This window comes from Anopheles coluzzii, chromosome 3 (assembly GCF_943734685.1).
Source record: "Anopheles coluzzii chromosome 3, AcolN3, whole genome shotgun sequence".
NCBI lineage: Eukaryota > Metazoa > Arthropoda > Insecta > Diptera > Culicidae > Anopheles > Anopheles coluzzii.
The window spans coordinates 53,094,350-53,161,597 of record NC_064671.1 but is presented as its reverse complement, the minus strand read 5'-3'; the positions used below and the strand labels follow the sequence as shown (position 1 = coordinate 53,161,597).

Sequence of the window (67,248 nt, the reverse complement as noted above, 5' to 3'; positions counted from 1 at the left end):
TCCAGACCAGTAGTTATCTGTCAATTACGAAATGACAGAAATGATGTCCGGGTGTTTGGTACGAAAACGACGGTACAGATTCCCAAGGGGTATCGGTTGTACGATCTTGCTGCAAGGAGCATGTTGAAAAGTCGCGATGTCGTTTTTATCAATGAAGGTGGTGATACGAATGCGCAGATTGCCGAGCTAGGTAGCACAGTGTTGCTTGATTTCAGTGAAGTACAGGGAAGCAGCCAGCCGGTCTCATCGTACAGTCGTCAACTCGTACGACTTAACAACATGCCCGTCATGGGTTCAAGCCCCAAATGGACCGTGCCGCCATACGTAGGACTGACTATCCTGCTATGGGGGGTGTTCGTGATCGGCCCTACGTTGTGATATTTTATGTTAAAGTGCAGTGAAAAATGCTTAGGGTTTAAAGGTGACCGTTTGGCGTACGCGTCAGTATATTACGAATCCTTTTAAGACAATGGTTGACAATTTTGTTCTTAGCCTAACGGACCTAACACTAATACATAGACAATTCAAACGAACGCTAACGCTTCACCCAGTGAAAATACGCACACAATATGCTGGATGAACGTAGCCCTAGCTGTCAAAACGCAACAATAACAAAAAACGTAAACATACTCCTCGCCTTGATGTACCATCAACACTAACACTAATACATAGACAATTCAAACGAACGCTAACGCTTCACCCAGTGAAAATACGCACACAATATGCTGGATGAACGTAGCCCTAGCTGTCAAAACGCAACAATAACAAAAAACGTAAACAGAGGGTAATCCATAAGTCACTGAAAGCCAAGCCCACAAGTGGTACAGGCAGGCCTTGACCGACAACGGTTGTTGAGCCAAAAAGAAGAAGAACAGGGAAGCAGTCACAATGATGAAAACGATATAGAGCATGTACGCGACAGCACGGCGGAAGACATACCATCACATTTCAGCACGAATACTCCATCAACTAGCATGACTGAAATAGAGTCTCGGGTGTTGAGACGCAGCAAACGTCAGCATAAGGTTCAACAATTTCGTGGTTGGGAATACGAGCGCACCTGGTTCAATATCGTCTGACGAAAGCAGTGATGATTATGCAAGTGAAAAAGGTGACCCGGAAGGGGTTGCTGCTTTTGGAAGAGTTGTGCAGTAAGGAACCGAAGAGTTATGCAGAGGCAATGACTTCCTGGGATACGGATCAGTGGAAGCAAGCTATAGTTGAAGAGCTCGAGTCTATCGAAGCTAATTACACATGCACGCTGGTAGATTTGCCTCCAGGACGTAAAGCGATTGGGTGCAAATAGGTTTATAAGCCCAAAACCGATGCAGATGGAAAGTTAAGCCGGTACAAATCCCGATTAGTTGCACTAGTTAGTTGCATTAGTAGTCTGATGACAGTAGCAGCTAAGAAGAACATCGCGGTGAAGCAATATGACATCAAAACCACATTCTTGTATGCAAAGCTGGAAGAAGAGATTTACATACGGGTTCCATGTGGTCTGAATGCTGATGGATAGGTCTGTAAATTGAACAAGCAGGAGGAAGGTCATGGAATCAGAGACTGGATGAGGAGTGGAGACGTCAAGGCTTCGACAGTTGTTTGGCATACACTTGCTTGTATCGAAGGCGGCATCGAGGAAGCTGGTGTTACGCCCGCATGGCAAAGAGTAACTCATTTTGATTCCTCTCGCTACCCCTGGCCTTAGTTTTAAAGGAATCATGCGACACACTCGCACTCCACTACCCTTATTTACTTACTTATCCGGCGCTACAACCGCTTTGCGGTCTTGGCCTGCCTCAGGAGTGTCCGAAACCGCTCACGGTCTCGCGCCTTCGTCTGCCAGTCCGTTATCCCGGCCTTAATGGCGGACGCCTCCACGCCATCTTGCCACCTCAATTTGGGCCTACCACGCCTCCTCTGTCCTTGTGGACGGCCTAAAAAGACTTTACGGGCTGGGTCGTCCGTTTCCATGCGTACAACATGGCCAGCCCACCGGAGCCTGGCGAGCTTTATACGCTGTACGACAGTGAGGTCGCCGTACATCTCGTATAGCTCGTCATTATATCGGCTCCTCCATTGTCCTTCCACACATACGGGGCCAAGTATCCTTCTGAGCATCTTCCTCTCGAACGCGGCTAAGAGGGCTTCGTCAGATTTGGACAGTGTCCATGTCTCAGAGGCGTATGTGAGTACTGGTACTATATAGGTACTATATAGTCCCAGCTTCGTCCGTCGCGACAGGTTCTTTGAGGTGAACTGCTTTTTCAGGCTGTAGAATGACCGGTTGCCAGCCAGCATCCTTGCGCGCAACTCAACTTCCATACTGTTGTCGTTGCTGACCTTTGACCCAAGATAGGTGAATTGTGGGACGACTTCAAAAGTGCGTTCACCTATCTGTACATCACGCCTACGTAGCTTCGGATTATTTATTGGTAGGTCCGCTGATGTTGCCACCATCAGTTTGGTCTTTGCCTCGTTTATCTGCAATCCGAGGTTCTCTGCCGCCTGCTCAATCCCTTGGTAGGCTTCTGCTACATAGGAGAGCCGCAGACCAATGATGTCTATATCATCAGCGTATGCCAGGATCTGGGTTGACTTATAGAAGATGGTTCCCGTAGTATCCACCCTCGAGTCGCGGATGGCCCTCTCTAGCGCCAAGTTGAATAGGAGACAGGCAAGGCCGTCCCCCTGGCGCAGACCCTTGGTGGTAGCAAAAGGTTCTGAGAGTTTTCCATCCACCCTCACCTGGCATGTGACGTTGGTCATAGTCACTCTAACTAGCCTTATCAGTTTGGCCGGGATTCCAAATGAGCTCATGGCGTCGTACAGTTTTACCCTGGCTATGCTATCGTATGCGGCTTTGAAGTCTATGAAGAGATGGTATGTGTCGTTTCTATATTCAGCCATCTTCTCCAAGATCTGCCGCATGGTGAAGATCTGATCAGTGGTTGATTTTCCGTTTCGGAATCCTCTTTGATAGTTTCCTACTATCTCTTCGACGTGCGGGACAAGGCGATCCTGAAGGATCAGGGAGAATATTTTATAGGCAGTATTCAACACCGTAATACCCCTGTAGTTGTTGCAGGCCAACCTATCTCCCTTCTTGTATACGGGGTAGATGATGCCGAGATTCCAATCACTAATGATGTTTTCACTTCATCAAAATTTTAAACGTAAACAACTAGGCTGATACCAATATTTGAAATTTAAATCAGAATAAAATAAATTCCATTATACTTCATTATGACCATATGATCAGCTCTGTTACATAGTGCCATTTGCTTTGTGTTCTTCACTCTCGCGCTGGGTTATCATCGTTCGAAACTCATTGCCAGAACAAACGCAATTTTCATTTGGGAAGGATTGGTGCCGGAAAATGCAGCGAAAATCATTAAGTGTTAATAGAAAAGTGGTAAAGTTAATCGTGACAGATGTCAACGCAGGCGTAAATGCCATTTTTTTGTTACTTGATCTACGGGTAAGTGTATGCATAAGACGAAGAATGATCCAAAGATGTTTGTCTTCTAACAATCGTACTGCTTTCAATGTTTGTTTATTCTTCTATTATTTTCCATCACACCTAGCTATTTCATTACCAAAGCTCCTGATAATTGATCAAAGTAGGTGAATCAGGCTTACAGAGTCGCCGTTTAGCTTCAAATATCTTCGTGATCGGTAAGTTTTAAATAGTACTAGTTTTGTTCACCATTCTAATGCTCGATTTATCTTTCATTCCTCAGGCAAACGCATCAAACAGCAAGTGTTTTTCTTCCAAGAGCACGCACCATCGGTGGAGCAAGCAGCTAACTTTTTGTTCGCCCAGCACGCACCATCCAGAATTGAAATATTCCTGAATAGCTTTGTGAATAAAAAACTGCACACTTACTGTCGGAATTTACTGGAATTTTTTAATCGGCCTACGCTCGTGGGAATGGTGGGTTCGTTGAGGAGAAGGAAAGAAAGGGTGGGAGCAAGGATTAACCAAAAACGTGGCATTGAGAATGAGGGGAGGTGCGCTCAGCGCTCACACTGGGAAACTCACGATGCTTGAAATAAACCACCACGCAAACAATGAGACCTCAAATTTTGAGTGATTCAGGCCGAGGGGTATGAGGAAGCTTGAGGAAGCAAGGAGAAACGCGCTGCGATGAGAGTTCGCATTCCCACGCAAACAATGAGACCCCAAATTTTGAGTGATTCAGGCCGAGGGGTATGAGGGAGCTTGAGGAAGCACGGAGAAACGCGCTGCGATGAGAGTTCGCATTCTGTTTTACACGCGCGCTTCACTAACACCAATACAAATACCGTGCTTTGACGAGCCGTCTGTGAATGTGTGTGTGTCTTCTTTCAGCGAGCTCAACTTGGAGCTGCTCGTCACATCGTGTTGTCTCGCTTATACTACAGCATCGAACCATCGCTCCGTATGTCCCCCCTCCTACGCGTACAAAACCACCAGTACAGCGCGACGCTTTGTCGGAGATGATTGTGCGCGTTTCGTTCCAAGTCCCGCGCGCAGTGTTTGTGCGTTGATGCACATTTCGTTATAAGTCTCGTGCGCCGGTGTGTTTTGATAAAGTGTGAAGTGAACAGTGTGTACAGACGCACATGCAGTGCGTGCATCGACAGGTAAGAATTTGCTGAACAGAGGCAACGCAGATTGTCGACAAGTTTCCCGCAGTCTGGCTCGACCCGGTACTTTACAGTATGACGCCATACGTGAGTATGAAGGATTCTAAATGTGTTGTGAAAATGTAATTTATGTTTCAATAAAGTTTTTAATGAAATAAAAAATGACCGTGTTTGTGTTTCTTGTTAGAATAAGTGCGTATTTGCGATCGTGGCAATGCATGAAAGAAAACGAGAAACGAAAGAAACAAATATCTTTGGATGTGTTGGTAGCATGATTGGAAAGAACACAACACATTGAGAACTGCAGAGACCACCGTGCGTTACGGGTGGGGAGGGGGAGGGCTCGCGCGAGGGTGTAACTCATTCCTCCAAGAGTAACTGCTAACGGGGGACGGTACTCAAATCACTCAAAAAATACACTCATTTTACCGGACGGGTTTCGACAGAGTCACTCAAATCACTCAAAAAATACACTCATTTTGCCGGACGGGAAATGTTAACAAGCATCGATTTCAAGCATGCATGTCGCGCGACATTTTGCCAAGCGGGATGATTCTTCTGCGCGACATCGTTTCACACGATTTGCTTTTGTGATTTGTGAATCCTTTCGCGCTTTTTCGATTGTGAAACCTTTCGCGAAGATCCGGTTCGGTGGACCAAAAATGATTACGCTTTCTCAATCGTAGTAAATAAAGTTGTTATCTCGCCGAGGTTTCAAGTTCTAATGTTTATTCCCTGTCAAATTCACTGCTCTTCTAATTCTTATTTGTAATTACGATCTAATCCTTTTGTTACCAATTACCCTAGTTGTCCTAATTCTAATTGTGCCATGCACATTGCCTACCGTGAGGCGTCATCACTTAACGCTAGTATAGCCGTATTAATGCACCAGATTCAAAAAAAGTTTTTACAGCTCATGCGTGTTTCCACGTGGTTTCAGAAATGCATGAATAAAACTGCTGGTAATGTTTATTACTATTGGTAATTGTTCGTATACGTTTCATATTGATATATGTTGCATATTCGACTAGTACGGTATTGCAGCAATATAAAATAACTAACTACATATCACGCTAAGAGATTTAGAAAAATAGACACGCAAAAATAGTTGTTTACACTATTACTTCAAAGACATGACTTACGTCAATTTCAACTGAAACAATCTACTTACACGTAACACGATTTTTTACGCACTAGACTAAATAATATTTTTCTAGCGCTAATTGAAAATTCGAACGATTTTTTTTTAAGCGGAATGCAAAGCGATTATGAAAATACACATAATATACAAGTTATCTTATAAAGTCCTGATAAAACTATATACAAATTTTACAAACGAAACTCTGCTACTTAAAACAATTTAATATAATTGTACAGTGTCCAAGAAATCCAATATTTGTGAGTTCATAATCTCATAATCTCATCATCTAATAATCTCATAATCTCAAAAGATATATGAAATATGCCTATTGTTCATTGGTCCAATAATAAGGTGAGAGTTGGCCACTGAAGCGTTTGGACGTGTTTCTGCGTTGCTCCTGTGTACTGTCTGTTTTTGGTGTGATTTTGGTTTGAAATCGTTCGGTTTTGAGTTTGTGAAGCTGTTCCTGTCGCAAGTTTTGCTGTGTTGCTGTGTTGAAGCATTTTGTTCCTGCATCGTACGAGAATTTCTACGAGAACGCGTACCTGAATTGTATTTTTACGTGATTTCTGTTTCATCGGCGACTGCGGTTCAGTGTTATTGACCCTGCTTAATACACTCAGAGAGTAATTCGCACCAGCTCATCAATAAGTGTCCTCTCCGTTCACTCTCACTGCTCACCTAAGTGATCGATACTCTCTCTCATAATGGACTGTGCAATCTGCTCTACTACTATCAACAAAGATCCGGTTGTTTGTATTGGCAATCTTCCTTTTTCGGAGTGCAATTCTGCCTTTCATCCGGAATGCATTAAACTTGCCGCCACTTGTGTTAAGGAGGTGGCACGCAATCGTGGTCTCTGCTGGATGTGCGAGAAATGCCGTGAATCGAGATCAGATTTTTTCTCATCAATTTCGTGCTTGATGAATACACTGAAAGATGAGTTGAAAAATGCAATACGGAGTGAGCTTGATCAAAGGATATCTCAGCTGGATCCAAATAGAGTGATGCCGCAAGAGCGTGAGAAAATCGCTCCGACTGTGAGTACCATCTCTCTCACCGATAAAACATTCCACACATCCAACGATACTCCTATGTCACCAACACCAACTCCCGTCAAACAGAACTCACTACCACACTCTCAATCGCGTATGCTCTCTGATAATGAACACATAAATCCAACACAAGCAATTCTTCACACCGGCACTGCCAATGATCACATCAACACAGACACCATACAATTACAATTCAATTCATTCCTGCCCCTGAGCCAAAAGTTTGGATGTTTGTAACTAGGATTGCACCCACTGTAACTGAGGAGAACATGAAAATGTTCATTCTAGGAAGGTTAAAATGCACTTTACTGTTCGGTGAAGTGTGTCATACCAAGAGGTCGCGTTACAAGCTCACTAAAGTATGTGTCCTTTAAGATCGGCATTCCATCGGAGTTTGGCGAGCTCGCTTTCTCTCCTTCAACTTGGCCATGCGGATTTGTTTACCGCCAGTTTGAATTTCACCAACGTACACAGAAACAATTCACACCAACACTCCCGGTATCTTGCTTTCCTGCTTCAAACAATTCAACTGCCAGAAGTTTCTCAACTACTAATTTTATGCATAATGATGTCAACTGCATAAATGTGATCCCACCAATACACACAACACAACATAGTCCATCACCGAGCCATCATCTTAAAAATGCAAACACACCTGAAACTCACCTGATTCAAAATAATTCCTCCGGTTCGACTTTTTTAAGCCAACATTAAGTCATTCAACTTTACCTATGGAGCCAGTACTAAACACATTCAATATCTTTTATCAAAACGTGAGAGGCTTACGTACTAAAACCTCTGAATGTTTTGCTAACACTGCAATCGCCGACTGGGATGTTATCGTTCTTACGGAAACGTGGCTAGATGACAGCTTTCCATCTGAGCTTTTGTTTGATAACAACCGCTTTAATACATTCCGTACGGATCGTTCTGCAGCAAACAGTAACAAATATAGAGTAACATCTAAAATTGAATGCCTTTGGGTTCGAGTAAAAGTTCTTAATGTTTCGTTAATCATCGGATCATTTTATTTGCCTCCTGATCAATCAGCCAACATGGACACCATAAATGCATTCTGTAATTCATTGCACTTAACGAGAGAGAAATATAAGAATGACTTTTTTATTCTGTTCGGGGACTTCAATCAACCTAATCTTAAGTGGGATATCAACGGCAAATTTCCGACACTGAATCTTATGCTTACCCGACTATCCCCTACCAGTCAAGCTCTACTCGATGAACTAAGCTTTGAAGGTCTTCGCCAACTTAACACTGTTCTAAACCACAATAACAATATGTTAGATCTAGTGTTTGCGAACGACAAAGTTACTGATTACATGAGGCCAATCGAATTATGCATCGAAAGTATTGTTGAACCTGATGGACATCATCCAGCTTTACTTACATACTTCACGCTCCCGCAATACAGTGTACCGTCATCTCAACCCCCACGTCAAGCAGATTTCAATTTTAGACGAACTAATTTCACTGATCTCGTTTCTGCACTTAACCAAATCAACTGGGACTCTATCGCTGATTATGACGACATCAAAGACAGTGTGGCTGAATTTTCTTCTCAAATTAATGAACTGTATGAACAATTCATCCCACGGTTTAATGTTCGTGCTCATCCACCATGGACCAATTCTGCACTACGTTTGGCTAAACGTCGAAGATCACGGGCCCTTAAAAAACTGCATCGACTAAAAAACAGCACTAATCAAATAAATTTTGCTCGCGCCTCAAAAATATATAAGCAGCTGAACCGAACCGCCTACGCCAACTACGTCAGGAAAATTGAAATCAGTATCAAAAGACATCCCACATCATTCTGGAAATTTGCTAAAGATAATGAATCCTGTGGACGACTTCCTTCCTCGATGCAGTTTGAGGGAAACACCATTACCGGAGATGAAGGGTTTTGCAATGCATTTGCCTCATATTTCTCTTCTGTGTACACCAACAATTCCTCGGTACCGTCTAACTCAACATCGGCTTTTACTTACTTACTTATCCGGCGCAACAACCGCTTTGCGGTCTTGGCCTGCCTCAGGAGTGTCCGAAACCGCTCACGGTCTCGCGCCTTCGTCTGCCAGTCCGTTATCCCGGCCTTAATGGCGGACGCCTCCACGCCATCTTGCCACTTCAATTTGGGCCTACCACGCCTCCTCTGTCCTTGTGGACGGCCTAAAAAGACTTTACGGGCTGGGTCGTCCGTTTCCATGCGTACAACATGGCCAGCCCACCGGAGCCTACGACAGTACGACAGTGAGGTCGCCGTACATCTCGTATAGCTCGTCATTATAGCGGCTCCTCCATTGTCCTTCCACACATACGGGGCCAAGTATCCTTCTATCCTTCCAACATCGGCTTTATCCTTCATAAATGATGAGGTTAATTTATGCACACCACTAATCAACGATGATGAGGTGGAATCTGCTATTTCGTTGTTGAAGCTTTCCTACGCACCTGGGCCTGACAATATTCCCAGCGCAATTCTCTTTAACTGCAAGGCTGCTCTCATTCCCATACTGACCAAACTATTCAACAAATCCTTGCAATCGAAATGCTTCCCGCGTCTTTGGAAATCATCGTGGATGTTTCCTGTTTATAAAAAATCTGACAAAAGTAATGTGTGCAATTATAGAGGAATTTCAATGTTATGTGCGTGCAGTAAACTGTTTGAAAAGATAATGTCTCGTCATATGCTCCAAGCCTTTTCACCATTAATTTCTAATGTTCAACATGGCTTTATGCCGAAACGATCGATTGGGTGCGTACAAACGGCGTCCACGGGCCTGCCCACGCTCGAATGCAGAGCCGATGGCATACGATTCTATCTTCACCATTAACATGAGAGAGACAGAGCTTATACCACGAACGTACCCGAAAGGTGTGCATGCTTCACTCATCCGGATCTAAAGGCAAGGACAAGGCAAAAGAGACACAGAAAAAATTCCTCACGGCTACACATGTCCTCTAGACGCGTTGTCTATGCGTCTCGCTCGGTATCACAGCCTCATACGGCAGGTAAGCAGTACAAATGCTGCTACCTCATACGCACACATGTTTATCGAACACAACTATTCGGTTCGACTCGTTAAACTTCACGAGGATGCCGGAACAAAAGGGCGCAGACTTTTTCATGATTTTGTATGACTTCGGCTGTTTTGGACTTCTCGTGTAGGCGCTCGCATTGAGACCAATCTAATATACTTACTTAACTTTTGCCACTCCTATATTGACAAGGGCTTACAGGTTGACGTCATTTATACTGACTTCTGCGCTGCTTTTGACAAGGTCAACCACTTTCTATTGCTATCTAAATTATCGAAGTATGGTGTTCACACAAATGTTGTTGAGTGGTTAAGAAGTTATTTAACTGATCGTTGCATTAACGTTAAGATAGGAACTAGTTTATCTGCCACATTCCATAATTTATCTGGTGTTCCTCAAGGGAGTATATTAGGACCTTTACTATTTATTATATTTATTAACGATGTCGTGTTTGCTATTCCTCATGTTAAATTGTTATTATACGCTGACGATCTAAAAATGTTCCTACTTGTTAAATATTCTGACGACTGTGAAATGTTACAAGACTCGTTAAACTATTTTTCTGCATGGTGTTTTAATAATGAAATGTTAGTTAATGTTAGCAAATGTAGTTGTATAACATTCTCAAAGAAAAAAAATCCTATTATTTATAACTACAAAATCAATGAAGACAGCGTTCCACGTTTTTCTCAGGTTCGGGACTTAGGAGTTATTTTAGACAGTAAGCTTAGTTTATCTAGCAATTATCAAACTATCGTCACTAAAGCTCTTTTTGTTAGGATTTGTCTTACGTGTCTCGGCCGACTTTGAAGATCCTTTCAGTTTAAAAACATAATACTGTTCTTTAGTCCGTCCCATCCTGGAATTTGCCAGTGTAGTTTGGTGTCCCCATCAAATCACATACATAGATAAAATTGAAAAAAATCAGAAAAAAATCACACGTGTTATGTTTCATCGTCTTCCCTGGTCAAACCAAATTCCACGTCCTTCGTATAATGTTCGGTGTTTACTATTTGGCTTAGAGACTTTACAGCATAGGAGAACTACGGCTCAGATAACTTTTATGCATAAATTATTAATTGGAGATTTTGATGCACCTGACATTTTAAATTATATTTGCTTTTCTACTCCCTCTAGAGGTCTTAGAAGTAGAGAGCTACTAAGAAGCCCTTTTAGATCGACTGGTTTTGGTGCCAATGATCCACTGCTCAAAATGATTGATGTGTATAATAGGTTAAGGTTATCAGCAGATTTCAATCAATCCGTTAGTCAGCTGCGTCAGCATATTCAAGTTAGTTCTAGGGCCATACTTTAAACTTGTACTCTGTAAGCATTAAGTTATTTAGGCATACTGCCCGATAACTTTGATTTAAATAATAAATAAATATTAGAATAACTGTGTTCGGTTGTCATTTTCAATGTAAACTCACCTAGTTTCAATTCATTTCCAACACACAAGGTAAAACTTCCACTTTTAAATTTTCTAATCAATTTCAATTTGGTGGAGTTTGTATCTCACTGCCATGCTGCATTCGCTTCGGGAGCCCAGATGGATGTCATCTATACTGACCTTAAGGCTGCCTTTGATCGAATCATCGCTTGCTGTTGGAGAAGTTTGCTCGTCTTGGATTCTCTACCCCTTTAGTGGATTGGTTCGAATCTTACCTCACCAATCGTCGATATCGCGTCAAAGTTGAATGTATGACATCTAGGGAATTCGTGAGTTGTTCAGGCGTGCCACAGGGTAGTAACCTTGGACCCTTGCTGTTTTCTCTATTTTTCAATGACGTTACTACTGTATAAAGGGAATCTGAATGTTTATTGTATGCGGACGATCTTAGACTTTTTTTCCTGTGAGGTGTTTTGGTGATTGTCTTGTCCTGCAAGCATCGATCGACTCTTTTTCCGACTGGTGTCTGAACAACGACCTACAAATTTCTGTTGATAAATGTTTGTCCATGTCGTTTCACCGTTCTAATTGTCCAATAGTGTTTAACTACTGCATCTCCGGTACACAATTACAACGACACAGTGCAGTAAAAGACTTAGGAGTTACTCTTGACCGTAAACTTGACTTTCATGTGCACCATAATGAAATTATTGATAGAGGGAACAGAAAGCTACGAAATTATACGCAGGCAGTCGAGAGAATTCTCCGACCCACATTGTCTTCTCGCACTCTACAAATCACTAGTCAGATCCATCTTAGAATACTCCTCAGTAGTTGGTGGTGGTGGTGCCCATCGTCGTCGTTATGGTCGAATAAGATTGAGTCAGTGCAGAAAAAATTCACCCGTTTGGTCTTTCGACCGGTTCACACCCTGGCGTAACGTAGCAGCGAGACCATCAGGCCCGGTGTTTATTTTTTGGTCTCGAGTCTCTCGCTACTCGTCGCGAAACGGCGCAAATCTTAAGAAAAATTCATCACTTCTTTAAAATATTTTTTTCCATAATTTTGTTGGAAATGGGGTAAATATGAGTGATGAGAGTGTTGATAAACTAATTTTAAGATTAATTACACACGTAGACAGTAACTTGCATTCTTTGTGAGGTTAAATTTGTGCGTTTCCGACAGCTTGAGCTGTCGGCAGAAAATCTCTCGAATGCACCTTCCTGTTCGAGTAATACGGTACCGATTTTTAATTCGTCGACTCGAATCTGCCGATTACTCGAAGCGGAATGTCGCTAGCAAAACGATTCGAAAATGAATATAATGAACGTGCGAGTGAATCTTCTCGAATGCCGAACGCAATATAATAGGCCTGAATAGCTCTGCCGCACTAAAGCTGAAGCTGTCGGGAACGCGAAAATTAGAGGAATTAAAGGAATTGAAACTGTCGAAATGTGTTTATAACCATGAAAAATGATGAAAACAAGTAATATGTCGAATATATTAAATTTAAAATAATACAGCGCCTACCACAACTATATGGACAGTCGTTTTTCGCGATTTGCGGAAAATCAATAAGAGATAGATAGATAGATTTATCTCACTACGAAATCCTGTCTCACTAAAGAGTGAAAAAAGTAACGCTCTATACCAGTGGTCGGCAAACTTTTTAGGTAAAAAGCCAAATTTAATAAATGATCGGGATCCGCAGGCCAAGAGCAAGATTTTTTAAAATATTTTCGCATAAATTAGTACGTTATCAATTGTAGAAATAAAATAATTTATTGATGCTATCGGACTCTGCAATTGTTCATTAAATTTGTTTTTTGTAATTTGGTTATAATTGATAAGGCATAATTGGTAGTTCGTATTATTAAATCGTAATACAAAGATAATAAATATATAGTAAAGGATTTGCTGAACAATTTAATTAATTGAGATAAACGTACAAAGTAACTATAAAAATGCTTTTCGAACTAGAAATACCATTTCAGGCTAATAGATTACTGATTCCTTATAAAAATGTACAGTAGAACGTCGGTTATCCGGGGGCGGATTAACCGGCGGGCGGCTTAACCGTGCACATAAATATGTCAGCTGCTCAAACGTACGGCGAACATTTGCAGCGATAGTCAAGTGGGCAACCAGTTTTTTTGCAGCTTTAGAGTCTAGTGGTATTTTCGAAATTCAGTTTTGTTCATGAACAGTTGTTAAACCTACAGTTATTGATTTAAATAATATTCTACTAACGATTAATCGATTGATTCAAAGTAAATGAATTATAAAACTAGTGAATTTTAAAATTTTTATATGAATTTCACATTTCTCGGACCATTATCCGTGCAATTCGATTAACCGGCAACCGTCCGGTCCCGAGCTGCCCGGATAATCGACGTTCTACTGTACTTTGTTAATTGTTGTACTCGTAGAAATCAACAGTGTTGAATCGCCGAACTCATAAAATCAAAAGTGGTTTTTAATGTTAGTTTTTGTTTTCAATTACGATTGAAAATAGTCTTGAAATAGATAGAAATGAAACCAACTGACTGAAATGAAGAAGACATTATTATCACGTGAAAATGCATCGATCTTTTGCACTATTACTAAAACTTTCAGGCCTATTATTTAACTCGAATGACATTCGATTCCGTCGGAAGCACTCGTTTCGAGCGGGAGAAAAATTGGTATCGTTTTCGCCATTCGAATCAGTTAAAAGTTTCGTCGACATTTTTGTTCTAGCATCTGGGTGTTTGACAGTTGGTCGAAGCAACCGGCGGTCGGAGTGAGTGTAAACAAACGGATTCAGCACTTCTTTAAAATCTTTTTTTTTTATATAATTTTGTTGGAAATGGGGTAAATATGAGCCATGAGAGTGTTGATAAACGTATGTCAAATTTAATTATACACGTAGACAGTGTCTCTCGAATGCACCTTCCTGTTCGAGCAATACGGTACCGATTTTTATTTCGTCGACTCGAATCTGCAGATGAGTTACTCGAAGCGGAACGTCGCCAGCAAAACGATACGAAAATGAACATAATGAACGTGCGAGTGAATCTTCTAGAATGCCAAACGCAATATAATAGGCCTGTTTGTCTTGCCTGTATTTCTTTGACGAATGTCGAATATATCTCGTCGTAAATCGCGTTCGCTCCACGCCAGGTAATTACGTTTGTGATCGTCACCAATCTGACATGTCGCGCGCCGCGTTTATGAACTGTATTCGTGCCGTGCTGCCTACTCTTCTTCTTCTATTTGGTGTAACGACCTACGCGGACATGCCGTATATACACGATTTCGAGACTTAATTCATTACCACGCAACCGGATAGTCAATTGGGACCTATGAGTGACTGTTGACAAGTGCAGCTCGTGACTGTTTAGCTCTGTGTTGTGACGTGAAATAAGTTGTGTGCTCTATTTTACACACACAACTTTTTAAGTGCTCAAATTTTTAGATACGTGTGTAGATAAATGTTCGTGGATTCTCTCGGTGTCAGTGTGTTTTGCAAATGCAAAAGTGACATTGTTAAAAAACCAAAGTTTGGTGCGGTCATCAGCGTCTCGCCGTTGGTGGCAGTAACCGATCCTTGTTGTGTAGATAAGTGTTTGTACCGTTTTTATCCATGTAAGTGTGACACCGGGAGATACGTAGAGTAGCATATTAGTATAGTAGTGTTTGTGTCGCTTTTGGCCGGCGTTTGAAACCAGGTAAGCAAAAAAAAAAACACTTTTATAAGACTTCGCCCGTATTTGTTTTTTACACGGCATGGAGTGTTTAAAATGCTCCGCAGTGGTGGGAACCAGCGATGACCCGTTAATTTGTTCAGGGAGTTGTGGGTTTATTTTTCACCGTCGGTGTATTACACCCACACTCAACAAGCCTGCGGTCAAATTAATTAATGAGAACCGCTATGTCGTATATATGTGTGATATTTATGTTTATGTTTATTTGTCTATCGATGGACAATAATGCCTATTTTAGCAATGTTTTACAATGAGTTCTTTACAATGTATTACAATAACATCTATACATATAAAAATCTCGTGTCACGGTGTTTGTTGCGAGCAAACTCCGAAACGGCTGGATCATTTTCAACGAAACTTTGCACACACCTTATGGTGGTATGAGAATAGGTTTTGAGACTTAAAAATCGTTCAGATGTTACACTAAATTTAATTTAAAAATGATTTTCTAACTCCCATACAAAGAGCAGGATTGTTGTTGTGTTGTATACGGCACTTTGACACTTGGTGTGAGGAGCCTGGCGGTTTACACTGGATCATCGAATTCTGAAGGGATACGGGCACGATACAACTATCCCAAGTAACATATCAATAATAAAATATTTATTTTATTTTTTTTGGAATAGCTAAGTTTGTCGGGTCGGGTAAGTTTGTGATTTATGGTATCCTTATGAAATGGTCAATAAATTGCTGTTATAATTTAAATGCTATAACAAAACGAAAATGTTTAACACAAAGGTTTATTCTTCTACATACAGTCATGTTGATATTTATTATTGTGATCTGTTTTGAATAGTGGTAAATTCTGTATCTCACTCCCTTTGTTACCAGTTTTGATTTGAATTTTCTATTAATGAAAATGACTGTCAATGTTACAGTAAATTTTGTTTGTTCATGGAATGCATGTGTCAGCCATGGTTAGTTAAACAAAAATTAAGACTAACATAAAAAAAACAGACTTAAGAAATAGAAACAAAAGGTGATTCGATGTGAAGTATGTGAGTTCAAGGAGGCATGGAAGTCAAAAAGATGGAAGAGCTTATTGAAACGTCGAAGATAGACAAAAAACGGATCAAAAGACCCGCCATTCTTTTTAGCACAGCTGCCACATTGTTTAAAATATTAATTCATTCCTAGTTTTTCAATAAAAACATAAAAATCATTTTTGAGCTCCATAGCTAACTGGAGCATGATTTAAATTGAATAAAGCATCGAGTGACCCGGGAAATTGAGCAATTCTTAACCGACGAAAGATCGATGCCTAGCGCTTAGTTTGTGTAGTGCTAGATATCCATTTGAAAACAACATCTCACTTTTGAATGAAAAATCAAAGCTCTAAAGTGAGACAAACGAATGTGAGTTTGCTTTTTTTAAGCAGTAATGTTATTTTTTTTGAAGTCATTCATTTACACTATTACAGTATTTCCTACGGTTTATCGAATCTTCCTCTTCTTCTTTGGAACAATAACCGTTGTCGGCGAAGGCCTGCCAGTACCACTCATAGATTTGGCTTTCTGTGACACATTGATTACCATCACAGGTTAGTCAGTCCTATGTATGGGAACACGGTCCATTCAGGGCTTGTACCAATGACGGACATGTTGTTAAGTCGTACGAGTTGACGACTGTATCACCAGACCGGCCCCGGTTTATTTGTAGGTTCCCATAATTTTTTGGGCTAGTCTCACGATTTATTCGTCGTATCTTTTATATGTTTGGTTTGTTCCCACAACTTGTTGGTATCGTCCGATTTATTTTTTTAATTATTTGTTTAATTATTACGGCCCGGCCGTATGTCCGATTAGACATCAATACAATTGAACCATGCAAAGGATGCAAACGCTTTGGGCGTGTTTGAGCGACACATCCTCCGGACCGTCTTTTTCGGTGTATTCGAGCATGGAGTGTAGAGGCGAAGGATGAACCACGAGCTTGCTGAGCTGTACGGCGAACCGAGCATCCTGACGGTGGCGAAAGCTGGCAATATACGATGGCTGGGTCATGTCATGAGTATGCCGGACTCATGCCCCACCTAGAAGGTATTCGACAGCAATCCCCAGTTCGGCATAAGGCGCAGGGGAGCACAGCGAACTCGATGGCTGGACCAGGTGAAGCGAGACCTGACGGAGATCGGGTGTCTGCATAGATGGGAGGCTGCAGCCAGGGACCGAGCATCCTGGAGAATTGTTGATCCTGGAGAATCATGGTCGCTTCGGGCTGTGCTTTTGTTCCCCGTTTCGATTCATTCTCGCGTAGGGAGAGGGGGATGGAAATAATACAATGATTTTCATCATCATCATCTTTTGTGTAAAGCAACGGTTTGCATAATGGGCCAAAATTATTTTCTTTTGTAAACTTTTTGCCATCACTTCATTATGGGTTTGCGCAATTTCTAAAATTTTTGAGACTGTCAAAGGATTAAACATATCATTCTTTATATTCTTCTGTTTGGTGTATTGACCTAAGAGGTAATACTTGCTTAAAAGAGCTTTTGAGATATGTTAAGTATAACGCAGCCGGATACTTTGTCCTTAATAGAGCGCCTACCACAACTATATGAACAGTCGTATTTCGCGATTTGCAGAAAATCCGTAAGACATAAATAAAAACAATGAATGTATGAGATGTGCTGAATACTATTTCACATATTTGTAGATTTTTTTATTTTAAAACATTTTTACACGACTTATTACGAAAAAAACAAATGTATGGTCGTACCATAACTATAAAGATACTTAAAAAAACATGTTTTTTGTGCTAACTAACGCATTAAAAAATCATTCAAAAATATAAATAACATAAGTGTCGATTATCTGATTCAAACGGAAACGTATCAAACAAAACCGCGCTACATGAACTGAAACAAAATCGGTATTATACAAGCTTGTTAGAGACTTCTTTCGTTGACTCGAAACATTGCTACCAAATAGATCTGAAATGGATTTGTTTGCCAAAACAAATTGCAACGCGTAACGCAGGAAGTATCGTACCAATTTAAAATTATTTCTACGTGTGGCATATTATTGTTCTTTAAATGTGTTTGGCAATGTCATGAAAAGTAGCGCTTGTGGTATGATTCTCCTATCTCTGTGTGTTTTGTTATTCCTACCATTTTTCTAGTGAATAATTACAAAAAAAATCCCTTCTGAATGTAATTACATGCAATACGTTTGATTTAATAATATGTATTTAATAGTTAAACCATAAAACTGAACGATTTCCGCTTTTAACCTGACGGTAAGCTGTTGGACAAAAAACGGTCTCCGTTTGAGTCAGGTAATGCAAATGACCTTCGTTCACTTAGATATATCAAACCAGAGACAAATCGAGTTCTCTAACATGGATCATAATAGAAAATGAGCATTTTTGATACTTTTTCTAAAACACTTGAGTCACATAATTGGCCCTATACTCTCGACAGGTTTAAGAGAAAAATATATTTTAACGATTTTAAGAAGTTTTTATTATAATTTTTAACGTTTGTTTTACGAGTTTTATAAGAATAATTATCAAAATTATTTTTCGAACAAATAAAAAAAATTAAAAAAAATTTCTTTACGTGTAATGTATTGGAAATACAAATCAAAATATGTAAACATTTTTTTATATTTTTGAAATGGCCATGAGAACCATCAATTAATTAGTGAAGTATTTATTATTCAATCAAATTAGTGAATAACGGTTCTAAACTGATTCGATCAAACAAAAGCAAAACAAAAACCTCAACAGCGATTTTTGGCAGAATCTAATAATTTCCCTTTGTCACATACATATTTAAGGAATGTAATCCTAGCCCGATATTTTTTCCCATTTTTCTACGATTGCTTAAACGTAGTGATCGCTAACACTCTTTTAATATTTCGCGCTCCGTTCGTGGGGCAGCAACAACGACTACACAACAAGGTGTTTGTTGCTCGGGTTACCCCAACTCGACAACCGTATACGAAATGCTAGGCTGGCTTTTATCGTTAGGCTTCTCAACGGTAGCATCGATTGTCCGGCTTTGCTCTCGTTTATACAGCTATACGTGCCTGCAAGAACCCTCCGCCCTCGGGCGATGCTGGCCATCCCAGAGACAAGGACCGCCTTCGCCTATCGAGACCCGTTTTTGCGTATATGTCTTGCTCTGAATGCGGCATCTGATGCGTATGAGCCCGGCATGACGATAGCAAATGTGTTGAGTCGCATTAATTTGCTTCGCGCATCTCACCAGAATCTTTAGCGTCCTTGTTATTGTTGTGTAAAGTTACTATATATGTTACATTATATAGTCACTTTATATATTTATTTTTATTTTTATTTTTATTTTTATTTTTATTTTATTAATTGCTCGGCCACGTTGGGTTACAGCAATAGTGCTTACTGACTATAGTATACAATTATTCACGAAGGAGTTGGAAGGAGTTTATGGTACGGAAAAGGAGCGAAGACGGGATCGGTAGACAGGATAGGATATGTTGAAATCGAACAGATCAGAAGTACTATTAAAAGACGACATAGCTCTTACAAAAGGCTCATTGCGAGCAAAACGTGTACGACATATAGGTAACTGGAGACGAAAACGATAACGTAAGGTGCGACAAGGTGCATACAAATGTAAGCGCGACAGAAGTGAAGGGGTATCAATCGTATTGAGCAATATGCCAGCGACGAAAGAAACCTGAGCGACTGAGAAGCGGTGCTCCAACTTGGCAAGGCCTAATAAAGTGCATCTATCGTCATACGAAGGAAGCGGAATAGAGTGATGACCCAGCGACCTACGAAATACGATCCTTGTAAAACGTCTCTGGATCCTCTCAATCCTTTGGAGCAGAGATAGTTGGACAGGAGACCAGATGACACAGGCATATTCCAGTACGGAACGGACCCAACAACAATAAAGGGACTTAAGACAAAAGGGATCACGAATTTCAGTGGACATGCGACAAATATAACCAAGACTTTTGTTGGCCTTGTTGATGACATAGTCCGTGTGCTCCTTGAAAGAAAGACTCGGGTCAAAGAAGACGCCAAGATCCTTAGACAAGGACGCACGGGGAATAGGGGCATCACAGACACTATAAGCATGAGTTATACTTGTAGAAGATCGGAAGAAAGACAAGACGGAACATTTTTCAGGACACAGAACTAAACCGTTAGAAGCACACCATGTAGAGAATTTACAGAGCCAGGATTGAAGGACTAGACAATCAGCTGTAGAAGATACAGGAAGAAAAATTTTAACGTCATCCGCATATAGCAAGAAGCCGTTAGGAGGAAGGATCGAAGTACAGTCATTGAGGAAGAGAATGAACAGTAAGGGACTAAGGACACTACCTTGAGGGACACCCGAAGAACTAAGAAAGCATTCAGAGAAAGAGCCACAGATTTTAACTGCATAAGAACGATTCTCAAGATAGGAGTTGAACCACGGCAATATAGAGCCACCGAAACCTAGTTTTCGAAGCTTAGCAACAAGTAATGATAGAGGTATACTGTCAAATGCCGCTTTGAAATCGGTATAGATAGTGTCTACTTGCTTACCACTAGACAGATAGTGATATAGAGAAGACAAAAAACACATTAGGTTGGTGGACACTGAGCGATTGGGCATAAAGCCGTGTTGTTCCGTAGAAATATAATTTTTTACACAAGGCATTACAGATAAATGGACAATTGACTCGAGGATTTTAGAACACGCACAAATAATAGAAATGCCTCTGTAGTTTGATGCTAGTGTGCGGTCACCTTTCTTATAAATGGGAACAAGCCAAGCTAGTTTCCATTGACTAGGAAAAATCCCTACACTAAGCGAGCGAGAAAAAAGACGAGTGAGAATAGGAGTGAGGATATTGCCACATTTTTTCAAAACACAGGCAGGGATGCCATCGGGGCCTGGTGAAAACGAAGTTTTAAGTTTGGATAAAGCGGATTTTACTAGGCTTTCACTTACAACGACTGAATTACATGATATCACATCAGAGGGCGTGTAAGACAAGCCTACGTCCAAAGGAACCTTAAAAGTACTAGGATCGACAAATACACTAGAGAAATGTTTGGCAAATAGGTTACATATATCAGGATTGGACGTAGCAGAGGACAGATCAAGAAACAGGGTGGATGGAAGGCTAGCAGAGCCTCGCCGAGAGTTCGCAAAACGAAAGAATGACCCAGGATCAATAGTGAAGCGCATTTGAAGACGCCGAACGTAGCGACGATACAGATGGCGATTAAGAAGACGATAAGCCTTAGCCGCATATTTATATACACAAAGATTGTGTAAAGTGTTATTTAAACGGTAGGCGCGTTGAGCGCGGTTTTTGTCCGATTTTAATAGACGTAAAGCTCTGTTCGACCACTTAGGATTAGGAGCGGGTTTAAGGAGAGGACAGCAGGAAGGGAAGGCGGAAGTGATTACATTAGTAAACGCTGCTACAGCTTGATTAATGTCACAGTCAGCATTAATAAAGGACCAATCGGTATCGGCTAATATACGATGAAGCTTTTGGTAGTCCAATTTCCTAAAATTGAACATACGAGCCGTAGGTATTCGTTGGGAGGGTGCAGGGCGAGAGTGCGTAAGGAGCACGCTTGTCTCAAGAGCAGGATGATGATTGTCTAGCGCGACGAGTGGAACAGGTGAAGCTATGACGGGGGAGCAGCATTCCAAGAAGCCAGCATTGGCAAATAGAAGATCTAATTGTCTTCCGCGTATATTTTTTATGCCGGATAATTGCAGCAAACCGTTCACCGACATTCCATCAAGCAGAGAAACATTTTCACGAGATACACCAGTAGGAATGAACTGATTAACGCACGATGCCGACGGTTGCCAGGAGAGTGATGGTGAATTAAAATCACCAAGTAACACCATAAGATCATTTGGTTTAAGTTTGCCAGCAACGAAACTAACACTCTCATGTAAAACGTCAAGGACTACTTCGGAAGAACGTAAACTCTTGTACTTGTATTGTATTGTACTCTTACATATATCGAGTGGGCTTATGAGGTCCGTCGATCACTTTAATAAATAAACAAACAAACAAATATATTTATAAAAAACGACGATGATTGTTTAAAAACAACACAAGTCCGTTGTTAGTTTTTTATGCTAATCTCGTAACGTAGAAGAGTCAATAAATAGGATTTTTTATGTACAGCTCGACAACAAAAAATCGTTTTGTTCTTTTTTACTTACAGTGTATAAAAACTGTAGTGGAGATCATTTTTAATTTTTAAATAAATTTAAAAAAGCGACGACATTGCTTTAGCCTGGATACCAATTCACTTGTATCCCGCTCGATTAAATAGAAACATAAAAAATAGAAACAAATTGAGTAAGTAGGATAAAGGAGAAGCAGATCACAAAATTGCTACTCTGTGATTGGCTACATACCCTTCATGGGTGGAATCAGTGGCGGGTTTAGGGTGTTGGGGGCCCTAAGCGTTAAAAGGAGTGGAGGCCCCCCGGGAACCCTATGGGGTGGGGGGAATGGGGTTGCTCAGGAACCCTATACTGGACCCCCCCCCCCCCCCTTATCTTGTGATGAGCTTTATAAAATATAGTTTTTTAAGCACGATGATCGAGCAGAAGCACGATGGTCATATATACGAAGAAACGATGAACGATGGAAAAGGATCGATGTATCAAAATAAAAAAAAAATAATAAAAAAAAAACGATGAGCGCGCTAGACGCAATACTGGCCTGTGCAGTATTACTTGCAATAAAAGAAAATGTGTATCAATTAGCAGGAGGATCCAGCTACTAAAATTATGTTTGGGAATGAAGCCACAATCACGGTACGAATAAATGCATTCATGTGATCTTGGAAATGTTTTATATTTAATTTTTCTGTTTTTATTTACAAAATTTGTAAAGCACGTTGATAATTACAACGTCGTCATTAAAAATAAATACGTCAATTAATTAAAACATATATAAATCCATCACTCAATCCAAAACTCGAACTGACTGAGAGCGAGAGAACAGTACGATGTGTAGATGAGCGAGTCGTCATAGAGACACGCTCGCACTCTTGCTATAGTTCGCCAATAAAAAGTAAAACGTTTTATGTTCTATTATTTAATCTGTTTTTTTTTTACTAATCTATTAAGTTACACATTACATTCATTTCGGATTGTTGATCTCGTTGTTGTATTGTGGACTCGAATGACCTTCTTGAACTTTGAACTGTTTTCCTTTAATGCCGGGTTTCCTTCATCTCCCTACCTACCGGTACCGAGACAGTGAGCACTCGTGCTCGTCAGCCGATGAGAGTTTGATCTCGCGGAGAGCGCACCAGAATGCACCGCTGTATAACGCATCCGACACAACTGTAGCAGGCGGAAATCTTCAGGACGAATTTCGGTTTGAAATTATCACACAGGGTCTGCAGAAATTGTGTTCAAGTGATGGTCACGTTCGAACCATCGATCGCACTTTTATTTTCTAATAGTAAAGGCACGGTCGTGGGGGTGAGGCAGATTCTGGTTCCGGGTTGCGCGATTGGGCGCCCATCGGCATCAGCAGATTGGTCGCTGGAGGGCGGATCATTCGACGGGCATGGCGTCGGGTGACCGATCGTGTTGTTGATCGTGCTGTTAGCTCAACGCAGGCCTCAGGTGTTGAACCTCGCGCTATGCTGTAACTGTGCTGATCGTGCAATCGAGCTGTGGGTTCACAGCTTTGTTCTTCTCCACCCCAAGCCCGATTGCACGACCAGCACAGTTACAGCATAGCGTGACCCACTCAAGTAACGAAGAACCTCGGACGATCGTGAAGAACAGGGAGTGTTTATATATCGACTGCGCAACTGTGGCCAGTGCAATGATCGATTTATCAATTCTCGTGTGAGCATCTTGTTCTATCAAACAACGGCAGCCAACTGTCTACGGGTGTAACAGCCAACCCAGTCAACGCTTTGATTCCGTACGGTCAGACATATGCAACAAGACGGGAGCAAGATTAATGCCACGTGCGATGATTAATGATGTGCGTGGCTGCAGTGACAGCAACATTGGCCGTTCGATGGTGTATCGACTAGTCAACCGTTCAATAGTTTCGCTTTGCTTCTACTACTTTACTACTTCGATCAGCTAACCGTTAATACGTATATTTCCGCTTACATCATAAATCTCCTAAATGCATGCCGAATAATCAAACCGAATGCATGTGCAAAATATAGTCAGCCACTTTTCCTAATTGACAACTGTCTGCACAAGAACTAATCAATTGGATACGTGTGGAGGCAATACCGTAGAATTAGAAAGAATATAAGTAGCAGGGACATAGAATTTAGTTTAGCTCAGCTTCAGGCTTCCATGTGATTGTTCTGAAACTAGTAATCAGAATGAAAAGAAAGGACGCTGAGAAAAGGACGGCAACCAATACATCAGACGGAGGAACGGGCGGAGAACGCCCCGTTGAAGGAACGGAGTAGATGCGAATTGATAAAACGTTTCCGTAGAATGTGTAACATGAAATAATTTAGAGGGAACAAGAGTAATTAAATATAAGAAAGTGATAGCAGCATAGATGCGAATTATTTATGCATATAGTAGTGATGGGCGAGTCGACCCGAACCTATCGGGTCGGAGCCATCCGTAAGCGACCCGGAGTCGTTCGGGTCGACCCGAAAGGTACAAGTAGGTTCAGTGGGTGCAACAACTCCGGTAGGTGCGAGAAAGCATAAGCGACTCCGACCCGTTGGTGCAACGAGTTTGGGTCGGGTCGGGTCACGGTAGGTTCAGTTTGACCCGAGGGTGCAGCGAGTTCGGGTCGGGTCGGGTCGGATTGCACCTATCTTGACCCGACCCGACCCGAACTCACCGCACCAACGGGTCGGAGTCGCTTATGCTTTCTCGCACCTACTGATCTTTCGGGTCGACCCGAACTCATTGCACCCACGGGTCGGATTTGATTCCGACTCCGACCTAGCGCACCCACTGCACCCACGGGTCGGAATCGATTCCGACTGGCTTGCACCCGACTCCGGGTCGGGTTGTGAAATGAATCGTATGACCCAACACTAGCATATAGTAGAAGCGAACGAAAGAAAAGAAAGAAGCGACGCATTTCTTTTGCGCTAACAAATCAAAGGTACATAAACATACTTACGTGTAACTAACATCTTTTATAAAACACAATGGATCACTCTCTGACCCCATTTTGAAAACAGCATCAAGCAGTATTTTGGGTTATGCGGATTAAGTGATCGAACGCTACAGATTCGGCATTTGCAAAAGGTACTTTGAGACCAAACGCTTCATTGGATCATCATCTTAATCTATCGGGCAGTTAAAATAAGAATGACGAATTTATATAAACAGCTGCAGTGAGCCAAGATAAAAAAATGCAACATATTCATATAGCGCTATTTGTTAAATATAGCTTTTATGACCAATTTGGTTCGTAAGTAGACTTGGGCAAAATTATTCTTTTCGACGATTCGAGCGTGCTGGCTCTTTTGCTCACTACGAATCACGAGCGAGTGGTGATTCGTCCACTCGCCCTAACCATACCTTTAATTGGACTGGATATATAGGTGATATCTATCGTGAGGTATTGCTTAATTAATGTAGTTTGTTCTTGAATAATAGAGCTTAGAGCTAAATCAAATCAAATCAAATCACAAAAATACACATTTTTTACATTTTCGATGGGAATAAGTAGGAAAACAATCACTATTGAGTTTTCATTTCTTTAATTAATTGACAATACCAATAATTAGGCAGGAATAAAAAACAAAATTTCACTCTGTGAACGAATGTTATACAAATCATTATAATAGAGAGTCTTTAAGCAATAAGGCAAAGCCGTCCTCCTGTATAAAAAAAGCCATAGCAAGAGACAATTGAAATACATTTTTTCTATTGCAAAACAACTACGTATTTTGTCCAGGCAGCGCGCTCGTGAGCTAGCTTGATCCTCACACTATGCATGTTGGCGCTCGCGAACTAGGCTATTTTTGATGAATGGATTCTGGACCAACAGGTCGCTCGCGAACTACCATGTTCATCTCGCTACGTATTTTGGACTTCCAGAGTTCTCGCGAGCTTGGCTGTTTTTTTCTGGATGGATTTTAGACAGGCAGTGCGCTCGCGAGCTAGGCTGTTTTTTCTGCATAGATTTTAAGCATACAGGCCGCTCGCGAGCTACCCTGATTTTCTCGCTACGTATTTTGGACAAGCAATGCGCTTGCAAGCCAGCCTGTTTTTATCTGTGTGTTTTGCACATACGATGCGCTCGCGTTCTACGATGTTTTATTGGTGTGTTTCCAATAAGCATTGTGGGTTGACGGCAGTAGATAGTGATTTTTTTAATTTCAGTTTTAAGTTTACTTAACCACAATAAAAATCATTGCTGTTTCTACATACAGTTCGTATAAGCCCGAAAATGTTATACATTTGGTTTTTTTTTTCTCGGGGCATCTATTTTCAAATGATCCTTTTTTATTTCTTTATGCGATCGAGCGAATCATATTTTCCTGGAATTAAGAGTGGCTAGTTTCGTAACTTCCTGTTGCTTTCCGTAGTCGTTTTGTCCGTGAGACTGGGTGACTGGCCCTGCGCTCACGTGGCCGTTTTATTTAACGAAGGTATCACGAATTGCGATTACATTAAAACATTGATACAGAGTCATTTTCGGGATTGGTTCAACCGCTTCAGTTCTGAACAAACTTGGTTTAGTTGATCAGCCTCAACTTTTATTATAAAATAACGATCGGATGTTCAATTTGGGATTACTTAATTAACTACAAGTAAACGAGGAATATTTTACCAGATACAATCTAATAGGGCAATATATAACGTAGTTTGTTATGTATACATCGCTGCTGAATTTAACAATTTGCAATGTTTACACGGCAAATTATTTTATAAACAACAATGGTGCTATGCTGTCAATTTGCCCAGTGGTATCACAGATCAACCAATTCAGTTGGCGCGATTATCCGGGCCCGCACCCGAACGTTCGTTTTTTAAACATAATAAAGAAATACCGCTTAAGCGAAGAAAAAGATATCCCTATCTATTTTCAGTTATTTTCTCTAATATCTAACTTTCAGTAGGAAAGACACAAGCATCAACACAGTGGAAAAGTCTGCAACTGAAAGCGATTTAAACGCCATAACGATGATTTTTTTCAAATGTGAAAAATTTCATGAAAATGTATGCGAAATATTTCAACCGCTTCAAACCCTTAGGCGCCGATGGCTATGCTATGCGCATAGCACAAAAATCATGCCCGAATAAAAAAACGATGGCCGACACCTGCCGTACTTTTTGCTCACTTGCATCCAAGTTGCGTGCAAGCAAAACTTGTAGGGCCTTCTCTACCCAATTGACATTTTCGAGCACGAATAATCGGGAATTCGAGCAAATTCCCTTAAACTGAAGCCTTAAACTTCCCTTAAACTGCACCAGTTTAAGGGAATTTAGAAAAAGGCCTTTAAAATCAACTGTAATGTGGCTTTTTCGTTGTTTTCTTCTAGATTCGCTCGAAAATGATGTTTCCTATCGTTATAATTGGTCAGGTAGCCATTTTATACTTAAATAATATTGATTTTTTATAAAATAACGTCACACAAAATTTGCTTTTGTTTTTCATCAAAAATCTAAGCTATGTGTGTAAAATGAGCTCGACGGCGTTGTCAATCGATAGAAGCAAGTCTAATTTAGGAACTCACCAAATTTTAGCGCTTTCAACACACTTGATCAGATACAAATCCACAATTTCAGGCGTATCGAGTACGAATCGAGCAGATATGGGAAAACAATTTCGAGCAAATGTCACTTGGGTACTCTTTAGCCGACAAGAGCTGACCTTCGCGCCAGATTGGATCCGAGGAAGCAGCGATTGTCGGAATTCCGCAACGGCAGAGACGGTCAAGTATATGCACAATGTTCTGCTCTGGCGAATTTACATAACATTAGAAAAGAAGTAGAAGACATTTTAGGAGACGATTATTCGACATCCTTACCTATGGCACGCGTTAAAATAATTGCAATGAGTGAAAAATATTCTTCTTCTGACTTAGTAGATCTTTTGAAACCTCAAAATGAGGGAATTCCCTGGAAACAGGTGAATGTAATTGGAATGTTTGAGAGTAAGATCTACAAGTACCAGAAACATAATGTGGTTTTGGAAATCGACCATGAAACTGATAAGTGTCTGGCAAAACTTGATAAAATCAATATTGGATTTGATCGGTGTAAAATTTCTAGATCCATTCACGTTATGCGCTGCTTTAAATGTGGTCAATATAGCCATAAAAGCAGTAGAAAAAGTTCAACCCTTGTTGGTCTTGATCTCTGAAACCCACGTAACCGAGAAGGAGGCATTCGAGCAATTTTATTTAAAAGGATATAGGGTAGTGTCGTGTTTATCTCATTCACGTCACACAGGAGGTGTTGCAGCTTATGCCAGAAGTGACGTTGTCCTTAAAGTGATTTTAAACAAATCATTGGAAGGCAATTGGTTTCTCGGTGTTGCGGTTTCTCGGGGTATGACGGTAGGCAATTATAGCATATTGTATCACTCACCTAGTGCGAGTGATTCGAGATTCGTAGATATTTTGGAAGAATGGTTAGACAGGTTTTTGGATCTTAGTAAGTTGAACATTATCGTCGGTGACTTTAATATTGACTGGTTAAATGTTGAAAAATCTGCGAAACTGAAAAGTTTAATGGATTCAGTAAACATGTACCAAAAAGTCAATGAATTCACACGAATTGCTAGGCAGAGCAGGACATTTATTGATCAGGTTTACAGTAGTATTGACTTAATCAAAGTCACTACTGATCCGTTATTGAAAATATCGGATCACGAAACACTTGTTTTGAACATAAATGATGAACGTCGTAAAACGATTCAACGGAAAGTTAAATGCTGGAATAGGTATTCGAAACATGCTCTTTGCAATAATGTGTCACAAGGCTTGCAGTGTGGTGCATCTGATTTTGATGAGGCTGCTGACTTGTTATGGAACACATTGAAACATGCAATGAGCACCTTGGTGGAAGAAAAGACAATTGTTTCTAGAGAAACTAGTAGATGGTATACTTTGGATCTCGCACGTGCTAAACGGAAAAGAGACAAAATGTATAAAAAAATTATTAGAACGAATAGAGATAATGATTGGTCTGAGTATACTAAACTTAGAAACAGTTATAGTAGGGATCTCAAAAATAGACGAAGCGATTTCTTTAGCAGTGAAATAAACAAGCACAAGAAAAATAGCAAAGAGTTATGCTTATTCCTGGAGTTATTCCTAAAGCGAACGGAGCTGCCAATGCGAAAGATTTTCGCCCCATAAACATGTAGCATGTGCTAGAAAAGGTGCTGGAGACAGTAGTTAAGGAGCAATTGGTTCAGTTTCTGAACAGAAACGAGCTGATGATCCGAGAGCAATCAGGATATCGGCAAGGACACTCTTGTGAGACTGCTTTGAATCTTGTACTAGCGAGGTGGAAGGTGTTGATGGATAAGAAGGAATCGATTGTTGCTGTTTTCTTGGATTTAAAACGGGCATTTGAAACAATATCTAGGCCATTGTTGCTTTCTACCTTAAGGCGTTTTGGTATTGTGGGGAGGGAGCTCAGTTGGTTCGAAAGTTATTTAAAAGAAAGAACTCAGAGAACTTTATTTGGTAGCTCTTTATCAGAGCCTATAGAAAACACCCTTAGTGTTCCGCAAGGTAGTGTTCTTGGACCAATTTTGTTTATCATGTACATCAATGACATGAAACAGGTTTTGAAGGCTTGTGAGAGCAATCTTTTTGCCGACGATACTGTTTTGTTCATCTCGCACAAAGAAATCAAGCAAGCAGAGTCTCTGATGAATATCCATTTAAACGCTCTGGATGGATGGCTGAAGTACAAAAAGCTGGCATTAAACATTAACAAGACTTGTTACATGGTGATGTCTGCGGGTGTATTGGAAGAACCTCCATCTATCGTAATAAATTCGGAACTAATCGAAAGAGTTAGACAGGCTAAATACCTGGGAGTTATCCTAGACGACAGGTTGAAGTTCCACGCTCACATTGACTGGGTCATCGCTAAAGTGGCAAAGAAGTGTGGAGTAATAAGTAGATTGGCGAAGGATCTCGATTTTTTTGGGAAAGTTCATCTCTACAAATCATTGATCTCGCCACACTTTGACTTCTGCTCATCCATTTTGTTTCTTGGCAATAAGGGGCAAATTAAAAGGCTTCAAAGGTTGCAAAATCGCATCATGAGGTTAGTACTAGGGTGCGGTCGACGTACGCCGTCCGCGGTTATATTCATATTCATATTCATATTCATATTCATATTTATTTGTCTACCTTTTGGTTACACAAATGCTTAAATAATACTTATTACCTATGTTCCTAACCTAACAAAAATTAACACGAATTATCAAAAATTTGAGAAAAAAAAATTGAGAAAAAAAAAGCGCCTGATTGACAACTGAGTCCATGTGGTGGCTGAAGGTGAGGCCTCTGTCAAGCAAGACACCGAGGTCTTTTACGACACAAACACGATTGACTTGTACAGAATTTAGGACGTACGAGTAAGTGATTGGAGACTGCGAACGACTAAACGAAATGACGTTACACTTATCAGGACATAATGTGAGGGAATTACTAGAACACCAAGACGAAAAACGATCAAGAATATTTTGTAGGGAAATGCAATCTCTAGGAGACGAAACTGGGAGAAAGATTTTGAGGTCGTCTGCGTAGCAGAGGAAACACTCAGGAGGGAGGGTGGTACGGACATCATTAATAAAAATTATGAACAGCAAAGGACTTAGAACACTACCTTGTGGTACGCCTGCACTACATGAAAAGGGAGTCGAAAACATATCATTAAATTTAACACTGTAGGAACGATCACATAGAAAAGAACGTAACCAAGATACAAAAAGATTATTGACGTCAAGTTGTGAAATTTTATTTAGAAGTAAGGAATGAGGAATACGATCAAATGCAGATATGAAGTTAGTATAAATAGTATCAACTTGTTTAACTGACTCTAACTGGGATGATACGAAAGAGGTGAAGGACATAAGGTTAGTTGTTGTAGAACGGTTAGGAAAAAAGCCATGTTGCTGAGGGATAATAGTAGAAGAGGTGAGTTTAAACACATAGGTATGGATAATATGCTCAAATACCTTGGTTATTGCGCATTGTATTGAGATGCCACGGTAATTGGAAATGACAGACGGGTTACCTTTTTTGTGAATGGGAACTAGCCATGCTCGCTTCCACAATAAAGGGAATGAAGACGAGGACAAAGATAGGTTAAATAATTTTACCAATAGAGGGACGAATAGAAAAGGTGACTTTTTTAAAACCGAGGCTGGTATTCCATCCGGTGGTTATGCTGAATATTCTTCAATGGATGTCAGTAGAGCAGCGGATTGAGTACCAGACCATGACTTTTATATATAAAATGTTAAAGGGCCTGTTGCCTGGGTACCTGGGGGAGAGCATAGTTCGGGGGTCCGATATCCATCGGCACCACACACGCAGGGCAAATGAGCCAAGGGTACCTAACTTGCATTCCCTAAGTGCCAGAAACTCTTTGTTTTTCAAAGGGATTCAACGGTACAACAGTCTACCAGATGAGATTAAGAATGCGAGAAGCTTGCCGGATTTCAAACGTAAGTGCGTCATATATGTTGAACAAACTGTATAATGTGAAATATGTGTAGATGTCCCATGTCATTATTAAATGTGTAACTGCAGTTGTCATCACGATCTTTATGATGATGATAAGATTTTTCTTTATATACTATAATTAAAATTAGAAAAAAATTAAGAAAGAGTCAACATAGGTTTGAGACACGCGCGCGTACAAGTGGATATTCGGGATCTATTTGGGGGAATTTACGGTTTGCACACGGTCTGGGAGCTCACAACAGGATTCACTCATTGATGATTGTAAGTGGCCAATTCCAGATACATTAGGTTCACCTGCTTCGGAAGGTAGTGCCCTAGAGCCAACCATTGGCTAGTGGAACTGGCCATATGCATGTTGCAGTTGTGTTCCGATAAGTAGTGCGCCGAATCCACTAGTTGGTTCTTGGCGAGCTACGTAAGGGATACATTAAATTCTCCTGCTTCGGAAGGTAGTGCCCTGGAGCCAGCCGTTGGTGACAGAGACCCTGGAGTCAGCGGTTGGCACTAGTGGAACTGACCATATGCATGTCGCAGTTGTGTCCTGATAAGTGGTGCGCCAGATCCATTTATTGGTTCTTGGCGGGCTACGTAAAGGATGCTAGGGAATACCATTGTATTCGATGGAGTATGACCCGTTTTTTCTTGATGAAACTATGTTGGTCATCTTGGGTGTGTGTATGACTCAAACAGTTCCTCTGAGAGTTTTCCGATGCCACCACTAGCTCGTATAAAATATTTTAATATACCTATCAGAGTAATATTATCGTAAAGATACTTCCGTCCTTCTCAAACCTATGTTGGGGAAAGAGGTGGGACTTATCATCATCATCATCATCCTTGCTACGGGGGACATTCAATTCTAGGCTTGAACTCATGATGGGCATGTTCTTGAGTTGTTCGAGCTGGCTACTCTATGTTAGTTTATTTTTACTGCGTTTAAGTTCATGTTTATAGTTTTCTATAACTTTTATTTAACCTCGCTTTGATAGGGCGATATAAGGTCCGTTGAATTTAACAAATAAATAAATTTACTGCAAACAGGCTTCAGTTTATCTTCTCTATACAAAATTACGTATGCCACTTCCTGCATTACATTTTTTTGTCGTGTTGAAGCAATGTTTTTGTTACATATGCGAATTTTGAATTCTAGTTCGACAATACTGATTGGTCCGTCATTTTACATTACTATAATTAAAACTGAAAGATCGAACGGTAAAAAATTTAATTCTAAAAGATCTACAGTAATTTTTATACGAATAGATTCTTCCTATCTTTCAAAATCATTTGAATCCTTTCGCGGGCGGTGGGTCGCATTTGGCCCGCAGGCCAGACTTTGCCGACCGCTGCTCTATAGCAACAGTTTCCGCAGCACGCTCTCTTTCCGCGCATGAACTTGTGGGGGGGATGAAATCTTACATGCACACTGGGCAAAAAAAAAACTAAAAAAAGGTTGAAAACCACTGCTCTATAGTGAGGTTGAAAGTGAGAACATGTTTGTAAAAAAATACATTTTACATGTTATTTTTTACATTTTTATAAACACCATGTATAACAGTAATACATATATGAACATAGCAATATTTTTTATTTTCCGCTTGGATCTAGCTGAAATATTTAATATTGCTATCGTTAATCTTTTGCTGTGGTGATTTAAATACATTTGTATTTTTGTGTTTGATTCTGATAAATCAATTGAAATAATAATAAAAATTATTTAAAAAAAAAACTAAATAATTGAAAAATAAAAAAATTACCAGATTGGCCCAACTACAACAAACTAAACAATTAATAAATACACAGCCAAATTCCGCTTGCACGCAATGTTGAAATAGCTACATGTTGAATCTGCGCTATGATCAGAATACAGCTGAATGCACAGTGGGGGATTTTTTAAGGTGGGAGAACTACTCTCACTGCTGTACTGTAAAGCCATTTAAATCGTAAAGCGTACTCTGCGGATGCGCGGAAAGATGCGCTAGTTCACCTTGGTCAGGAAAGGGAAAAATATCGTAAGCTCAGAGCTCGAATAGATATTGAATACAGTTTTTCATGATTCACTAACATTCTTCTGTCAATTGTTGCAGTGTAAAGACGTTAGTTCAACTAGCTTATTCAACAATGTAGATTGTGGTACCTGGTGATAAAGTAAATTTCCATGACTGCTTATTTAAGTTGTGAATTGAGTGCTCGGAAAAATTCTGATTCAAATTTCTTTTCAAATCTCAGTTTTGTTTCAAAACGCTGTGTGGTGGTCATACCTTGAATTACATGGTTTATATTATTAAAAGTGTCTAGTGTTTGGTGGTATGATTTACGATACATTACAAAGATTCGCCGCTGTGTGTGTTAATTAATTAATGTACGTTTAGTACTATTGGAACGGACTTGTAGTAATACAATAGTTAATAGCATTCAGGTAACACAAATAAAATTTCAGTTCATTATGTTTTGTTTGTAAATATTTTATATTGTGTTGTTGTTGAAAAATAATAAATAAAAATGCATTTAATTAATTGAAATCAGTTTATTTATAATTAAAGAAGAACTGCTTGCAATTTAACGTATTTATAGACTACCCGAACCTTCAAAGATCAATAAACTATTTCAGAATAAATATATTAATATGCCGCTATTCTTCCTATTCGGCTCGTAGTCGGTATAGGCCTGTCTATACCATTGATGTGCTTGGCTATCAGTGATTAATAGATTGTCCATAGCAGGATAGTCTGTGCTGTGTATCGGGGTGCACGGTCCTTATGGAGCTTGAACCCATGACGGATATATTGTAAGACGTGCAAGTTGATGGTAGTACCAAGTGACCCGTTTGCTGCTATTCCAATCTGCAAAAATCTCGAAATGAAACGAAATAACCCGCTATCGCAAAACTTTCTCACAATGGCTTTGACGGCATAACTTTCGGATCATCTTAAACTTTCAAGCCCTATTCGTGCAGTTTGTCACGAAAGAGCAAAATGTCAAGAAGATGCCACGGTTCCGTATAAGCATCAATAGCCTTTCACTAAAAGATATATCTTCAAAAATGTGTACACAAATGTTGTAGGTTGTGATTAAGTGAAGCACGCAAAAGAACTGTGGTCATTGTGTTGCATTGATTTTGAACAATAACAAAAACAAAACTTATATATCATATAACTCCTACATTTTTCTTCTATTGTTTATTTACGACAGTGTGAAAAATGTTGTATGATTGACTACCATTTATTTGATGATGTTGTGATTAATTCCGAAGAAACATTTCTTATAACTTTTACACTTAAACATGTCTTGCTTGCTTAAACATGCTTTACTATGTTAGTACACTCATAGTGCCTTATAGTTTTAACATGTATTTTGAAGATCCTTAACAGTCTTTAAAGTTGATAAAACTTTAAAACGTTCTGAAAGCGATTATAAGACAGCCTGTTAAAACTATAAAAGGAACCACATAGTTTTAACATGTTTTTTTAAAGATGCTTAACAGTCTTTAAAGTTGTTAAACCTTTAAAACGTTCTGAAGGCGATTATAAGACTGTCTTATAAGACTTATAAGATGCCTGGCTTTAATCATCCAGTAAACGTATTCTTAAGCATGTTTTAAGAAACGTTATTTGAGACTGAGACATCAAGATCAACTGATATTATTAAATGCTTATTAAGTCTTGAATGAAGGGAACTCGGAACAGACTATACAGGATGTATCTAAGATACGCTATTAACGCAAATCGCGAAGAAGCGGTTTTCAACCATTGTATGTTTAAGTTTATTTTCCTTTTGCTTGCAGTGGGTGGCTATTATTCAGATTCAAAACAATTTTTATTTTTTTTAATCATGTTGCTATTACTTGATATTGTATCAATTCAATAAAATTTTGTGCAAAGAACTGTCAAATTCAGAAACCCACGATTGTATAAATTTGCATACACCAGGATCCGCGTATCTCGGACACTACCTGTACGTGGAAAGTCTTGAAACTTGTTAGTCTTCACAAGTGCTTACTAAAGCTATGTGCTGTTTAAAACTATCTTAGCCAAACATATAGCACTACAAATCGACTGAACTTGTGATCAGGAAAGTCCTCTTGATCTTAAACCAATGGAATCTATTTTAATGCATACGATTGTTGATTTGTGTGTGCAACATGTGTCAGCCATGTTGATGTGTATATAAACAAATTCATAATTAACAAGACAAATAGAAAAATGGCAATTTTTCAAACGTTTTTCCCGTCATGTTTATTATACCACAGCCTTGAAAAAGCTTTTTGTGCAAATTGAGAGCGTTTCAAAGAAAACAATATTTTTAAAATAAATTATTTTTTAACTAAAAAGTTGCTTATTATTGAGGCGCTTTGATATTTTTTAAATTATTACAATATATTTCAACAGTGAAATTTTCTTGGCATAGATTTTTGCTCATACGCGAGCGATTTCAGAATAAGAAAAAATATTAAGACAACATAATAATTCTCAAATAATTATCAGCCATTACTATGACTTCGTAATCATTACTTCATTGCCGTCTCAAGAACATATCCATAGTAATAAGCTGTAATTTTGATAATTTATTTACGTCTCACATCTTAAAGGTCTAGAAATGGGTTTAACAAGTAGTTTTAACAGAATTCTGTAGATGGGCCCTATCAGTCTTAAGAGAGTTTTACAGGGTTTTCCAGGAGTTCTCATAGCTGTGGGACACTTTATTAACTCTTTTTAATGTGAAATGAACTTATTGTAATGAGAATTGGACTCTCTAGCACCCTTGTTAAACAAATCCAATAGGAATTCCCAACGAGCCTGTCCAAAAAGGGTACCATAGAGAACAATTTCCAACGTATGAAGTTCACTTCCAATGGGAAAGAGTCTAGGAAGTGTCCCACAACTATCTAACACCACAACTGTCTAACAACTAAGTACCCATGGAAAACCCTGTATTATGGTCTTATTAGGTCATACAAGACATTCAAATGAAAAAGAGAGGCTTAATGGAATACCCGTAACAACAACGATAAAACTATGATAAGATTAAAAATGTTAATTGGGTTGTGACTTTACTTCCTGTTAATTTTCATCAGATAGAATTTGGCAAAGAGCAATTTAATAAGTCCAGGATTGGCAATATCCGAACAAATTAAGGCTTAATTAAGGTTTAATTAAAAGGAAAAAATCATTATAAAATTGTTTAATTATATAAAATTAAAGTGCAGCTTAGGTTCAAATGTAGGTTATTTTAGCTAGTCTGGTGGTACACAGTCATCAGCTCGCACGACTTAGCAACATGCCTATTATGAGTTCAAATCCTGAATAGATCGACCACCACACGTCGGAAGAACTATCCTGCTATGGGTAATCAATAAGTCTCTGAAAACCATGCACATTTGTTTTGCCAAAGAAGAAGAACTAGGTTATTTTAATGTTTTTTTTGTTTAACGATAAGGAATGTTAAACAAATAAAATACGTTTTCTCATATTATTGCCCATCTATTTTATATACAGGACATATTTATTCCATAAACAGTCTATTGAGACAGAATTCATTACCACGCAGCCGGAAAGTCAATCCTGGGATGGTCCATTCTAGGCTTGAACCCATGATGGGCATACTTTTGAGTCGTTCAATTTGACGACTGTACCACGGGACCACCCGGTAATATGCACTATTATTAATATTTCATTTGACGTCTCATAAACCGACATACGGATTTTCCATGATTATAGTAACTGTCGTTGTTTTGGCCTTTAGTGACTACATCTGTTGAATAAAAATCATTGTTTGTTCCTTACATTTATTTAATAGAGACTATGGAGTCAAAATAAAAAGATGATTTGGTAACTTACTACCATTGTGCTTCGACTCAACCTCGTTCGCACCATCTGCTTTACCTACATATTCTCTTACAAAATAATCATTATAAAACAAAAAAACACAGGAAAGAAAGACAAATTCTCATGAAATAACACGCCTGTGCTGTTCATGAAGTTTTTATGCAACGTTTTAAGGGACCAGTATTTCGATACGCCATTTCATTAATATTCAACCAAGCGGCATGCAACATTTGCTTTCGTAGCTCCAATGCAATGCAAGAGCCATTAAGTAAGATTTTTCTTTTGTTCCCATCATTTGTTCATAACCGGCGTCCAATTGCAGATTCCGACGGTTGAGATCACTGGATGCGTGAAAATTTGAAAACAATGCTCAATTTACGTGCATTAACGACCTGTTTTCAATCGAACATTGTTAAATATGTTTCTATCATTAAAATTAATAATCTGATAGATGTAACAATGTCCTCATAAATAATTGTAATATCCGTTGAAAATTAAAATCAGTTATCAAAAACTTGTCTTTTTTGTAACAATGTTTAACACTATGCTTTACTTTAAACCAGCTGATGAATCGAGAGATGGTAATCATTGCATTTTTCATTAAAGATGATAACTAGTTGTGGGTAATTATCAGCTAATATTGCGAGATCATTTTGCAAACTTTGCTACTGTTCGTATCTATCTATCCGTATGTTCATTACTTCAACAATGTTGCAAATTAAAATAAACAACCGATATAGATGAGTATCCAAAATGTTCGAAATGATTTTTTTTATTTGAAAGCTCAATTAACTAACTCAGTAGAAGGCAAACGTAGGATGAATTTTAATAAACAACAGTTTTGGAATGTTTGGTAAAATCCATGTTAAGTAAGTACCTAAACCAGTTTTAAGCGCATTAGATGTTTGAGTTTACTTAGAGAAATTTGGGGCAAGTGTATCAGCATTTCATGTTATAACTTATTAAAACCTGTTTTTTGAGAATCAATTAAATTTAAATACCAATTTTACAAATATTTTCTCACTTGTATCCACTGAAACTCAGATATAAGTACAAGCACAACTGGTTTTAAAGCGTTTTAAATGTGGTCGATGTGGTCGACAAAGACGTGATTGTTTGGGGTATGGTGCAAAAGTGACACTTGTATGAGGCAAGACCACATCGTTAAAGTAACATAATTTTTAGGATAGTAATAATTTCAATTATTTACGTGTCTTGAGCGTCTTGAAACATAAATAAATGTTTTTGGCCACGAAGTAATTATACTAATTATACCGCAATATTGTAGCTACTGGCCAGCTTTTCCGGGACAGAAACCGCGCATATAAACGTAGCATACTGCTGCATGCTACAACAATCTTTAAGTTTTTGACAGCCCGTGCCTATGAAATTTACCGGCACACTTGTCCCAAATTGAGGTGGATCTTTTACCCAAAAAGTTGCAACTTTTTTATTGCATTTTTCAGTGACAAAGACAAACATGATATATTATTTCTCTTACAAACAAACAAAACTCCCTAACTGTTTGCTTCTAAAAATCCCTGACTGTGAGCTCTCAAAATCATCAATAACGTTTTCACGTATCGTTCTGCAGACTTGCGATCGATTCACGACAAATCACCAAAATATCCTGCGGTTTTGAGTTCTATCTTAAAACAGTTCAAAACAATGAGAAAAAAGTCGATCAATCTAGATTAAATATTATATTAAATTTGACACAGTATAAGTGGACATAAGAACGAAACCATCAGTATACTCAATTGGTCATTAAACGTAAGTTGTAATCGAAAAATGCTTGGTGATACTCTTGCCCCAAATTCTTCAACTTACTTACATATCTATCTCGCGCTTCCCTGCGATTTTCCCTGCTGCAAAAGTGTCCGAAACCACACATGGTATCGCGCCCTCGTCTGACGGACATATTCTCACAAACCTGCTACCACGTTCCCTACCTTAGTGTATCAGACTAAGATTTTCATTTGCTATATGTTACTATAACTACAAATACTACAAATTGCTATATGTTACTATATGTTAATAAATATACATATATATCTATATCTCTCTCTCTCTCTCTCTCTCTCTCTCTCTCTCTCTATTTATATATATATATATATATATATATATATATATATATATATATATATATATATATATATATATATATATATATATAGATCTATATATATATATATATATTGAGGATTTGAACTCATAATAGGCATGTTGCTAAGTCGTGCGAGCTGATGACTGTGTACCACCAGACTAGCTAAAATAACCTACATTTGAACCTAAGCTGCACTTTAATTTTATATAATTAAACAATTTTATAATGATTTTTTCCTTTTAATTAAACCTTAATTAAGCCTTAATTTGTTCGGATATTGCCAACCCTGGACTTATTAAATTGCTCTTTGCCAAATTCTATCTGATGAAAATTAACAGGAAGTAAAGTCACAACCCAATTAATATTTTTAATCTTATCATAGTTTTATCGTTGTTGTTACGGGTATTCCATTAAGCCTCTCTTTTTCATTTGAATGTCTTGTATGACCTAATAAGACCATAATACAGGGTTTTCCATGGGTACTTAGTTGTTAGACAGTTGTGGTGTTAGATAGTTGTGGGACACTTCCTAGACTCTTTCCCATTGGAAGTGAACTTCATACGTTGGAAATTGTTCTCTATGGTACCCTTTTTGGACAGGCTCGTTGGGAATTCCTATTGGATTTGTCTAACAAGGGTGCTAGAGAGTCCAATTCTCATTACAATAAGTTCATTTCACATTAAAAAGAGTTAATAAAGTGTCCCACAGCTATGAGAACTCCTGGAAAACCCTGTAAAACTCTCTTAAGACTGATAGGGCCCATCTACAGAATTCTGTTAAAACTGCTTGTTAAACCCATTTCTAGACCTTTAAGATGTGAGACGTAAATAAATTATCAAAATTACAGCTTATTACTATGGATATGTTCTTGAGACGGCAATGAAGTAATGATTACGAAGTCATAGTAATGGCTGATAATTATTTGAGAATTATTATGTTGTCTTAATATTTTTTCTTATTCTGAAATCGCTCGCGTATGAGCAAAAATCTATGCCAAGAAAATTTCACTGTTGAAATATATTGTAATAATTTAAAAAATATCAAAGCGCCTCAATAATAAGCAACTTTTTAGTTAAAAAATAATTTATTTTAAAAATATTGTTTTCTTTGAAACGCTCTCAATTTGCACAAAAAGCTTTTTCAAGGCTGTGGTATAATAAACATATATATATATATATATATATATATATATATATATATATATATATATATATATATATATATATATATATATATATATATATATATATATATATATATATATATATATATATATATATATATATATATATATATATATATATATATATATATATATATATATATATATATATATATATGTAACATGTAAAAGGTCGCACGACACGAATACTATTTAACAATGCGGTGCGCGACATGTCAGGTTGATGACGATCACAAATAACATTAAACTCACGGCACATACGAATAAACGGATATATACATTTATAAACTTTACATTACTTTTTGACATCTTTCTAGCGTGGTCGATTTTTGTGATGGAACTAACGACCACCATACTGAAAGTATTCAACGAAAGTTGTATGAACCACCATATATATATATATATATATATATATATATATATATATATATATATATATATATATATATATATATATATATATCACAAGCATATCACATTTATACTGCTGACAATTTATTTAAGTATTTTTTTCATAAGTATGATTACTTAAGATTTACAATCAACAAGGAATGGAAGACGCTCTCTTTTTTTATTGCAGACAATTTCTGCTCTATGTTGACCTCTCTCACAGCCTTCCAAGTAAAATCAGACCAATTATTACACTAGATTCAGAAATCGAGCACACGGCATTCAACCCTACCATGGTGCCACAACCACGTCTGGTAGGTTTTAAGCAAAGCTCTGGGAACGTGTTGGTTATTATTGTTTCTTATGCAAGCACTGCTATTGTTATAGCATACAATTAGCAGTTGGTTTGAGAGCTTGTGTCTCTTGTGTATTTAATCTGATGCGTAAAGATGCATAACGTAATCCATCAGATATTCTTCTCATTCATATCACAATTATCTAATTTTTATTTTTGCTTTATTAAAAAGCTGGGATCTTGTTCCTTATTGTATCATAGCTGTTCATAGTTTCTCTTTTTATGGAAATGGAAATAAAAACTGTATCTAAGTCTTATTATCAAATACATCATATATCATCATCGAATATATCACGTCGAAAACATTCGGTTCAGGTTGTAAACAACTTTTCATTTAATGTTGTTTAACCCTTTGGCAGTCCCACGATTTTTATAAAATGCACAAACTCATAATGAAATAATGGCAAAAAGAAAACAATTTTGCCCCATTCTGAAAAACCGTTGCTTACACAAAAGATTATGTTGAATTTGGGGCATTGGAAGTCCTAAACGAAAACAGTAACATAGACTCCTAGTCACTAAAATAAAACATAATTGGGTTCCCCAGACCGACGAGCTACGGCGTCTTCATCCGCTTACCGATAAAAGCGCTACTGCTACTGACGTTAAATGTTGTAATAGTTAAAATAACGGTCAACTCTTTGCTATTATAAAAAGACGCACATTTTTACATGTTTGTTTATCAAAAACTATTAGTAATACTTCACAAATGCGCATTATTGTGATTTAAAAATGTAAATACAAACAAAGGTGTAAACCGACAAATCCCGTTCAACGTGATGTATAGATGTAGTTCGATCCAACAACTATCGTTATGTAAATCAGTATTATAATGTTGCTTACAGCAACCTGCAATTAATTTTATTTTGAGAATATATGCTATGTGTCGTACAACACTAAAGATCGAACGTTAAACGACTATCGCGGGAAAATAATTTAATATATAGATTTTTTTCCCTTTTATTATCTATAGACGGAGTATTTGAACAGCGTAATGTAATTGTGTCAAAACAGATTTTTGCATGAAATGCTATAAACATCATCTTCACGTTACGTTCATCGTTACGGACTTCTAAATTAAACCATTTCACAGCATTCACTGCAGTGGTTGCCCAATACTGAAAATTGTTACTTTGCAGAATCTTACAAGTTGAAAGTAAGTAACCCTAATGATTTATTCAGCATTTAAATAAGCAAATATTAAAATAGTATTGTTTTTAAATTTCGTTATTTTCTTTACAGTGCGCAAAATAATGTTTTTCTATACGAGGATGATACAGTTAGGTAATTAATCGTCTATTATACTGAATTGGGGATCTTGCAATGTTATATTTCGTTATAGATTTTTGTTCAAAAATTCATGCATTTACAAAAGAAATATTGTTACCAAATTTGCGTCATTCTCATGCTAGATCCGCTTGCAAGGAAATCAACTTAAAAAAAATTAAATAAGTTGGCCAGTGTCCGTAATTAACCCTTGATATTTGTTATTTGTTATTATTAATTAAAATTCAACGGACCGCGAGTGGCCCACTTGAAGCGAGTTCTTTTACATTCAATCATTATAACATAGTCACATTTCGGTCATTCATTTGTCACGCTTAGTCTTAAGTAACATAATTAACATGTAAAAGGTCGCACGACACGAATACTATTTAACAATGCGGTGCGCGACATGTCAGGTTGATGACGATCACAAATAACATTAAACTCACGGCACATACGAATAAACGGATATATATAAACGGATATATACATTTATAAACTTTACATTACTTTTTGACATCTTTCTAGCGTGGTCGATTTTTGTGATGGAACTAACGACCATAGAGGGCCATACTGAAAGTATTCAACGAAAGTTGTATGAACCACCATTGCGACGAGGTCTACGAAGTGTATTAATACATGCACATGTGGGTGATACAGCAACTAATTCATTCCCTAGTGCCGAAATGGACAGTTATCAAGGATTGGTCGGCAGACCAGGTATTGATTTTCCGGTTCTTACGCATATTCCCAATACCGTTTTTGACTGCAAAAACCATGGCAATGGTTATTTTGCCGATTTGGAAACACGTTGTCAGGTCAGTAGGCTGGCGATTATGTGTATTATTTAATTTATTACATTTAAGATTATCAGACCATCTTCTACTCTTTTATTTTTTATTTTTATAATTTTACAAATATTTGTCAATCTTTGTCTAAATTCCCGAAAGCATATCCATTATTATTTGAACAGAACAACTTATACTTTCTTTTATTTCACAAATATTTGTCAATCTTTATCTAAATTCCCGAAAGCATATCCATTATTATTTGATTTTTTTGTTCTACTTTTTAAAGGTGTTCCATATCTGTGATGACGGAAAGAAGATCTCGTTTCTTTGTCCAAACGGCACGATCTTTCGACAGCTTGATCTTATTTGTGATTGGTGGTTTAAAGTAGATTGTGCTTCTACACCAAATCATTTTGCTGAAAGCACCGAAATGCTGACCCAAGCAAAGAGAGCTCGTTTACAAAGCAAACATCCTGTACCCCAACCAATCAATCACAGTGACGAAAGCCTTACGGTCAGCATTCAAAATAAACGATTGCTGCTTGGAAATACTGCGAATTTGGAGCAACAATCTTTATCTAAAAATTATGTCCCTAAAGTGCTCGAATTTAACAGACGCAACAATAAAAGCAATTCTGCAGATACTGCCGTGAGCGATGGACTTAAAAATCAAAGAAATGTTAACACTAATGATAATATTGATAGGTTATCTAATGCTGCAGACGAAATACAAGATACGGCACAAAGCGCATCGTTTGCATCTATAACTAAGAAAATGTTTAACACGTATTACGCACAAGACCAGCTATTGAAAGATCAAACCACCTCAAATAAACCAAGACGAGCTGAGACCATCGATGAAGGTCTTCATCGTGATTACCTTTCAACATTGCAACCGTTTAAAGATTCTCGTGTAGAAAACAACAACAATAGTAACAGAAATGCAATGCACTTCATGGCTTACACAACTGCACGAAAACTGAATTTGAACAGCAAAGTTACGCAATTCTATACGCCAACAGTACCCACATTCACCACCAGCACGAAAACGGTAATGGTGGGGACAGTTACAGAGGATCCCATGGTCACGACAAAGGCCACAACTATCCATCGTTTCAACAACGGTGGTGTTGGTGGATCCGAAGAATCGCAAAGCTTTGATACCCAATTCGCCCATTCGCTTCGGAGAGAGGGGATAGCTGACGAAGAGTCCATTATGGATCATGCAATCGAGATTATGCAAACTATTAAAAATCTTAACATCGATGAATCTGAAAATCATAGAAGTATAATGAAAAAAACGATAGATGATGTGAAGGCTCATACGTCCACCGTGTCTGATGGTACATCCGCTCGAATTGATCCGCGTGTAAAGAATTCATTGGGGTTTTTACTGCATCCACCAGGAATTCATCAAAATGTGAATGGTTTCAAAAGAATGCGGATTGTCTCTGAGCGTAACTCTAATGTCGATGTTGGACATCGTTCGCTCCTAACACAGACCACGTTAAATGAATACGATCGTCTCTTCCAATCAAACCAAAACGAAAATAATGGAAACCGTATAGATGATGTTCATGATCACGATGTCTCAGAAGCAGAGTTTTATATGGATTCTCAAATGGAACACGACCTCGAAGGTCAATCTTCAAGGTATCCCATTTTGGGAATGTCAAATTCAACGCAAATTCGAGAACTTGCGCAAATATTTACCCATGCTCTTTCGGCCTATTTACAAGATCCCGTCACATTTAGACGCATACTTACTGAAATTCGACCGAAAGCTCCAATAATGCAGCCGACCAATCCAAAATCGATTGTGATGAACAAATCAGAAATTGGTGGAATGGGAAGAAATTTTCCCATTTCCATTGAAACTACAACCCCTTCGATTACAAATCCCATTGAGTACGAACGTTTAAAGGGTCCTGAAAATTATGAAGTTTTGGATTTCTCTGACGTGACTACAACTACGTCCAATTCAAATTCAGCCACGGATTTCGAAACAACACTTATAGATACATCAACGATGCCAACAACAACTATAGACAGTAACGCCGATTCAAAAAAAAAAAAAGCTAAATCAGACGAAATGTTAAGAAAGCAGGGTAAAAGTTTATCAATCAAGTTTATAACCAATAGTCGCAATGAACTTGCTGATGAAGTTAATAATGAACTAAGAGCACCGGCTTCAACTAGTTATATTGCTTCGACAAATCTAGCAAGTTTAAATGATAAAAAAAATAACACCTTAGTCATGGATTCATACATCACGAGTCAAATGAACACAAGTGTACCGCCAAATTATAGGGCACTTCCAACAGCCCCAATCAAAATTGTAACAGAGACAATTTCAGTTCCGCAGTCTGTTCTAAAGCCTCCAGTTATATCAAATATCCGATATCCCATGGAACAGAGATCTAAAACAAAAGAGCTACTAGATGATGATGAGCAGCTGCAACGCGCTCAAAGTGAATTTATTCTGGCTAACCAAAACAATGGCCCAATATACGAACGGAACAAGTACAGCGTGATAAGCTTACACAATTTGAAGGAAAACTCTGTATCTGTTGAAACTTTTAACGCATCTAACAAAACATCGAACAAAACAAACATTACTGATCAACATAATGTCTCACAACAACAGACTCAAGGAGGTATCCCATCCTCACGCACTACAATGTCCTACACAGTATTTTTTGACCCTTTAACAATTAACGATGAGCTTATGGAACTCGAAAAACCAACACCAACGGTAGCACATGTACCAGGAATTTATAACAACAGACAGTATGAGAGTAACAAAATTCACCTTAATACAGATACAGCCATATCTGATGCACCAAAGAAAAATATATCAGACCAAATTATGAGTGAAAATCAGCGCGATGATCCTATAATGCAAAAAAAGGCTATAGAAATGTTTGGCGACCTGAACGATGTACAAGCGGAAAAAATTATGTCGGCAATTAAAATGGCCGATAAAGATAAATCGATGCGAAGATTGATTTTGCTTTTGATACGTACCTGCGATGACGATCCAACAAGTACGGGTGAAGAATCACGAAAAGCTCTTTTAGAAGCTTTAATAAAACTTGGTGGTGTCGTGGGTCCACAACATACTGATGAATTACAAATTTTATCTGCCAAACAAAAACACGATACCACCAATCGCCGTGCTAAAGAAATTGGATTTGGTCAAACTACTAACTTTTTGTACGATGAATTAACTGATCTGACAGAATCTCAAAATATTACAGCAACCACGGAAAACTATTCAAATATTTCTTCAAACTATGAGAATAATGGTGGAGATTCCGGAAGTCAAGACGAAGGTAGTGAGGAATGGTCTAAAGGGAGCGGAACTACGGATGCAACAACAAAAATCTATAACTCACCCGGCGAAAGCAACCTACCAAAAATTGCCACTAGCAAATGGGTATATGGCTATGACGAAACGAATCCTCCCCGGTATTCAACAACACCACTACCATCAACAGTGTTCCAAACTACAGTCGATAGTACTTCAACCGTTTTTACAATGATTACGGAGCCTACAGTTATAACAACTGTGGCGGGAAGTGCAACATCAGAAACATCTGATTATGGCAGCTCTACAACCATCCAGACTACACCAGTCGACTTCTTTGATACTGAATATAGATCACGAGAATCTTTAGAATCTGATTCATCTTCAGAAATGAAACCAACATTCACCGTATCCAAGCGTTTACCAAAGGATTTATCGAACTCATTGGCTAATCCACTGTCTAATAACCATAAACAATTATCTCCTCATAACTCCGACACACGTGCACTTGAACTATTGAAATCGCTTTACTCTTTGGCGGCACGATGGGGATAATTTGAGGACCTATTTTGCGCATATGTATTGTATTTCTTTATGTTTAGTATGGGTCGATATACGGCTCAAGTATTTATTTTAACATGAGTTAATCGTAAATGACACAGTAGTAACAGATAATCTTTGATATCATTCATACATAAATACAAATAGTCAATCTATGGAATATGTTAAAATTAGCCATGGAAAAATCGTATTTACATGAATTGTAATAGACCGTACTAGGGTTTACGATCAATGTTCGTTTATGAATAATGAATAATAAATAATCGAGCCATATTTATCATATATCTGAAGAAAGGAATTGTTATACTATTATAAAAGCTATAGCTTGCAAAGCACTGCTTAAACTAGTAGAATGAGGAATATTTTATCCATAAAGCCAAGCAGTAGATCATGTGGAGATGCACTTATGGGTGAAGATAGCTTATGTCATAAATTATTTAAACCACGTAAATATACATTTTATAATGCCCATTTTAACGAAACATAATTGTAAAAATTGTATTAATATGTGCTTCAATTAAAAATTTGTTGGTCGTACAATCCTGTGTTTCTGTGTTTTTTTCCTCAAAGCGTTTTTCTTATTCCCATACTAAATCGTACTACCATATTATTTTTAACATAAAAAAAACATTGACAAAACCATAATTGTTGCATCGTTGGCAGCAGGCTCTTTCTTTACCCCGATAGATTATTAAACGTAAACTAAACAATCTTTCTTTAAGCGGTCTTGGTTTTTCTTATTTTATTTCGACGCTAAAAAATCACTCATTCGTCTCCGGGTTAAGTGAAAGAGTGTCCCATAAGATCGTTACTTTATCAACGTTCGTGAGATTTCGGGCATACGGGAGTAATCGGCGCGATCAATTCGTGACGCTTTCCACATTACAGTGCCGTAAGCTACTAAATGATGAATGCCGTACAACACGTACTAAACAAAGGGTTATTTTAATTAACAAGAAGTCATTTTAATTTCCCAGGATTCCCGGTGAAAGCATTGCGAATATATTAGCGTAAATCGAATGTCTGTATATGTCGTTGTTCATTCTTACGATTTCGGATAATGTTCTTTCGCGTTTCGGTGTAACTTTTTCTAGCGGTTTATAATTACCGGGTGTTGTTCCTTGTATTGCACAATTAGAAGAGAGTTTATTTCACGCAATTCACTTATACTTATAAACTAATCGATCGTGCCCGAACGCTCCGAACTCAACGAATGATCTTCGTGTTTCGTTAAACACGAATCAACTGGCAGGGCTTCCCTGCCTAAGCTTGAACAGTCGTTTTTTCATTAATGCCAAAAATAGAAAATGGTAATTATAAACTTTAGTTTTATACACTAAATTATTCATTCAATTATTTTGAGTTTGCAGCATTTGTGATTTGTAATACGTGACAGTTCTGCAATGTGAGTACAGTCTGTACCCGAGATACGCGGTTTGCGCGTTCCCAAGGAATCCGTGTAACTCGAATATCAGCGTAAGTCGAATTTCGCAGTTTTCGGCCAAAATACAATTTATTGTTTGGTATTTTTGGTTCAATTTAGTGCTTTTATACACTTTATCATTTATTTGATACGATTCGTGCCGAACATTCTGATATTTTTTACTTTTAAGTGATTTAAGTTTATCGGTAAAAATGCAATGTATAGTGCATTGGACATAAGAAAATTGTACTGATTTGTCATTTGATTTGTCAAAATTAGAAAACCGCGTGTCTGCAAATCCGCTTAAGTCGAGAACCGTGTAACTCGGGAATAGACTGTATGCCAAAATAAGGTATGTAGCAATGTACATGTGCATATTTATTAAACTCGCTTTTATTACTTTGCCAAAAAGCCATGGTTTATTTTGAGATATCGGGTCCCTCGGACCAAAACGACCCACCGTAGCAGTAAAACTGGCCCACGAAAGGATTTCAATTTTGGATTTGAACTAATTAGAAAAATCTATTAGCAAACAAATTACTAGACATCCTCTAGTATGATATTTTATACCGTCGAACTCTTTTAAATTAGATTATAGTAAAATGGATAGGCGCACTAATCATTATGGCTGAACTCAAAGTTATATTTGGCGTCGTCCATCAATTACGTAACGCAAAAATTGCAAATTGTCGACTTCGACGCAAAAATTGCGGGAGGCCCCCTGTCCTTACTCCCGAGCCCGTCAAACATTTTTGGAACGATGGCAGTGGTGTCAACATACCCCAGCCCGTGCAACCTGCTGTTCCAATCCTATGCGGTCAGCAGGCTTCACTACACCTCCATCACTGCCAACTTATGCACTGGTCTTTTGAGTGTGCTGCCCTTTGCTGTCTGCACTAGTGATGTGCTGTATGGAGCGCACCCACGACTCCGATCCGACTCCGACTATTGTTAGTCCGATTCCGACTCCGGCAAAATGGAACCACTAAATCCGCCCGGAGACGGAGTCGTTCGGAGTCGTCCGGAGTCGACCGGAGTCGTCCGGAGTCGACGACTCCGAACGACTCCGAACGACTCCGACTCCGGACGACTCCGGACGACTCCGAACGACTCCGAACGACTCCGGACGACTCCGAACGACTCCGAACGACTCCGGACGACTCCGACTCCGGGCGACTCCGGACGACTCCGACGACTCCGAACGACTCCGAACGACTCCGAACGACTCCGGACGACTCCGACTCCGGGCGACTCCGAACGACTCCGATGACTCCGAACGACTCCGAACGACTCCGAACGACTCCAAATGACTCCGGGCGACTCCGACTCCGGGCGACTCCGGGCGACTCCGGGCGACTCCGGGCGACTCCGGGCGACTCCGGACGATTCCGAACGACTCCGGATATTGAAGCGCGGACCTACCTTCCGGAGTCGATTCCGAATTTATCGGAATCGGATCGGAGTCGACTCCGGATTTTTGCCAACTTTACCCATCACTAGTCTGCACAGTAGCACTACGAATCCTTCCGTCTTTTCCTTTGAAGACCTCCTGGATACGTCCTCTTATCCAAGTTCTGCGCTGACCATTAGCAACATAAACCAAGTCGCCCTCGGCCACAGGTTTACTTTCGTTAAACCATTTTGTTCTCCTATTTAGGGTAGGAAAATATTCCTGTTGCCAACGCTTCCAAAACTCGTCCGTCAGAAACTGTGTTCGGCGATAGCTGTTTCTTAAGGCGTCTCCTAACTCTGTAGGTGTCTTCGCTTGATCTTGGCTTTCAGAAGAGCTTTCTAAGAGGAAGTGATTTGGCGTGAGAGCTCGACTGGTAAAAGTGCTTTGAGGTACATACGTTAGCGATCGTGAGTTGATCAAATTCTCTGCTTCTGCTAGTTCAGTAATGCAAGTTCCACTTCTCAGTTTACGATCGTAATGAAGGTTAGTTATAGCTTCTAAAACATTTCTAACTAATCTCTCCCATACACCAGCCAAGTAGGTTTTGGCTGTAGGTGTTTGAGCAATTTTCCATAGTTTTTCTAGACTGTCGTTGAACCACTTTCTATCGCTACTGTGTTCCGCATTTTTATACAATTCAATGAAATACAAAATGTCATCTATGACTTCAAACTTCCACTTCATGTCGGTAGCAAGTCTCATTCCTTCGCGATCAGTGGTTTGTTGCAATATTTCTTTAGTTCTGGCCTGATCCGTTGGGTCGGGTATGAAATCGGTTTGAGCTGCTGTCTCATCAAGAATAATCCGTTTTCGTTTCAATTCATTAAGTTTTTGGTCACTGATTAAGCTGCAGTTTTGTTCAGCAACGCTATAGTGATGCGCGAGAAAATGTCTTGTTTCAAGCTGGTTGTCACAAGGACCATACACCGACCATCTTAACACGCTTCGCACCGCTATGGGTTCTCCAGGCTCACCTATTCGACTCTCGATAGGGGCTATTAGGTTGATGTTCTGTATACCAATGAGCACCTTAGGTTCAGCAGGGCCATAATTCAGTACCGGAATATCTCGGAGATGCTAATACTTGCTTATCGAGCAAGGATCTAGACCCTGCACGGGCAGCTTTAAACTTTGTGCTGTTCGCGCTCCTACAAGCTGAAATTTGGTGTCAACGCCTTGTGCAGATATTTTCAGATTTATGCGCTGAGATGTCGGTTCGGTTCGAGTTACATCTGAGCATGGACTAATTGGAGCGGTTCTGTAATTCCTTCAGCTCCAAGTTTTTGTGCTACAGAGGACTCGACTAACGTCAGTGACGAACCTTCATCAATGAATGCCAATGTTTCTAGTTGCTTATCGCCGTTGTACAAGGTTACGGGTACAACTTTGAATAGTGTCGACTTGGCGGGTTTGTTCTTTTCGTGAAACTGTATTACGGCTTGTGGCACATCAACCTGATGAAGTAAAGTGTGGTGATCATCTTTGTTGCAACCATTAACATTACATCGGTACCGCGACTTGCATTGCTCTATCAAGTGATTGCTTAAACATTTACGACAAAGTTTCAAACGTTCGATGGTTTGAAGGCGTTGTATTGGTGACGATTCAGTGAATTCGTGGCATCCGCGCACGACGTGTTCGGTACTAGAACAAACAAAACATTTTCTAGGTGCCAGTTTAGTAGTGGTAAAACCTTGCGACAAATCATGAACGTTTACATGTTCCTTCACATATCGACCAACTTTTGCTTCGACTTGACCATGCTCTTTTGAGGTCGATAAAGTTGCTACTCTGCTTGCTTTTATACTACTTTTTTTCATATACATTCCAAACTCCTACTTTAAGGCTCCTCATATTTTTCACTGAAATCTGACCACTCCATTTTGTAAGCAGCTGGCAACTTTTCAACGAGTTCATCAAGCAATGTCGGATTGTTTAAGTGCGATATCATATTAGCGGCTACGATATGGTCACATAGTTCCTGCACAACTAAGCCAAATCGTATTAACGAATCAAGCCGATCTGCTCTTGGTACTTCTGCTCTACGCACCTTAGTCAAAAGGCTCTTCAATAACAGTTGCGGTTTGCCGTACAATTCACGCATTGTTTCGATTGCTGCTGCCGTTGCGTTAGGAAATCGTAGCTTCGGGCGAATTAACTCACGCGCTGGACCTCTTAAACATTCCTCTAGTTTTATAGCATTCTCAACTGCCGTAAATCCACAGGCTATGGTGGAATCTTCGTATGCTCTTATAAATACGGGCCATTCTTCTGGATCACCTGAAAATGTTGGAAGCTTCTTCGGCCAAACATGCCTTGCTGCATTTTGTGCAGCGTTAGAAACAATAGAACAAACGGTACTCACCTGTTGCGGGGCAATACCTTCCAAGTAAGACGGTTGCATCTGTTCGGGACGCATGACGGGGTATGCCGGATCCGCAACTCTAAAATGTGGTTGCTGTTGTACCTGGCTGGAATAGGCACCATACATTTGCTGCTCCGGACCGGGGACTTGTGCACGTAATTGTACCTGGGCGGGGTACGCACTGGACTCCTTCCTATACGTGTCGCACGACTGCGCGTTGCATCGTACCTGGACGGGGTACGGGCTACATTTATGCTCCTCCAACATAGGAACATTCTCCTGGGTGTGTACCTGGGCAGGGTACACACCACGTCGCTTCTGCTGATAATCGGGAATCTGCATGGGGCCTTGCACCTGGACGGGGTACACGCCACACCGCTGCTGCTGCGTATCGGGAACCTGCACGGGGCCTAGCACCTGGACGGGGTACACACCACTCCGCTGCTGCTGCGAATCGGGAACCTGCACGGGGCCTTGCACCTGGACGGGGTACACGCCACACCGCTGCTGCCGCGTATCGGGAACCTGCACGGGCCTAGCACCTGGACGGGGTACACACCACTCCGCTGCTGCTGCGAATCGGGAACCTGCACGGGGCCTTGCACCTGGATGAGGTACACACCACTCCGCTGCTGCTGCGTATCGGGAACCTGCACGGGGCCTTGCACCTGGACGGGGTACACGCCACACCGCTGCTGCCGCGTATCGGGAACCTGCACGGGGCCTAGCACCTGGACGGGGTACACACCACTCCGCTGCTGCTGCGAATCGGGAACCTGCACGGGGCCTAGCACCTGGACGGGGTACACACCACTCCGCTGCTGCTGCGAATCGGGAACCTGCATGGGGCCTTGCACCTGGACGGGGTACACACCACTCCGCTGCTGCTGCGTATCGGGAACCTGCACGGGGCCTTGCACCTGGACGGGGTACACGCCACACCGCTGCTGCCGCGTATCGGGAACCTGCACGGGGCCTAGCACCTGGACGAGGTACACACCACTCCGCTGCTGCTGCGAATCGGGAACCTGCACGGGGCCTAGCACCTGGACGGGGTACACACCACTCCGCTGCTGCTGCGAATCGGGAACCTGCACGGGGCCTTGCACCTGGACGAGGTACACACCACTCCGCTGCTGCTGCGAATCGGGAACCTGCACAGGGCCTTGCACCTGGACGGGGTACACATCACACTGCTGCTGCTGGTAATCGGGAACCTGCACGGGGCCTTGCACCTGGACGAGGTACACACCACTCCGCTGCTGCTGCGTATCGGGAACCTGCACGGGCCTTGCACCTGGACGGGGTACACACCACTCCGCTGCTGCTGCGTATCGGGAACCTGCACGGGGCCTTGCACCTGGACGGGGTACACGCCACACCGCTGCTGCTGCGAATCGGGAACCTGCACAGGGCCTTGCACCTGGACGGGGTACACATCACACCGCTGCTGCTGGGAATCGGGAACCTGCGCGGGGCCTTGCGCCTGGACGGGGAATGCACCACACCGCTGCTGCTGCATATCCATGCCGATAAACTGCTTGCACAGCTGCCGCTCCGAAACGGGAACCTGCTCGAGGCGTGGCTGCTGTTCCATGGCGCGGACCTGCGCATCGCATTGTGGCTGAGCCAGATACTCACTCTGCTGTCCTGACGCTGTGGCCGGGTTGTTGGTAGACACTCGTTGCTCCATATCGGCCGACCGGCTACGCTGCAGCATTCGCTCCTCTTCGCTTTCATCAGATGCTGCGTTCAACTGTTGTTCCGCCCATTGGGAGGTTCGTTCTCCATTGTCTGACAAAGATGAATCGCTGTCGAGAGATTCCTCCAAGCGTAGCAATTCTTCGGTATGCCGCATTTTCATCTTCAGCCGTCTCTCAACCAAATCTAGAAGGCGTCGCTCGAGCTCCTGGTTATTCTGAACTCTTGCAATTTCCCATGACTGCGACCAGGAACTACGCGAGCTCCGAGCACGAACACTTTTTCCACTAGTATGCATCGATGAAAAATGAAGTTCGCACCGCTTACGTGAAACTAAATTTTCACGCTTTAATCGAGAAATGAAATTCTCGCACTCAACACTGATTGGTGAAAAACGAAATTTTCACGCCTTTTTTGAGAAATGTTCGAGTAGAATCACAGAAAAAAAGGTTTTCACACAAGCACGTTTTTGCGCTTAGATGAGAGCAGTGGTGCCATCACTCCCGAGCCTGTCCAACATTTTTGGAACGATGGCAATGCTGCAAAATCAGATTTTTTGTGGTTTGTTTTTTTTACTTCATTCTAGTAAATTCAAAATCTTTTAAATAAGTTAAAAATATAAAAATATATTTTATGTGACGAATAGTTTTCCCATGCAGCAATTAAATTCAAAACATCTGATAATCGGATCCTCAACACAGTTTGCGATGTTCTTGAATCATCATCAGAAGCATTTGTTATCCAGCCATCTTTCTGGTCCTCCATAAATATGTCTATCTTTTGAGAAATATTTCTTTGGTGTTAGATGTTGTATCATTATCAAATTGATTATTCTATTTCACATAACATGTGTTGATTAATATGTTACGCATGTCTTACAATCTAGGAACAATTTCGGTAATGTTTTCAAGCCAGAGTAACCACTCGTATCAGTATTTGAAATTTCAGGTTTCAGGATTTTTGGGGTTTTCCCGACGGGTTTTTTGGGTAAAGACGGGCATTACGGGAACTATTACGGGACACTTGTCATAAATACTGGATAAAAGTTATAAGTGAATTATTTAACAATATAGTATTCAATCTGTAGGTGTGACAACACATTTGAGAACCATTTTTGGCATGATCTTCCTTTACAAAACGAAGTAAGAGATGACCAAAGTGAGTGTATTTATCAGGTGGGCTTACGGTGTTCTTCCTCACCAATACATCGACACACAATTTGACGGTTTGTTCCATAAAAAAATCTAGTATGCCTTGAAGTTTAAACGAAATCTCGCAGAAATTGTATGTGGTTTTAGGGCCGTGTCTGTGCTTCATCGCATGCGATTTTATCGCACGTGCTGTCAAACGCTTTTTCGTATGGTATTGCGATTATTTGGATGATTTTAATAATATAACGATTATGAAAAAATAAGTTGAGATTGTTCCTACAAAACACCACACATTTAGTTTGACAGATAAAATCGGATGCGGCGTCGGACGAAATAAAAAAAAATTGATTCCGTCGTACGACGAAATCGCACGTCCGACGTTATCTGTCAAATCTCATATAAAATTTTAACAGGCCTTCCAATAAAATCGCATCCGATGGAGCAAAGACACGGGCCTTACTCAGGCGTAGCACGAAGAAAGAAGCCAAAAAAAACTTACGTGGCAGCCAGATTAAAAAAAAAACTTACGTTCTTGGATTAAAACGAAGATTTGAAGATAGATTCCAAAAAATAACATTTCCTTCGCCAAATCTGATAAATAGGCAACAATTATTGAATCCTTTCTGCCAGCAAGCAAGGAGCAGTGTACCAACCAAACCAAATATGATTTGATACTAAAAGTGAGGAATTTATCAGAGTGCCTGCTTATACATCCTTTGGTTCTGTTCAACAGACCACCGATTGATCTCAAGTATCGAATAAAATTGTGAAAATTTTGGATAGAGTTGGGAGTGAATTTATAGAAAAATCATCAAAGTATCCAGTTTGTTATGGATCTAACTGTCATGTTGGAACCTTACAACAGCAAAATAGGATGGTTCCAATGACCTGTCGACATATGCGTTAGGAATTGGTGAGAGAGGAAAAGAGATGGGAAAAGAGAGAATATTTTTAAGTAAATAGGCTAAAAGGACTCGCAAGATTAGCCACAGCGTTATTTACAAACGAACTGGCGGAATAAAAAGACATATTTTTTGGCAACAGCTAAAGTACAACCAAAAGGCTTTAACGTGTTCGGCATTGAATTATTTTTCCGCTCAAACCAGTCAAACCAGGTTTTCTTCCTATTTTCGTTTTTAGACGTCAAATTGCACTGGATAAGCCCACCAGATCAAGGTGGAATGTATAATGAGGTGTAGTTATAGCGCTTTTGGCGATCCCCCCCCTAGGCTCCGAGTTTGACAGATGGTTTTCCACTTGTATATGTATTGATGGATTGTTTACGTTTTGCATGGTCAATATTTGGTGGAGATCAATTTGGGTGAATATTTTAGTTTATTAGAACACAGTCCGTGATTTAAAATGGAAATTTTCCTTTGTAATATCTTAGACATATGACCACGATGCGGCCACTGTGCTTCGTGTGTCAAACTTGATCATGACCGCTGTCATGATCATCGTGCGCACGGCAATGAACAATAAACGTCATTCGTTTACGGATCGTCCTACCGGCAACATCTTCAGTCTTCTTCTGTGTCGGTTTATTTCTTCTGCCTTTATTCTTCTGCCTTCGGACTGTGCTCAGTTTGAGTTCATCGGTTGATTTGAATTAATTCAAATTAATTCTAATCATTACACCTTCGAGAACTTGAAGCGTTCGCCAAAAGCGGAAAACTGTCAGTTTTCTTCGTCGATTCTTCTTCCACCTAGCTGTCAAAACGGGCTTATAACTTGACCTGATATCTTTACGGTCCTTGTACCTGATATATCAACTCACTTTGGAGGTGACGCTCACGTTACGCTCACGTTACGCTCATATGTAACGCTTGCTCACTATAGAAACTCTGTGTACGAAAAAGTTACTCACTATAGAACAGTGGGCCTGATCGCCAACGAAAGTCGATAAAATTTATCCGATCGGTTACAGGGTTTTACAAGTCAGAATCGAATGTCAGCAAAACAATTTCAGAAGCTCAAGATGCAGTTTAGCTGTCAAAAGTTGTTGTTTCACCGCACCGATGCTATTTTCAATAGCTCAATTTGATTTTTAAATCGCTCAAGTTGTTTTTTTAGAGGCCTTTCGCATCGTTTTGCAAATTCAAACACGAATTTTGAGATTATTTGTATACAAATCAATTATTTAGTGCATTTCTAGCGTTATATTTATGAAACATTACGTATTTATTGTAAAAAATGAGTGTTTCTGTGCAAAAAGCTACGAGCACTTGCGTATGTAAACATGTACAATGTTTATGTAGCTTTTTGCACAGAAAATCGCCATTTTTACCATAAATACGTAATATTTCATAAATATAATGCTTAAATGAATAAAAGCATTGCTCTCAATCAAATAATCTAAAAATGAGTGTTTGAATTTGCAAAACGATGCGAAAGACCTCTAAAAAAACAACTTGAGCGATTTAAAAATCAAATTGCGCTATTGAAAATAGCATCGGTGTGGTGAAACAATAACGTTTGACAGCTAAAGTGAATCTTGAGCTTCTGAAATTGTTTTGCTGCCATTCTATTCTGACTTGTAAAACCCTGTAATATGCTAAAATCCACCAGTGGAATTAAATTTCCACCGGTGGAAAATTTCTCAACTGGTGGATAAATCTTTCCGATTCGAGTAGCCATTGGTTTTGCCTATCTGTCAATCACACTTTTGTTTGCATTTAGAGGTGTTGTTTTGCGGAATGAATAAAATAGTAAATTTTGCTTATTTACGGACCATCTAGTGAAGAATCCACACCAGAAGTGGCCTTAGACAGTACTGACTGTTGGCCTGTTTAAACGATCCGGGTAAAGTGTAAAACGGGTTGTTAACTGCACAAGTCTAGATGAACCAAAATCGTATGAACTGGAGGACGAGGTTTGAATCCTTTCTGATGTAGCATATCTGCTATACAGAACTTATTATAATACACACTATCAGCTATAGACACATTGTAACACACTTCGGAAAGCCAAATCACACCATTGCGACACGTTCATTATTTATAACACATCAGCAAATCAATCCACACCATAGCAACACACCCAGACCATACTGTTCATAGAAAAAACAATTGAGACACATTGGGCCTGATCGGGAACGAAAGTCGATAACGGAGTGGATAATTTAGTCGATCGGTTAGCAAAATTCCAATGTTATCCGATTGCGTTTTCTCAATCAGAATCTTCGCTAACCGTTCGGTTTGGCAGTGGAGTGGAATGGTGTTTGCCGCCATAGCAACGTGGTTAAAAAGTCGAGCAGTGGGATATGCAGTTGAAAACTTCATAAAAAAACCATTTCAGTCGGTTAGCCATATCTACTGCTCCACCCCAGTTGATATAACAGTGGTGTTGACAAGCATCAACGGTCCGTTCATCGTGATGCTAGTTTGAGCAGATGAACATAGAGGGCGCTGTCTTCGTAGAGAGGATGGCATCGCTGCCATGATCGTAGGGCGAAATATTTCGCCGTGACTCAGCCATATTTGCGACAGTTAAAACGAAGGTTAACCGAAGAACACCGAAGGGAAAGGGCATCGACCGTAGCGCCGAGCGAGAACCAGCGAAAGGGTATTTAAAGGAACGACGGCTGAAGAAACGCCCTTTTCTCGCGTATTAAAGTCCCGGAAGAGAGAGTATTTTTTTAACCCTTCGTGTAAATAAAGTGTTAAAAGAACTTTTTTGCGTTTAATATTCGTGGACTTTCCAGTTGAGAAAATTCTGTTGCTAGAGGCAACAAGTGGAAAACTAAATAATATTAAAAATCATGTTTAACAGCTCGCAAAAAGGATGTTTAATTGCTGTTTGAGTTATTTTAGATGTTTCATCATTCGATTTAGCTAAAATATTCTTTTTTAGAAAATATAAATTTATCCGTTTTTATAAACATCTAAAACACATAAATTTAGGTTTATAACAGGTATATAGTTTTTGTGATCAAAGCTAAGAAATGAGAAACCAACATAAAAAATTCATTTCTGCTAATCATTCTCTTTTATCCAACCTTATGATATGGTTTGTTATGTTTTGTAATGGCATTATGGCATGTTAGATTCGGTTCCGACACGTACATACAACGAGATTGAGAAGACCAGTAGGATCACTTAGTACAAGAAAGTGTAAGCAACTCATATTCGTTGGAGCGGCGAGTTCCGGTCGGAATCGTTTGTGTTGCCTTGTACCTATCGAAGGTGTTGTGCCTACTTGTACCTTCTGGACTATCCCCAAAAAATCTGGGTTGCTTATGGATAGATACAGCCCGAGAATGCTCGGATTGACTCACACATCGCTAAGCTCCACGCCTCGTGACAAACGCGTCACCCAATGAACTTTTTTGTTCATCCATTTAAACGAATATGTACACTTGAAAAGCATTTATACTGAATCACATAGATTACAATTTTAACGTAGTTACAGGCGTTGCCGTCAAATTTTGGCCGTAAGTCATGTATTTTTGTCTCGTAGCCGTCAATTTTTGACAGTGTGCATCAATTTTTGTCCCGAAGGCGTCAATTTTTGACAGTGCGCATAAATTTTTGTCTCGAATGCGTCAATTTTTGTCAGTGCGCATCAATTTTTGTCTCGAAGGCACCAATTTTTGTCTCATGGTCATAAATTTTTGTCTCTTGGTATTTTTTCGTTATTTTAATATTTTAATAATTGCAGAATGCACAACAAAATTAGAGCGGTTATACAATGCAAAGGAATCAATTCAGGAATTCTGTTTATTTCACATAGTTTTACGTCTTATTTATAATAATATCAAAACAATTTAGAAAAGATTAATCCTCGATCAAATGAAATAAAATGAAATCCTCGATTATTTCTTCATTTTGGCATCGTGGCAAATCTTCTCCTTTTTTTGGCTAAACGACCGTTGTCGATCAAAGCCTGCCTTTACCACAACTTGTGGGCTTGGCTTTCAGTGACTTATTGATCCCCCCATACCAGGATAGTCAGTCCTACGTATGGCGGCACGGTCCATTTGGGGCTTGAACCCATTACGGGCATGTTGTTAAGTCGTACGAGTTGACGACTGTATTACGAAACCGGTAATCGTGGCAAATAGTTAAATAAATTCCTAAAATGGTTCTTGCAATCCGTACGGGTTATCATTGTACTGCCATTTTCGATTAAGGAGTACAAAGTATTTTCATTGTTCAAAAGCAATCAGCTGTGTTGATCTACGTACACTGGGCCTCATCGCGAACGAAAGTCGATAACGGAGTGGATAATTTAGTCGATCGGTTAGCAAAATTCCAATGTTATCCAATTGCATTTTCTCAATCAGAATCTTCACTAACCGATCGGTTTGGCAGTGGAGTGGAATGGTGTTTGCCGCCATAGCAACGTGGTTAAAAAGTCGAGCAGTGGGATATGCAGTTGAAAACTTCATATAAAAAAACCATTTCAGTCGGTTAGCCATATCTACTGCTCCACCCCAGTTGATATAACAGCGGAAAACTAAATAATATTAAAAACCATGTTTAACAGCTTGCAAAAAAGGATGTTTTATCGCTGTTTGAGTTATTTGAGATGTTTTATCACTCGAATTAGCTACAATATTTATTTTTGAAAACGTAATTTTACCTGTTTTTATAAACAATCAAAACACATAAATTTATGTTTATAACAGGTATCTAGTTTTTATGGTTCAAGCCAAGAAATAAGAAACCAACAAAAGAAATCATTTTCTGCTAATGATTTTCTTTTATCCAACCTTATGTTATGGCCTTAATGGCATGTTAGAATCGGTTCCGACACGTAAATGCAACGAGATTAAGAAGAGCAGTAGGATCACTAGGTTCAAGAAAGTGTAAGCAACTCATATCCGTTGGAGCGGTGAGTTCCGGTCAGAATCGTTTGCGTTGCCTTGTACCTATCGAAGGTGTTGTGTTGTGCTTACTTGTACCTTCCGGACTATCCCCAAAAACTCAGGGTCGCTTATGGAAGGGTACAGCCCGAGAATGCTCGGATTGACTCACACATCGCTAAGTTTCACGCCTCGTGACAAACGCGTCACCCAATGATTTTTTTTGTTCATCCATTTAAACGAATATGTACACTTGAAAAGCATTTATACTGAATCACATAGATTACAATTTTAACGTAGTTATTTTATTTTTATCAAATCTGACGAAATCATCATCGTATGTGTGGAAGCACACTCATTGTCGTATCAAGCTCGCCAGGTTTCAGTGGACAGGCCATGTTAAACGCATGGAAACGAACGACCCAGGTGTTGTGCGGAAGGTGATGGGGAGTGGATTTCATCACTTGGTTTTGAAACAAATACACTTTAATTTTTTTTGGGAAGTGGGGGATGTTGGTTGGGATCCCTCATATATGGGCCCCTTGTAGTCTTTGTGTCCCTTCGTCCGTGAAGCCTCTATCGTTCACGGAGGCCCGGGATGAGACTACTGTACACACCATATATGCTGGACTTGATATCCACGGGACCTCCCGCGGCCACTCAGTCCGCTTACCGTTAAATCCGTCATTGCGGAGGGGGCGTAATAGGTTTAAAGTTAAGTGGCCAGATGACTTGGAGACTTTAATCATTAAGGCCAGGATAATGGACTGGCGAGGGCAAGAGACCGTGAGCGGTTTCGGACACTCCTTATTGCACGGAATAATTATACCGCGTTGTTTCAATATATTTTTGCACGAGAGCGTAAACCACGGACGTTCACGGATCCAACGTTCGCGGTGGCTGGAGTTGATGGACGCACATAGTACATGGCACAGGACAAGGGTCAGCGAGGGCGACAAGTTCAGAAAGGATTCAAACCTCGTCCTCCAGTTCATACGATTTCTTTTCAACTAGACTTGTTCAGCCAACAACCCGTTTTACACTTTACCCGGATTGTTTGAATAGGCCTACAGTCAGTACTGTCTGAGGCCACTTCTGGTGTGGATTCTTCACTAGATGGTCCGTAAATAAGCCAAATTTACTATTTTATTCATTCCGCTAAACAACACCTCTAAATGTAAACAAAAGTGTGATTGACAGATAGGCAAAACCAATGGCTACTCGAATCGGAAATAGTTATCCACCAGTGGAGAAATTATCCACCGGTGGAGAAAATTATCCACCGGTGGAAAACAAATTCCACCGGTGGATTCGAGCATATTTACCGATCGGATAAATTTTATCGACTATCGTTCGCGATCAGGCCCACTGGTGGACATAAAAATAGGAACTTTTTTCTGTGACCGAAAAACATAGTTCTTGTCGGAAATATTTGGTAGCCCTGAAAAGGACTGTTTAAGTGGTTGTTGGGAGGTGGTGTTGCGGTGTTCCACAAAGCGGAAACATATTCTAACGGTCAATGTGTTGACCGTTATTCGCTATCACTTCCTCACAGCGTAGGGCCATATCGCCGATGAGGTTACGGCATTCGCTTCTGTCTATGCGTTTCCACATAGCCTTGCAGCGTCTCCATGCTTGTTCTTAAGCTGACGCTTGAGAGTTCACCACAGATTCTCAATCGGGTTGAGGTCTGGACTCAACGAGGGCACCGGTAGAACTTGCACATCCTCGTTTGCCAAAAAACATTTAACTAATCGCGATGTATGCTTTGAGTCGTTATCGTGCTGAAAGATGAAATGCTCTTCGTCTCCGAATTTTTGTCGGGCGTGTGGCAACATCTTACGACGTAGTATGTTTCTATACCCTTCCGAGTTCAGTGTCCCTTTGATACGGAACAAAGGACCTGGGCCGTGCCAGGAGAAGCAACCCCACACCATTACGTGGCCGCCTCCGTGCTTTAGGGTTTTTATAGTATTTTTTGGATGATACGCCTGTTTAGGAAGGCGCCAGACGTATTTAGTGCCGTCCGAACCATCCAGATTGATTCTGGACTCATCCGAAAAAATTATTTTGCTCTACCAAAAGATGGATGCAGCTAAATGCTCTTCTGCAAACCGAATGCGCGCTTCTACGTGGTGCGGCATTAGCTTACGAACCTTTCGTGGTTTCCGGGCACAGAACCCACCGGCGTGTAAACGGCGCGACACCGTTTTCGCCGAAACTTGCAATCTAAGCTCCTGCTTAATACGATTGCAAGTTTTGAAAGGGTCCGCCCTGATTATCTCAACCATCTGCGCGTCAACGTCAGCCGTTGTTTTTCGCAGACGACCTGTGGATTTACCCGTAGCCTCGCTACGAATGGCGTTGTCCACAAACGTCCGCGAACGGCCGAACGCCTTGCAGATGGTTTTGATAGGCACGTTCTCACGATACAAACCCTGAATATGTTTCCGCTCCTCTTGAGTGCAGTGCTTTCCGCGACCCATGATGAACTTGTGGAATTTTCAAATCGCAAACTTTCACCTTTACCACTGAATGAAGAATGAAGCGCAACACGGTTTGGATCTCTTTTTATACTACCGAAAAACGCTGCCGTTACTCAAAACTCAGATAAGTAGCGCACCACAAATGCGAGTATAAAAGGCAAACAAACAGCGATTGCAAATTCAGTACGCCTCGAACGTTAGGCGAAAGAACTCCGCAGGAGCCAAAGCCTCTCTAAACCATACTAACAACAACATACGCCTCGATCTGTTGGCGATAAGAGGCCAACGAACTCCGCAGGAGCCAAAGCCTCTCTAAACCATACTAACAACAACAACAACTGTTGGCGATGACACACCTATTGCACGCAAAAAAACACACAACAATTTTTTTCCTATCTTTTTGTCCACCGGTGTATCGGAAATTTAGTCAAAAATTTTGAAGCATTTTCCTTAAAATCCCAATAAAATATTCATAGACCACAGATTTTTATTGAAATTAAATGTTACTACAATTAAATAACCCTAACTACGCGTCAAATCAGGTAAACTCATGTTGATATATTAATAGGCAAAATTTCATGAACAAGCGACAAAAATTGGTGACCATGAGACAAAAATTGGTGCCTTCGAGACAAAAATTGATGCACACTGTCAAAAATTGACGCCTGCGAGACAAAAATTGAAGCACACTGTAAAAAATTGGTGACTTCGAGCTAAAATTTGACGGCGACGGCTGTATTTTTTTTTTATCAAATCTGACGAAATCATCATCGTATGTGTCGAAGCACACTCATTGTAGTATCAAGCTCGCCTGGCTTCAGTGGACAGGGCTTGTTAAACGCATGAAAACGAAAGACCCAGGTATTGTGCGGGAGGGGGGGGGGGGGGTTGATTGCGTCACTTGGTTTTGAAACAAATACACTTTAATTTTTTTCTTGGAGGAGTGGGGAATGTTGGTCGGGATCCCTCATATATGGGCCCCTTGTAGTCTTTGAGTCCCTTCGTCCGTGAAGCCTCTACCGTTCACGGAGGCCCGGGATGAGACTACTGTACACACCATATATGCTGGACTTGATATCCACGGGACCTCCCGCGACCACTCAGTCCGCTTACCGTTAAATACGTCATTGGGGAGGGGCGTAGTAGGTTTAAATTTAAGTGGCCAGATGACTTGGAGGCTTCAACCGTTAAGGCCAGGATAATGGACTGGCGAGGGCGAGAGACCGTGAGCGGTGTCGGACACTCCTTATTGCACGGAATAAGTGTACCGCGTTGTTTCAATATATTTTTGCACGAGGGCGTAAAATACGGACGTTCACGGATCCAACGTTCGCGGTGGCTGGAGTTGATGGACGCACATGGTATATGGCACAGGACAAGCGTCAGTGAAGGTGGCAAGCTCAGAAAGGGTTCAAACCTCGTCCTGCAGTTCATACGATTTTGTTTCATCTAGACTTGTTCAGCCAACAACCCGTTTTTAACTTTACCCGGAACGTTTGAACAGGCCAACAGTCGGTACTGTCTAAGACCACTTCTAGTGTGGATTCTTCACTAGATGGCCCGTAAATAAGCCAAATTTACTATTTTATTCATTCCGCAAAACAACACCTCTAAATGCAAACAAAAGTGTTATTGACAGATAGGCAAAACCAATGGCTACTCGAATCGGAAAGAGTTATCCACTAGTGGAAAAACTATCCACCGGTGGAGAAAATTATGCACCGGTGGAAAACAAATTCCACCGGTGGATTCGAGCATATTAACCGATCGGATAAATTTTATGATGATGATGATAAGTCCCACCTCTTACCCCAACACAGGTTTGAGAAGGACGAAAGTATCTATAAGATAATTCTACTCTAATACCCGCTGCGCAAATTCGAGCAGTTTCCAGCGCAGAAAATGCACCAAAATCTGCGCTGGCCAGCGCAGATTTGGCCTGGTCTCCCGCGCTGTTCTTCAGCGATTTCTGCGCTGGGTCGAGCAAGTTTAGCGCCATCTTCTGGCGAAATGGACGAACTATTTATGGCGGCGGAGCAAAAAAAACGGTCAAAAAAATTTAAAAAAAATGGCACCCATTTTTTCGTCCGCTTCTTCTCCCTCCCTCGCCCTGCCTTGCACTACTTGCGCTTCAGCCCGTGCCTTCCGCCGCCAGCTGATTGGGTGTTTGTGGTGTATGCGTTGATTCATATATGTGCATTGCGGTTGTGTATTGTTATTGGTGGGTGTTAGCATTTATTAATTTGTGTGTGACCTTGAGACGCTGTGGGAGAAGCTGGATTGGGATTCAAAGTGTTATCGGTGTATTGATGGTTTATTTTACTTCGAGCCGCTGCTGATGAGACCATTCGATGCCCCTGCCAGTTGAGGGTGAAGAAGCCTATTTAAAACAAGCGTAGGAGAACGTCTAACACTAATCTAATATTTTTTAATTTGAACATGTTTGATGCTTCAACGACCTTCTAAGCATCATGAAGCACAATGTATAGTGGCTATAAATTTTTTTTTTTTAATGTGCCGAAATCTGTCTCGAGTTTTTGGGTCTCGTCACACACACACACAGCGCGGGGAAAGTGGCCGTTCACTCTATCATGTCGCGATTCCCCACCCCGCCCGGCGCTTTGAATGAGGATGCGCTAACAGATAGCTGAACCAACCGTTCTATCGATAAGGTAGCCGTAATCGATCATGCGTGGAGGGGTGGGGGGGGGGGGTGGTCTAGTGGGGGGGGGGGGAGTGCGTGCTTGCGCGACTTCGGGGGGGTGCTCGCGAGCGCGCTTTCGTGGGTGCGTGCTGGCGTGCGCGCTTTCATGCTCGCGGGCGCGCGTACGTGCGTGTGTGTGTGCGTCGTTGTGGCGTGCGCGCGTTCTTGCATGTGTGCGCGTGTGTGTGTGTGTGTGTGTGTGTGTGTGTGTGTGTGTGTGTGTGTGTGTGTGTGTGTGTGTGTGTGTGTGTGTGTGTGTGCGAGTTTGCGCGCGCGTATTTGTGTGTGAGTTTGTGCGCGCGTGTTTGTGTGTGAGTTTGCGCGCGCGTGTTTGTGTGTGAGTTTGGGCGCGCGTGTTTGTGTGTTTGTGTGTGTGCGTGCGTTTGGAAACCCCAAAACTATTTGATTCTGATGCGTACATTTTCATCCGCTGCGTCTACAAAATACCACGCATTTTCGATCTCGCTACCTGAGAGACAACACAACCATTGGCATCTTTGCGATCGGCTCTGCTGTTGGGGGTATTAAAAAGACACACGATCTAAGCAAACGTGCGTTTGATATATTGTACATTAATTTCTAATTCAGCTAGCGGACGCAAGTGGAAACAACATTTTGAATTGAATCCATACAAAAGAGGATTCTGGATTTGTTTATTATGGTGAGCGTATGGTGCTGCACCTGTCCGTCCAGAATCTGGTGGCTT

The 67,248-nt window shown here is 40.1% G+C and overlaps 2 protein-coding genes across 6 annotated transcripts; one reads left to right on the top strand and one right to left on the bottom strand.

The window, feature by feature from the left end:
- The first annotated feature begins 33,633 nt into the window (after nt 1-33,633).
- Nucleotides 33,634-47,993, top strand: LOC120957963 (uncharacterized). The gene is made up of 6 exons (XM_040380455.2): nt 33,634-33,813; nt 33,895-34,084; nt 42,499-42,681; nt 42,768-42,809; nt 43,320-43,609; nt 43,869-47,993. Coding segments are annotated over exons 3-6 (3,912 nt in total). The 5' UTR covers nt 33,634-33,813; nt 33,895-34,084; nt 42,499-42,680; the 3' UTR covers nt 47,448-47,993.
- Nucleotides 47,994-51,095: 3,102 nt separating this feature from the next.
- Nucleotides 51,096-54,992, bottom strand: LOC125907471 (uncharacterized). 5 transcript variants are annotated; one of them, XM_049610062.1, is made up of 4 exons: nt 54,037-54,992; nt 53,426-53,974; nt 53,345-53,362; nt 51,096-53,219 (listed from the first exon to the last, which is right to left on the bottom strand). In XM_049610062.1, exons 1-4 carry the CDS (start codon nt 54,691-54,693, stop codon nt 52,170-52,172), a joined length of 2,274 nt encoding a protein of 757 aa, XP_049466019.1. In that variant the 5' UTR covers nt 54,694-54,992; the 3' UTR covers nt 51,096-52,169. The 5 variants fall into 5 exon arrangements, with proteins under 5 accessions (XP_049466019.1, XP_049466020.1, XP_049466021.1 ...); XM_049610063.1 differs by having other exon boundaries at nt 53,345-53,677; nt 53,741-53,974; XM_049610064.1 differs by having other exon boundaries at nt 53,345-53,722; nt 53,912-53,974.
- Between the last annotated feature and the right edge of the window lie 12,256 nt (nt 54,993-67,248).

What these genes read in the sequence shown, in the direction of transcription:
- LOC120957963 (XM_040380455.2), top strand. An exon ending in TACGAGGATGATACAGTTAG is followed by an intron (nt 42,810 to 43,319) that starts GTAATTAATCGT and finishes ACATCTTTCTAG; the next exon opens with CGTGGTCGATTTTTGTGATG. An exon ending in ATTTGGAAACACGTTGTCAG is followed by an intron (nt 43,610 to 43,868) that starts GTCAGTAGGCTG and finishes TACTTTTTAAAG; the next exon opens with GTGTTCCATATCTGTGATGA.
- LOC125907471 (XM_049610061.1), bottom strand. Translation starts at nt 54,693, where the DNA reads ATGCATACTAGTGGAAAAAGTGTTCGTGCTCGGAGCTCGCGTAGTTCC. An exon ending in AGGTGCAAGGCCCCGTGCAG is followed by an intron (nt 53,975 to 54,036) that starts GTTCCCGATACG and finishes AGGCCCGTGCAG; the next exon opens with GTTCCCGATACGCAGCAGCA. An exon ending in AGGTGCAAGGCCCCGTGCAG is followed by an intron (nt 53,220 to 53,344) that starts GTTCCCGATACG and finishes AGGCCCGTGCAG; the next exon opens with GTTCCCGATACGCGGCAGCA.